The sequence below is a fragment of the Phragmites australis genome, chromosome 16 (assembly GCF_958298935.1).
Source record: "Phragmites australis chromosome 16, lpPhrAust1.1, whole genome shotgun sequence".
NCBI classification, from domain to species: domain Eukaryota; kingdom Viridiplantae; phylum Streptophyta; class Magnoliopsida; order Poales; family Poaceae; genus Phragmites; species Phragmites australis.
In genome coordinates this window covers 21,887,323-21,959,411 of record NC_084936.1, presented here as the reverse complement: position 1 = coordinate 21,959,411, position 72,089 = coordinate 21,887,323, and the positions used below count along the sequence as shown (strand labels likewise).

The 72,089-nt window shown below is 43.9% G+C and overlaps 3 protein-coding genes and 1 pseudogene across 5 annotated transcripts; 2 read left to right on the top strand and 2 right to left on the bottom strand.

Moving 5' to 3' along the window:
- Positions 1 to 42,235: 42,235 nt before the first annotated feature.
- LOC133895859 (NAC domain-containing protein 92-like) lies at positions 42,236 to 44,161 on the top strand. 2 transcript variants are annotated; one of them, XM_062336378.1, is made up of 3 exons: positions 42,236 to 42,466; positions 42,736 to 43,200; positions 43,302 to 44,160. In XM_062336378.1, exons 2-3 carry the CDS (start codon positions 42,739 to 42,741, stop codon positions 43,836 to 43,838), a joined length of 999 nt encoding a protein of 332 aa, XP_062192362.1. In that variant the 5' UTR covers positions 42,236 to 42,466; positions 42,736 to 42,738; the 3' UTR covers positions 43,839 to 44,160. The 2 variants fall into 2 exon arrangements, with proteins under 2 accessions (XP_062192362.1, XP_062192363.1); XM_062336379.1 differs by having other exon boundaries at positions 42,402 to 42,532; positions 43,302 to 44,161.
- Positions 44,162 to 59,742: 15,581 nt separating this feature from the next.
- On the top strand, positions 59,743 to 61,843 carry LOC133895614 (transcription factor MYB16-like). Its single transcript, XM_062336051.1, has 3 exons — positions 59,743 to 59,929; positions 60,114 to 60,243; positions 60,885 to 61,843. The coding sequence occupies exons 1-3, from the start codon at positions 59,797 to 59,799 to the stop codon at positions 61,693 to 61,695; spliced, it is 1,074 nt and encodes a 357-aa protein (XP_062192035.1). The 5' UTR covers positions 59,743 to 59,796; the 3' UTR covers positions 61,696 to 61,843.
- A 2,806-nt stretch (positions 61,844 to 64,649) lies between these two features.
- Positions 64,650 to 69,066, bottom strand: LOC133895613 (uncharacterized; annotated as a pseudogene).
- A 1,093-nt stretch (positions 69,067 to 70,159) lies between these two features.
- LOC133896424 (2-hydroxy-palmitic acid dioxygenase MPO1-like) lies at positions 70,160 to 71,462 on the bottom strand. 2 transcript variants are annotated; one of them, XM_062337025.1, is made up of 3 exons: positions 70,967 to 71,462; positions 70,795 to 70,863; positions 70,160 to 70,671 (listed from the first exon to the last, which is right to left on the bottom strand). In XM_062337025.1, the coding sequence occupies exons 1-3, from the start codon at positions 71,369 to 71,371 to the stop codon at positions 70,555 to 70,557; spliced, it is 591 nt and encodes a 196-aa protein (XP_062193009.1). In that variant the 5' UTR covers positions 71,372 to 71,462; the 3' UTR covers positions 70,160 to 70,554. The 2 variants fall into 2 exon arrangements, with proteins under 2 accessions (XP_062193009.1, XP_062193010.1); XM_062337026.1 differs by having other exon boundaries at positions 70,160 to 70,623.
- Between the last annotated feature and the right edge of the window lie 627 nt (positions 71,463 to 72,089).

The following is a 72,089-nucleotide window of genomic DNA, read 5'->3' as shown; positions in this document are numbered from 1 at the left end:
AGACGTGGATCTAGCGGCAGCAGTTTCTGCCGCTTGCTGAGGGTTAGGCGGTGCGCTTGCAACAGCGGCGGTGGCCCTGTTGGGCCCAGCGCCATGGTCCTCATGAGAGGGGAGCGCCGTGCGGGCGGACCGTGGCTGGTGCTGAGGAGCAGTGGCAGCTAGGGCCTCCTGTCTGAGGGGCTCCATTTCCTCACTGGAGCCGGAGCCGGTGCGTCGGAGATGATGGCCACCTGCCATTTTTCTGCAGGAAAACAAACAAATTCAGGGATGCAACCCCCTACCTGGCGCGCCAGCTGTTGGAGGGTGAACTCCTCAAGCAAGGATCCAGAGGGACCCCCTTTGAGATTCGGCCAGGGGGATGATTCTGAATCTGTTTGCGGGTGAAATAAATGGGCATAAATGCGATGGCAGGTGGAATGGAAAGATCGAACGCAGAATGTTGTAAATGCTCGGGACGTTTTTTAGACAGGTTCGGGCCGCACTGAGCGTAATACCCTACTCCTGTGTGTGCTATAAATGCACTGAGAATGTCTCTCAGAGATGTTTCTAGTTACAAGAATATTTGTCTATCCTAGAGCTTCGGGATCCTTGTTCTTCGGTGATCTCAGCTTCTGTGCTTGTACTGGTCCTCTGTCTTCTTCCTCTTACTCGATCCCCCAATTTCTGTTACCTGTTCTCTCCGGGGAGCCCGCCCCGCCTTAAATACTCACCGGCGGTAGCATGCCTAGAAAGGGAGGGCACGAGTTCCAAGACGCCATAAATGGAAAGCAACCATCATGGGCTACTGCGCGAGGTGACGGGGAGGGTTGAAAATGTGCCCCCGTCCGGTCTGTTTGTCATGATGTCGTTCTGCAAGAGGCGTCGCGGGGAGGGTCCACCGGGCAGCCACTGAACGGCCCGGCGTCCCCGCTCGGTCTTGCATACCTGACACACCAGGGCGGCAGGCGGGGCGCCTGGGGCTTTGCGATGTTATCCCGAGGCACGCCGGATGACGCGGGATGAGACCCGTGCATTAAATGTCCCCACGCCCCTCTGCCAGGCCGTGGCACGGACTGACATCGAGCGTGGCAGGAGCAGGTGGAAGTGACAAGCCACGCACCCTTTTAAATGCGGCATCGGGCCTTTCACTGGTTGACACCTCACCGCTGGACCTCTATGGGGGCCACCGGCAAAGGACTTCTTGGGCCGTCGGGGAACCGAGTGCTGGGGGGCACTGTTCACAGCCCCGAGCACTCTCTCCCGGATATGCCCTCTCTTGGTCCTCGGGGAACCGAGTGCTCGGGGGCCACTGTTCGTAGCCCCGAGCACACCCTTCCCGGTACTCGGCTTTTCTGGTCGTCGGGGGAGTTGAGTGCTCGGGGGCCACTATTCTCAGCCCCGAGCACTCTCTTCCCAGCACTTGGCCTTCTCGGGTCACCGGGGAACTCGGGTACTCGGGGACCACTGTTCATGGCCCAGAGCACCCTCTCCCGGGACTTAGTCTTCTCGTACCTCGTGGAGGTGATCCCTGCGGGAGGGCGCCACATGGCAAACTGCTGATCTGGCCTTGGGAGTCGGGGACCCCTGGTTCCTGTGTCCCCAACAGTGACGATGACGGGCTTGGGGGCTACGACGACGGCGACGGGCTCGAGGGCTATGGAGTTAGGGCTTGGGACTTAGAAAAAATGAAACTGCGAGGTTGCCCATATATAGTAAAATCGTCATAGGTGATGGGTCAATACTCTCACACACCACCTATTCTATTGATCGTCACTTGTTACAAGTCATAAGTTACGGGTGATACTCTTCACCCGTCACTTATTCTATTGAACATCACTTGTTACAAGTCATAAGTGACGGGTGATACTCTTTCCCCGTCACTTATGACTTGTGCTTAGTGACCGTGAATAAAGTCATAGGTGACAGGTGAATAGTATCACCCGTCACCTATGACTTCTAATAAGTGACGGGTGAATAGTATCACCCGTCACCTATCACTTTAACAAAAATGCCAGATTCAAAGTCATTAATATTACAAATTTGACATTAATTATTTAAATTTGACATCAATATTGCAAATTTAATATATACAAATTTAAATATGATCTTAATATTACAAATATGATATTAATATTACAAATTCAAATAACTTGAAACCTAAAATTCAAATTTGACATTAGTAGTACAATATTGACACTGAAATTCGAATTCGCCGTTTTCGTGCTTTCTTGACATGGATCTCTTCGTTATGGTTGGAGCGTAGGTATGGAGTTTTCTCGGTCGGCGAAAGGTGTGGCTACCTTGAATCCCAAGTAGTTCAGCTCCCAGATCTCTCCTCTATTTGACCATAGTATGTGCCCCTCTGCATGTCATTGTCATAAGCATCTATACAGACACCACTGTTCTGGTATACCGTGTAACATATATATCCGTTTATATTGTACCCTTGATATGTCATAACTGTTTATATAGGGCCTGATGCCAGTTTTTTTTTATCAGAGCACTTGTAGGAGTACTCAATTGTCTGATTCGATCTTGGAACTAAGTTGTGAACCTTCGCATATGTTGCCTTGCAACCCAAGCTTCGGTCTGCCCCGGATTCTCTTCAAGTAGCATCTGCTTGTGCTCATCGACATATGGGCACACTTCGCTCATTTGTTGCAACACGAGGAAATGAGTTTGGTCGTATGCCTTCAGATTTGGAGTAATTGCCATCTTTCCCAGAACCCCCACACTTATGAGCCTCCTTTCATGGCGAGACTTAGGCACGCCAATTGGGTTATTTCGGTCAATGTAACCCCGCACGATGCATCCCTTAGGAAAGGCTTGATTCCTTATGTATGACTTGAGAACGCTCATATATCTCTCATATGGAAGCATGTGATGCAGGAACACAGGGCCAAGGTAGTGTATCTCCTTCACAAGGTGAGCAGTGAGATGTACCATGATATCGATAAAGGATGGTGGGAAATACACCTCAAGAAAACATAGAGTCTCAAAGTGTCTTCTTTCTAACTCCTCCAACAAGTCTGGATCAATACCTTTTGTTCAATTGCATTGAAGAAAAAGCACAAGCCTAGGATAGCCTCGCGAGCCTTTATTGGGAGGATGTTCCTAATAGCTATCGCAAGCACTGATCTCGTCATCACATGGAAATCATGGGACTTCATCATGGAAAAATTCATTTTCAGTTCTATCACCGAAACAAGTCTTGCGATATTGGACTAGTAACCAGAGGGAACTTTCACATTGTGCAAGAACTCGCAAAATTCTTTTTTCTCCTTCCTGGAGAGAGTGATAGCTACTGGGGGTAGGTGTTTTTCTTTGTCAGTATGATGTGCATGGAGCTCCAGCCTTAAACCCATTTCTTCAAGGTCAACTCGTGCGTTCTCATGATCCTTTCCTTTTCCCTTCATTTGGAGCAATGTACCGATCAGACTCTCGTAGATATTCTTCTTTACATGCATATTGTCGATAGAGTGGCAAACATCTAAATTTCCCCAATACTCTAGCTTGAATAGTATTGATTTCCTGTTCCATATTCCTAACTGTTCATCATCCTTGGAGGATTATTTTCGCTTGCCAAGGACAACATTGATATTCTTAACCGGATTGTGGACATCTTCACCACTGAAATGCCTCGGAGGTAACTCTTTCTCCCTTGTGCCATTGAACTGCTTGTCCATGTTTCGGTACGGGTACTTCCTGGGAAGGAAACGTCGATGCCGCATGTACACTATTTTTTTTTTGAGTTGTTCAACCTCAAACTGTATGTGTCATCTAAGCAATGTGGCCAAGCTTCACCTTTTCTTTTGCTTTGACCTGACAAGTTACGAAGTGCTGGCAGATCATTGATGGTGACAAACAACATGGCATGCAAGGTAAAGTACTCTTGCTTGTACTGATCCCAAACCTCGACGCCTTTCGACCAGAGTTTTTAAGATCATTGACTAAAGGCCTGAGGTAGGCATCGATATTGTTGCCAGATTGTTTCGGTCCTGATATCAATATCGACAACATAATGTATTTCCGCTTGTTACAAAGCCAGGGTGGAAGGTTGTAGATCGACAATTCTACAGGCCATGTGCTATGTGAGGTACTCGTGTTACCGAATGGAATCATGCCATCTGTGCTCATAGCAAACCTAATATTTCTCAATTCTTCAGCGAACCAACCAAATGTGGAATCAACGATTCACCACTGAGCGGATCCGCCAAGTGCCGTATCATTGTGTCGTTCTTACGACCCACCTTATGCCAATGCACCAATTGTGCCTAATTTCTGTTGGCAAACATACGCTTCAGATAGGGAATTACAGAAAAATACCACACCACCTTCGTAGGACCACCTTTACTTTTCTTGCCTCCATCCCCATCACCACCGTCATTTTTATGCTTATATCGATGGGTTCCACAAGCGGGGCATTGATCCAGCTCTCTATACTCTCCACGAAAGAAGATACAATCCTACTTACATGTATGTATTTTTTTATTTCCAGTCATAAAGGATAAATTATCTTCTTTGCGTTGTAGACGCCCTCGAGCACCAGGTTCCCATCCGGTAGCATGTCCCTTAGCAGATCCAGTAATGCTTCAAAATTCTTATCAGTCAAACCATGGGTTGCCTTTAGCTGTAGAAGCTTTAGGTTCCCAAATATATGTGTGTACTTGTCCTTACAGTTGGGATAAATGGGCATCTTGAAATCTCCCACAAAGTCCTGGAATTTAGCAAACTCACCATTGTTATACTTGTCGTGCCGTTCGACATCCCGCACCATCTGGTCCATATTCTCCACAAAATCCTTGAGATCATTATCATGAAACCTAATATGTTCTCATCCCTGAGATCATGATCCATTTCACTGGGTGTAAGTCCTTGATCCACACTGTCGGGATGGAGGGCCTGATCCAACTCTTCCTCGTTAAGGCCTTCCTCGCCATGTTTGTTCCAACTTGTATAATTCTCTTTAAATCCACTCATGACCAAGTGTGCATGGATATTGTCTGGTTTCGGAAACTTCTTATCATTCTTGCAGTCATGACATGGGCAATACATTGCCGTTTTACTACGATCTTTCATATCTGCCAAGGCAATACTCATGAAATGCCTCACCCCGCTCGGGTAATCCGAACAAGTCCGGGTCTCAAGGTACATCCAACTTCTGCCCGTCATCTACAATTAATGTAAAAATATTCATTCTTCATTAACAATTACCTTAATTTCATGGTTAAGCATGCGATTAAAAATTCCATACAAATACACTAGATCTGTGGCATCTCGCGGTAGGTCGGGCAAACCTAGTATCAAATCTAACATAAATACAACTCACTTGTACTAATATTTTGGATAAACATGCAAAATGGCCGATTACAACTTAAAGCACAACAAATCTACCAAATAGGGATTAGAGGAGAAGGAAAGGAGGAGAAAAGGGGAGATGCAAACCTTGAGACCTAGCACCAATTCAAGCTTCAGGTCAACAACATATTAGAAAATCTCTACCGGAGCCAGTGAAAATCGCCAGCACTATGCGGGCGGAACTATTGAGTAACTGTTCACCCGCACAGTGGCTGGCCAACTCTTTAAACAAAGCTAAGCAATAGGTGATAGTGATAATATTACTTGTCACTTATTATTTGTTATAAGTGACGGGTCATGTTATGACCTGTCACTTATAACTGGCCTCGGGAGACCGTCACCTTTGCCAAGTCATAAGTGATGGGTTTAGGTATTACCCGTTACTTATGACTAGTGCAGATCATATGTGACAGGTTTAGTTATTACCCGTCACTCATGTTATAGGTGACGGGTAATATTACGACCTGTCATCTATTATTTGTTATCTGTGATGGGTAAATATCTTGTCCCAACCTGAGGTGACAAAAGTGATGGGTCATGTAATGACCCGTCACTTATTTGTGTCTCCTTTGTCCGTTTTTCATGTAGTGAACCTTACCGGACCTCTCCAGACTTTATGGGGTCTCGGGTAGTGCCAAATTTTTTTTGTCTCTTTGCCCTTCTTTTCAGATGTTAGTCATGTAAAATATAGCATATATATTATAAGAAAATTTCAAGCAACTTAACTTATTAAAATTAAAATCAAACAAAGAAAAATATATATAATGTTTATTTGCTTGGGTTGCCCCCCAAGAAGTACTTTTGGTTTAAGTCGTTAGCTTGACTTAGTTGTTGTTTCAATCAATACTTGTGTCGGTGTATAGAATATGGGATCCCTGCCAGGGGGAGTCTGCACAAGGGAGTTCCAGCCGACGATAGATATTTTTTCAAAGACCATACGTGGCCCTATCGCGCGACCAAGCAAGGCTCTCGCGACCAGCCCCCTGGTCGCGGAGGTAACCCCTACGACCAGCATCTCTGGTCGCATGTCACACTCGGTTTTAATGGACAAAACCAAGTGCGGCTCATGTGTGCCCAGGATGTTCAACACACATAAGGACGTCACAAGTGAAGTAACAAAAACAATACTTTTATAGAATAAATGTTAAACTTTTACAACAATTGATATATATTGTCTTCTATGTAGATATCTAAAGCGGAATAGAAGTACTGGTGCCCAACAACAGTGCAGACAACCGACCGGGAGACACACACCTAGAACGTCACAACCTCGTCTTGATAACCTTGAACATCTTCACTCACTGAGCAGCAACACGCATGTTGCATGGGATATAGAAAATAGCAAGTGTGAGCACATGATGTGCTCAGCAAGTGTGAGAAAGATAATTATATGTTAGCTTACAAAAAGAATAGGCTGACACATGGTATGTTTGCGTAAGTGCAAGTAAAGAAAATAGTAATATAATTCAAAAGCATTAAGAAGTTATTAAGTGAATATAACCCAACAACCCAACAACTAGACATTACACAAGGCTAACCACCTTACAAACCATAACCATCCAACCATCACTCGTATCACCAACCTATAGCCAAACCATTACCATGACCAACTAATCATGTGAGGATCCAAGTCTCCCATAACCGTGGGCACGACTGTTATAACAATTTTACACTCTGCAGAGGTTGTCCAACTTTTAGCCATGAGTCGTGATTTCCATGTTGCTGTGTTCGCGAAACACTTAACATATGCCAGTGGTGTGCCGCTAGGAGAATCACTACAAAGCATGGTCCATCAATTAGGTCCTGGTACAACAACGAATGCCACTCAGGTCTCTAATTGATATGCTAAGCCTTACCCATGTCGGCCTCGTGTTTGGTACGGTATTTCTTGGGTTGTCGCTCCACGAACCGGTCCTTATATGTGTCACTTGGGGAAAGACTATCCAATGGGGAAATAACCAACAAAACCTAACACAATGTCTTGGAACGTATCCATAAGCCCACCACATGAATCACCATTATCAAACCAACTCCTTTCCCAAGTCCTAGGGTTCCATGTTACTAAAACAAGTTCATCATCACCATTGCATATGTCCACTAAACATGTATATGACACTTTCCAACATCCCAAAAGCATGGCTAAGTAAATCTACACAAGAGACTCATATCAACAACCACTTAGGCTTCAAGGAATGTAAAGGATGAACTAGGTAAACCCTAACATAGGTGACTACCCATCATGTTGACAGACATTGCATGCATTTTTGTAAAACAAAATATTTAAAACATAGCTTCAAGATGATCAAGGACACTTGCCTTTTACCCAACGTTGCTCAGTGTTGACAAAACTTTGGTCTTGAAGTCTCTTGAACTATTCTAGAACGGTATCGACTATTCGCAAGAACTACCGACAAACAACACAAAGAAAACACTAAGAACAACATACCATATATCATCAAAACACTTTAAAAACACTATGGTTGGATAGGTATGATTTTAGAAACATTTAGATGCAAGAATTGTCTAAATCGGAGTTAAGGTGAAAGAGAATGAGGTTTCAAAAGATGAATTAGGCTAAAAAGGAAAGACTAGTTTACTGGAGTTATCTTCCTATGGGAAAAGAGTTTATTGTGCAATCATTGCACCAGGCTTGACAACGTCATTATGCCTGGTTCAAGATGTATAGGGCTAACTAGACTAAGGAGGATGATGTGGTGCTGACTTGGCATGCTATGCAAGCATCGACTTGGATTAAAGAAGTGGTACACTGAGGTCCAGTCTCGACCACCCATGATCAAATGGCCGGGGTTTTGCTTTTCGGTTAAGGATACTACTGTAAGTCTGCATAGTGACGGTGGCTCGAGTTTCGTCGAAGACGGCGATCGGGCGTGTGGCCATTGACATTGACATTGGGTTTCGGTGGCATTTCGGCGAAACGAGGGATACATGGAGTAAAATGCAGAAATTCTAATTCAAAAGCATGATCGGTTTTGGAAGGGGTTGTCCAAGGTAGCGGCAAAATAGCGACGACTACTACTAGGTTTGGTGGTGACTGCGAACAGATGCAGCAACAAAGACGCTCGCGTTCCTATAGATTGGCTACGAGTTCTGAGGAACCATCTAAATAGAGACGTTCATATTTTCTAAAAACACAATGATATAGCATGGGTTTGGGCAGATCATCCCCTAAGAGGAAGAACAATCAGCCGAGTTGAGACGAGTGACAGTTGTGATATGTTGTGGTGGGCAACCACGTTCCGATCGTGTCGCTCCTTAAACGGTAAAGGAATCCTAGGGTCAAGTAGAACACTGTGGGACATGCCGTGACGCTGATGGAACATCCATGCAGCTTTTGGTTTGATAGGGAACGCGAATGCAAATCTGGTGCGCGTGCAGAACGCGTCCAGACTAGGGCAGCGGGCACGGTGATCGCGTTCTCAGGGGCGTCGATGCTCTAATAGACAATCTGGTTGGAGAGGGCGTGGGACACATCCTGAGCACGAGCTGGATAAAGGATATGGTTATTAGACCTACGGTCGGCCGGGGAACGTCAATGCCAATCGGCAATGGCGTGGCTGTCTGCGATGGTGACAACCATGACTGCGTAGATTGGGCTTTGGCCAGGGCTAGGGCTTGGCTAGGGACTTAGTATGATGGTAAAATATTAGTAAGGGAGGATAAGAAGGGGTAGTCACTTTGCTTCGATGGTCGAGAAAGGACGATTCGCGGAGACAACGACGTAGCACATCATGGGCGACGGCAGCTCCGACGAATGACGGTGCACGGACAGGGCAGCAGCGATGTTTATGTCTTGGGGGCATGGAATAGGGATAGGAGAGGGTGTGCAACTCCTATTTATAGAGATAGCAGTGGCTGGTTGAGGTGGAGTCCAAGCCGAACACGACTCGGGTTCGAGTTCGAGTCGGTTACAGTTTCCTTTTTCACAACTCTCTATTCCGAGGATGATATCTCCACCGTTTGGACTCCAAATTTGATGTTTCTAGACTCTAAATTGTAGTACTCGAAAAGATATACAACTTTGGTATTCATTGGAAATTCTGAAAATGCCATCTTGGTTTCTAAAATGCACCACAAGATAAACTGTTTGAACTCAGACTTATCTGCGTAGCACTGATTTTGGGGGCCATAACTCCTAGCTCTATTATGCAAAAGGGGACTTCCATAGGTTCAAATCTATCTCTCGACAATACCTACAACTTTTGTATTGTCAAGATTTGAATTTGATGCTGTTTTGAACTCTAAAACTGCATGGAAAGAAAAGGATATCCAAGACTCCGTCAATATTTACAGATTTTGTGGATCCTTTTTGTTGGGCCTTCTAAAAGACTTGGCTAAGAGTTTGTACTTGAGAAAGATTGAGCCCGAAGACACTTTAAGTATATCTAGGGTTTAGGAAAGAAACTTTTGTAGAGAAATTTAAATTGAACTAGAGAAGGATTAGATATGATTAATGATTGAATAGATGATGAATTCAAGGACTTTGAATTCCAACCATTAAGATTCTTAACTTATTCACTATTGAGTTTTACAAAACCCTTTTTGAAACCATTTTCACTCAAAACACCAAAGAGAAAGAAAGAGAAAAAGAAACTATGATATATTTACCTGGCTCCTAACAAAACTCAGCATGCAATGCACACAAAATAATAACCTATATTGATTGATAGATTAAGAAAATAGGTTTTAAACCTATTCTACTGGTGAAGCTACTCAATAATCTTAGAATTTTTTTTAAAAGTTGTAAATTCGGAAAATCAGGGTGTTACAAATCTACCCCCCTTAAAGGAATTTCGCCCTCGAGATTCAGGGAGATCAAAAATGAGATAAGGGATCTTGATCTTCAAGTTTTCTTCTCGCTTTCCAAATTGCTTTTTCTTCTCGATGTTAACCTCGTTGCCCTATCATAATTTGCTCACTTTGCTTTTGATGGCTTTCGTGACTGTCTCGACAAATTTTGATTGATTACCCTGAGTATGTTGGATTTTCTCAAATATTCTATTCCTAGTATTTCCAATGGTTGTAATGGTCTCTGATGTATTGTTCTAACTTTTTTGACATGTGTCACATAGGACCATATACTTTGCTACTACCGATAACAATCCTTGAGATCATGATACATCTTAGTGCTTTCTGATTCTTGAGAATTCCATAGCTGTAGCACTCCTGATAAGTTTCCTTTATTTTTTAATGATCTTCTCATCTGTTGATTGACCTTGGCGGACATTCTTATCCTTGAAGATTTAGTGAGACATATCCTAATTTTGAGGAAAGAGTACTTGTTCTTAGCAATCACTTCTGTGGTCGGAGTGCAGCTTTTGGGTACTGTTCTTCCTTTAGCACACTTTATTACCTCATTACCTTTGCTAACTAGCCATTCCTAAGAACAACTTTTGTGCCGTCGGATTCCAGAACCAACAGATTGGCTAGAAGGTCTACCCCCATTACAAGAGCGGACTTCTTTGACATGCATTTCCAGTTAAGGAGAAGTAGACAGACATGTAAGCTTTGACATGGAATATATCACTCTTTTGTTTGTGCCTACTAAGCTTCTTTGGGCATCATGTGATCCTGTTGAACTTGGTTGTCCTAGGTTGCAGCTTGGAAATCATGATGGTCTGAATGCTGAACTGAGGTCTTTATCTGGGGTTGACGGTTGATCCGGTTCTAGTTGGGAAACTTCTTGGGACATCTTTCGACCTTGTGCGTAGGGTCTCCACAGTGGAAACACACTCTTTTTTTTTGTAGTAGAACCCTAGGGATTGTTTCCGCACAGATCTGTAGGATGGGGAATCGGAATGTTGGTGCATGTGAGGAGAGCTTTTTTGTGGTAACAACCTTTTCTTGACTAATGGAGTTACTTTATTGCACTGATCCAACTTGATTTTCTCACTTCTTGAAACGTTCGGCCTCGTTTAGTTGAAATTCGCTATAGGTGATCACCCAATCACTGATGTTGAGATCCTAAGAACTGCTTTGTGTCCGAGTGTTCTGAATGGGCATATTACTTCCATCATGTGCTTGGGGTTGAGACCGAGTAGGCTTCAGAGTGGTGAGGTTGGCCCATTTTGGATATCTCTTAGGGCAATATCTCACAAAGTGTCCTCTTTCTCCGTAATAGTAACATCCCTTGCCTGAGGAGGGAGTAATTGAACTGTTCCTGGCTTGAGGAGTGGCAGGCGGAGTATAACGGGGTGTTTGATTCTCATAATACTAAACAAGTGCTTGCGGTTGAGGTCTGTATTGATTGTTGGAATAGAACATAGGACCTTGCTGAGGTGCTTGAGTTGACACACGGGGACATGCGTTGCTTCCCTGTTCCTAGAATGACATCTTTCTCTTCTTCCTATCATCCTGCTGACTATGTTCGTCTCCCGCACTCAGAGCTTTAGTGATCTGTAGCAGTCCTTCCATACTCTGAGCCATGCTTTTAAAGATCTGAGTCATGGTTGTCAAGAGTTGTTCCTTGTTGAACTATGGTGGCACCTGCTGGTTGTTGCCATTGTTTTTAGGGTTGGTATCCTTACTAAACTGCCCTTTCTCTGTGTTCACCATCTGATCGGGATTGAGGTGGAAGGTTTGGCAAGAAAAGAAGGGACTAGAAGGAGAAAACCTAGCTATACTATTAACTATAGAGATATATAAGAAATGTCGCTGTTACCAGATGCTAGAGCATCCCACAATGCATACTAGCATTCAAACAGAAAATACAAATTAGACAAGGCACACAACAGAAGAACACACTACTAATATCGCTCGAACATTTCTGAAGACTAGGGAAAATCCTCCTATAACTCGAAGAACTACTACTGGGAGCAACACAGAGGTAGATCTTCATGTCTTCAGTGTTGTGGTAGATCATTCTTCCTTGAAGTGGAGGGTATTCAACTTCATGATTAGAATCTTCATACAAGGTAGAAGCGTCGAATGATATCGTCAAGTGCATCTTTCTCAACCGGAGTAATTGGGATGGTTCAACAACTAAAAGTTTTGAAAAGGAGGGAGAGAAGTGTTGGAAATTCATTTTGCTCAATAGATTTAAGTAGGTAAGTAGAGAAAGAAACTGAGGGGTCTGAAAAGCATGGGGATGGGTTTTCAAAATAGACTTTTTAAAATATAACCTTATGGCACGACTATTCTATCTAGGCTTGTGTCGTACGGTCAGAATGGCTCTGATACCACCTCTGCCACACCTAGTTTTAACGAACAAAACCAAGTGCGTCTTATGTGTGCCCAGGATGTTCAACACACATAAAGACGTCACAAGTGAAGTAACAAAAACAATACTTTACAGAATAAATGTTCAACTCTTATAGCAATTGATATATATTGTCTTCTATGTAGATATCTATAGCGGAACAGAAGCAATGATGCCCAACAACACCACAGGCAACCAACTGGGAGACACACGCCTGAACGTCACAACCTCATCTTGATAACCTTGAACATCTTCACTCACTGAGCAGCACCATGCATGTCGCATGGGATTGAGAAAATAGCAAGTGTGAGCACATGACACGCTCAGCAAGTGTGAGAAAGATAATGATATATAGGCTTACAAAAAGAATAGTCTAACATATGGTATATTTGCGTAGGTGCGAGTAAAGAAAACAATAATGTAATTCAAAAGCATTAAGCAGCTATTAAGTGAATATAACCCAACAAGCCAACAACTAGACATTACCTTATGCTAACTACCTTACAAACCATAACCATCCAACCATCACTCGTATCACCAACCTATAGCCAAACCATTACCATGACCAACTAATCATGTGAGGATCCAAGTCTCCTATAACCGTGGGCATGACTATTATAACAATTTTATACTCTGCAGAGGTTGTCCAACTTTTAGCCACGAGTCGAGATTTCCATGTCGCCGTGTTCGCGAAACACTTAACACACGCTAGTGGTGTGCCGCCAGGACAATCACTACGAAGCATGGTCCATCAATTAGGTCCTGGTACTTCAATGAATGCCAGCCAATTGTCTAATTGATATGCTAAGCCTTACCCAGATCGGCCTCATTTTTGGTATGGTATTTCTTGGGTTGTCGCTCCACGAAGCGGTCCTTATATGTGTCACTTCGGCAAAAGACTATCCAACGAGGCCAACAAAACCTAACACCCTTTCTTGGAACATATCCACAAGCCCACGACCTGAACCACCATTATCAAACCAACTCTTTGCCCATGTCCTAGAGTTCCATGTTACTAAAATAAGTTCATCATCACCATTGCATATGTCCACTAAACATGTATATGACACTTTCCAACATCCCAAAAGCATGGCTAAGTAAATCTACACAAGAGACTCATATCAACAACCACTTAGGCTTCAAGGAATGTAAAGGATGAACTAGGTAAACCCTAACATAGGTGACTACCCATCATGTTGACAGACATTGCATGCATTTTTGTAAAACAAAATATTTAAAACATAGCTTCAAGATGATCAAGGACACCTGCCTTTTACCCAACGTTCCTCAATGTTGATGAAACCTTGGTCTTGAAGTGTCGCACTGGTTTTAGAAAGGGACAAAACCAGATATAAATCACATGGATGCCAGGATCAAGTTTCGTATATGCAGTAACTTCATTAGTGTATCACATACAATGTCATTATTACAACGCTTAACTTAAACAGAAATAGAAAGACCTCAAAGTCTTAAACAAAAGCACACAAACTAAACACCGCGAAGCTTCAACTTCCACAGGCAATTGACTGGGGGAACCGCCAGCCTAGCATTCTTCAACTTCATCGACGAAGAAGTCTGGTTCTCCTTCAATGTCTGAGCAGTGCTTGGAGGATATTTGGAAGGAAATAGCAAGTTCGAGTACATATCGTACTCCGCAAGTGTGGAAAAATAAATGTCATGCAAGCTTAAATAAAGGAACAAGTCGTAACAGTTTAACTTTGCATAAAAGCCAACTATGCTAACGAAGAGTTATAAAAGCATCCTATTTGACTAGGTGAATCATCTCTAGACTTCCAACTCCTAGAAATATCACCACATGTTTCCTAACCACCTGAATCCCACATCAGACTCTCAAACCAACCGAACCAAACCAAACCCATCCAACTAATCATGTGAGGATCCGAGTCTCTCATATCAATGAGCATGGCTGATATATCAGATTTTACCCTCTGCAGAGGTTGTACAGCTTTCCCCACGAGTCGTGAATTTCCTTGGTGCCGTGTCCACGAAACACTTAACACACGCCTGTGGTGTGTTGCCCGGAAAGTCACTACAAAGCCGTTACAAAGTTTCATCCACTATGTGCATACCCGCTAGGTTTTACCGCCATTAAAGAGGCATTCACACCACCTAGAAGCCCTCTTTTGCTCCTTGTTGTTTCCAAGAAGTTTTCACCCTTCCCTTCCACTACCCATCGCATACCACTAACCAAATGATTCTGGCCTTTGCCGTCCCCACACATCCACTCTTCCGTTCGGCACGCACAAAACTGGAATCCACTAATTAATAGACAAAGCCTGTCCCATACCAGGTCTCGTGGTTGGTACGATATTTCTTGGGTTGTTGCTCCACAAACCGGTCCTTACTTAGGTTACTTGAGCAAACACTAAGCCAACAACATAACCATCATTATCAACAACACTACTTTGCTCAAGGCTTAAGGTTCTATGTTGCTATACCATCACTAGTATTCTCAACTCATAGTTGCATAGTTCATTAGTCATGTTTAACCATTAACCCTTTCATCCCCTTGTGCAAAGCTAAGCATAACTACCCATCATATCCATTGCTAACAACTAGGTGACAAGGAAATATATGGAACAAGGTACTAATAGTAAATAGGATTCAGATTAACAGCATGCATGTTTGAAATAAAGAACGCATTTAAAAACTAGGATCAAAATGTTCAAGGACACTTGCCTCTTCCAACTTGCTACTTAGACTCTTCAAATACTTGGTCCTGGAGATTTTTGAACTGCTCCTCGTCTGCTCTCGAAACACACCAGAAAAACACACAACAAAACTAGCTAAGAGCAGTACACAAACAATAGCTAACATCTGAAAAAAAAAAAAGGTACTAAACAATAGTACACGCTGCTAAGAACACAAGAGTGCGAAAATCGCCTAAATCGAAGCTAGAACGAGAAAGATAAGCTAAAAACAAGTTTTAGGGTTAAAAGAAAAGGACCTATTTTAATAAAACATAAAGGTCAGGGGCCTTTTTGTAAAAATAAAGGGACCTAAAAGTAATTTTAGAAAAGTTTAGGGACCTAAGTGTAAAAAGACATGGCTCTTTTTGTAATTACAGAGAAGTTTAGGGCCTAAACTATAAAAATACAGGGGCTTTTGGTAAATTCGGAAAGGTCTAGGGGCTTTATTGCAAAATTGGATAATGGGCCTGATGACGTGGCAGACACGTCAGCGGTTTGGATGACGCAGTCGGCTGATGTGGACGATGATGTGGCTCTGGGCAGCTGACTGGATTAAGGAGGCCACGTGGCAACATGTGATTGGCTCGAGCGAAGGGATATTTTGGATCTAATCGTGACCATCTAACTCGGATCCGACGGCTGTGAAATTGGGGAGGGATTATTCGGCCGGCTGCGGAGCGGACACGGTGGCGGGAGGGAACCCGCTGCAGTGGGCTCACCGGAGAGAGGCGGAAACCTCTTCACCGAGCACGGATGACGACGACAAGCGGCGCAAAATACTCGGGAGAGTGAGGGCTTTACATTTGATGGCTTACCGAGCGCGACGCGGTTCGGGAAGGTGGTCGACGGCGAGAGGGGCGGTGGTTGCGCACAGTTGCGCATCGGGGACGGAGCTCCGGTGGCCGGTACGTGATGAGGGGTGGCGGAATCGGCTCCTGGCGAGCACATGGTCCCGAATATGCGCTCAGATGTGGCGGAGAGGCGACGGACGCAGCGGTCGGTGACCTTGATGCTTCGGCGGCAATGGCGGGCAGCAGCGGTGCGATTTCTAGGGTTTTAACGCTCGGTTTGTTGGGGAAATCAGAGAGGAGGGGCGTACATATGTAAGGTATGCACGCACGAAGAATCCCGTCAATTGTGGGGGTTGTTGGGATTGGATTCAGAGGCGGCGGTGGTCGGTGGAGTCCGAGACGGTGACGGTAGCGGTGGCACAAGGAAAACGCTGATGCGTGGGCCCAGCGCCTTAGCGGAAGGGGAGGAGCGATTGAGCGGCCAGGCTAGTGTGGAGAACGGGCCAAAATGGAGATGGGCCAGGAAGGCTTCGGCCCATGCGGGTGGGAAGGCGAGAGAAAAGAAGGGAAAATCGGAGCGGGCTCAGCCCAGGAGAGAAAGGAGGGATGGGCCACCGGGAAAAAAAGGGGAAAATAGAAAAGAGGAGAGAAAAAAGGATTTTCTTTTAAAGAAATCTTTTCAAATCTTTTCCAAAACTAAACGACGTGCCTCGAGGTTTTCAAAAATTCATTTCCACACATAAAACTCTAATGCATCTACTCCAGCATGAATGCAACACAAAAATATAACCTAGGGCAAAATTCAATTTATTTTTAGAAAATAGGTTTTACCCTAATCTGTTGATTTAAACCCTAATAAAATTCTGGTAAAATTTTAGGGAATTAGAAAATTAAAAAATCAGGGTGTTACAAACCTACCCCCCTTAAAATGAATCTCGCCCTCAAGATTCGGAAGGATCGGAGAAGAGCTGCGGAAACTCAACTTCCAGATCTGATTCTCTTTCCCAGGTTGCTTCTTCTTCGGAATGATGTCTCCACTGCACCTTGCACATACGGATCCTTCGATTCCTGGTGATTCTCTGTGACATCTCTAGAATCTTGATGGGATACTCCATGTAGGTGAGATCTTCTCCAACTTCTACTTCCTCTAGGGGCATTTGCTCTTCAGGCACTCGTAGGCATTTCTTTAGCTGAGATATGTGAAAAACATCGTGAACATCTGCCAACTGAGGTGGTAGCTCCAATTGATACGCTACTTCTCCCCATCTTTCCAACACCTTAAAACGTCCGATAAATCTGGGTGCAAGTTTTCCTTTGACTTTAAATCTATGAAAACCCCTGATCGGTGAAACCCGGAGGTATACGAAATTACCTGCTTCAAAAGTCAACTCACGACATCGATGATCAGCATAACTTTTCTATCGTGTCTGAGTTGTTCTCAAATTTTCCCTGATCTGCTGATCTTGCCTTTCTACCTCTCTTACAATTTTTGGGCCAAACACTTGACTTTCACCAGTCTCATTCCAGTATAATGGTGTCCTACATTTTCTTCCATACAACGCTTCAAACGGCAACATCTTGTTGTAGGAGAACTCCGCATAGGGAAGATTTTTGTCCCAACTAGTCTTATTTTTCAAGGCACAAGCTCTTAACATATCTTCCAAAATTTGATTTACTCTCTCGATTTGACCATCAGTCTGCGGGTGATATGCTGAACTGAAGTTTAACCGGGTATCTAATGACTCATGTAGTTTTTGCCAAAACCTGGAGGTGAACTGGCTTCCTCTATCAGACACTATCCTCTTGGGTACTCAATGCAAACACACAATTCTGGCAATATATAGCTCAACAAGTCTAGGTCCTGTGTAGGTGGTCTTGACTGGGATGAAATGAGCAACCTTTTTCAAACGATCCACTATCACCCAAATAGAATCATATCCAGATTGAGTTCGGGGTAATCCAACAATAAAATCCATACTGATTTCTTCCTATTTCCATTCTGGTATTTTCAAGGGTTGAAGCAATCCCGCGGGTCTCTGATGTTCAGCTTTGACTCTCTGACATATATCACATCTTGCTACATATTCTGCAATTTCTCTCTTCATTCCATACCACCAATATCGATCCTTCAGATCTTGATATATCTTGGTGCTCCCAGGATGAATAGAATATGCAGACTCATGCGCTTCTCGAAGTATAGTTTCCTTGATAGATTCGATATTCGGAACATAGATTTGTTTCCCAAACCATACCATACCATTCCATTCTTATCCTCGGTAAAACCTAGGGCTTTACCCTCAATACACTGCCTAATTTCCATAATCTTCTCATCCTCGAGTTGTCCTTTATGAATATCTTGTTCCAATGTTGAATCGACTTCCATTACCAAAGCTTCTGCGCTATTTACCAAATCGAGATTAAGTCTCTCAAAATCTTTGCATAGCTCGGGTCGTCTGTCTTTTATGGACATTATTCTGAGATAAGTCTTTCTACTCAAAGCATCGGCAACTACATTCGCCTTTTCAGGATGACAGTTAATTCCCAAATCATAATCCTTGATAAGCTCTAACCATCTTCGTTGCCTAAGGGTGAGATCTGGATGAGTAAAGATATACTTCAAACTCTTTTGATCCGAATATATCTCACACCTTTTTTCAATCAAATAGTGTCTCCATATCATGTGTTGGGTAGTGTTCCTCATGCTTCCTCAATTGCCTTGATGCATAGGCTACAACATGGCCTTCTTGCATAAGCACACATCCTAATCCTTGACGAGAGGCATCACAATAAATGGAGAATGGCTTATGTGTATCTGGCATGACTAGTACTGGCGCAGAGGTTAGTCTTTCCGTCAACACTTCAAAACTTGCCTCACAAGCAGGGGTCCATTTAAATGTTTGTCCTTTCTCAAGTAATTTGGTGATGAACTTTGCAATCTTAGAGAAACCTTCCATGAACCAGCAGTAGTAACATGCTAATCCAAGAAAACTACGGATCTCAGAGACATTCTGGGGAGATTTCCAATTCAAAACATCTTCCACCTTTCTTGGGTCAATTGCTATTCCTCCGGCGGAGATGATATGACTGAGAAAAGAAACTTGATCTAGCCAGAACTCACATTTGCTCAACTTAGCATACAACTGATTATCCCTAAGCTTCTGTAGAACCAATCTCAGATGCTTTGCATGTTCCTCTATATTCCTTGAGAAAACTAAGATGTCATCAATAAAGACTACTACAAACTTATCCAAGTACTCCATGAACACCTTGTTCATCAGATACATGAAGTAGGCAGGGGCGTTAGTCAATCCAAAAGACATAACCGTATACTCATATAATCCATAACGGGTGATGAAAGCAATTTTAGGAATGTTTGCTGCTTGAATCTTCAACTGATGATATCCTGAGCGAAGATCGATCTTGGAGAACACACATGCACCTCTAAGCTGATTAAATAAGTCATCAATCCTGGGAAGAGGGTATTTATTCTTGATGGTCACCTCATTCAAGGCGCGATAATCTATACACATCCTTTGGGTCCCATCCTTCTTGTGTACTAAAATCACTGGTGCACCCCATGGTGACAAACTAGGTCGGATATAACCTTTGTCTAACAACTCTTCCAATTGTTCCTTAAGTTCCGCTAGCTGGTTAGCAGCCATTCTATACGGCCTTTTAGATATAGGAGTTGTACCAGGTACTAGTTCTATAATAAACTCGATGTCATGGTCAGATGGCATACCTGGCAAATCTTCTGGAAAAAACATCCGCGTATTCGCGAATAACTGGAATGCTCTCCATTGGGGTTCCATCAACTTGATTGACTATTCCTCTAGCCATTGGTGATACTTTTACAACGTATTCCACTTCTTTTCCTTCTTTAGCAGACAAACAAATGGCTCTTCTTGCACAGTCGATAATTCCATTGAATTTAGTTAACCAATCCATTCCTAGTATGATATCTATCCCTTTGGATTCCAAAATGATAAGATTCGCCGAAAAATCTACCCCCCTTATCTTAATACTAAGGTTAAGGCATACATGCCTTGCTTTCATTTCTCCACCCGGAGAGCTAACAATCATTCTATTCTTCATAAGAGATATAGGTAAATTGTAGCTTGCCACATATGATATAAAAGAATGCGATGCTCCAGAATCGAATTACACAGTAGCAGGGTTGGAGTTGACGAGAAACATACCGATCACAACATCTGAGGCATCTTGAGCTTCGTCAACTGCCACATGATTCACACGGCCTCTATCAACATTCTACTTTGCTTGATTCTGGGGCTAATTCCCATTGTGGTTCTACTGGTTTGCTCCTTGGGCGGGTCGATGATTTGGACACTTATGAGGGCATTGGTAAGCAAAATGTCCCTCTACTCCACAATTGAAACAAGGTTTTCCTTTGGTGAAGGCTTGAGTATTGTTGCCAGTGTTGTTGTTCCTTTGAGAGATCTAACTTGAATTGCGGTGCATTTGAAAGTTGGAGCACTGGTTCAACTCTGATTTGTAGACTGGGTCCTGGGTTGATTGTACTACTGACCAGAATGATTCATAGGTCTAGACTAAGAGGTGTCATAACGTGGCCAGGCGTTGCTTTGACTGACCTGGGCGGTCCATCTTACGCTTGCCCTCAATATTGTTTCTCTTGTGCTCCAGGATAAGAGCATGATCTATAAGGGCCTGGAAGTTCTTGAAATCACGAGAAGCCAGAGAATATTGCAGTCCATCATTCAGTCCTTCCAAGAAATAGTCTTGCTTCTTCTCATCGGTATCTACATCTTCTGGTCCATACTGGGACAACTGGTTGAATCTAGTGACGTACTCACTCACAGTCATTCCTCCTTACTTGAGTGATAGGAATTCCTTTCTCTTAATCTTGATAGCTCCATGGGGTACATGATGAGCACGGAAAGCATTCTGAAACTCCTGCCAGTTGATGCTGTCAGGTTCTTCATGAGCAGCGACATAGGCATCCCACCAGTCTGCGGCAGGTCCCATCAGCTGGTGTGAAGCAAACAAAACCTTTTCCCTGGTGTTGCACTGAGCGACTGAGAGTTTCTTTTCGATGACCTTGAGCCAGTCATCAGCGTCCATAGGTTCAACAGCATAAGAGAAGGTAGGTGGCTTAGTCCTTTGGAATTCTCCGAGCTTGTCACGGGATTGCTGTGGTGGTGCAGGGGCGGCGGCGAGGGGATTCTGCTGCATTTGGGCCATGGTCTGGGCCACTCCTTGTAGAATCTGAGTTTGCACTGCCAGAAGGTGCTCGAGGGATGGCTGTGGTGGTGGGGAGGGATTGTCATTGTCTTGTCTATCATAAGCATTGCCATTAGCATTGGCGCGGTTCCTTAGGTTCACCATCTGAGATAGGTGCAGGAAGATGAGGAAACAAGGGAATTATGAAGAACAATAGAAGCAAAATAGAGATAGACTCTCAAACTAACTAATATATTACTATTATGAGGATGCATCCGTGAAGAAGCTCTTCACAATACATCACTCACTCAAACAAAGATCCAAATCATTACATAACACACCACCAGATTGACTCACTCACTAATACACGATTCTAATGACTCATAACAACTATAGGACAACCTCCTAAACGAACTCCTAACTCTGCCGAAACCTCAGGGTGCTGGAGCTGGACGACGACGGGCCTGAAGACGGTGCAGGGAATGCAGAGTCTCTTCCTCAGACTCAGAGTAAGATGAAGAAGATTCTCAGCAGTCCGGGTGGTGATGCTTCTTGTTGCGTAGCTCACTCTGCGCCTGAGCTAGCTTGCCTCTGACATACTACAGCTGCTCGGTGGTATGATCCAACTCTTGACTCAGCTCCAAAGCCAGGGCGGTCTGTTCTCCAAGCCTGGTAGTCCTTCTGCAATGACGGGTGTAGTGGTGATGTCGGTGAAGCCACTGATGCGCTAAGGGTAATGGTTGAACTGAGTGAAGATCAAGTCGTCGCAGTGGCAGTGGCAGAGGACTAGAAGGGCTTGGCGTGTGGCGTCACAAATTCCAGCCTCGAAGGTAGCTCTTGGTGAGATGGCGTAGTGGATGCTTGTCACTTCGTAGGCTCCACGCTCTGGTAGCAAACCAAAGATCACCACTTTGACTTTCCACTCAGGAGAGGCATCGGCGTACTTAGTCTTCACTCCTGCGTACTCTGGTGCCTTCTCGGATCCCAGACTGTGAAATATCTCCCAAAGCTTGGCGGGGAACCATCTGGCGCGACGTCCATCGGGGTGGTAGACACGGGCTCCAACGCTGAACTCGGGGTGGCTGCGGTCTTGCAAAGGCCATGGCACGAGTCGGGGTCAACGATCGAGTAGGGAGGCGACCATTAGTACTCTTACTTGCAGTCTTACGGGTCTGGGCCATCTACAACATTTTGAAAAGAACAGGGAGAGTCAGTAACAGGGTTTAAATAGAATAAGCCAAGGAAAGCACATAAAAGCCAAGGCAGAGTTCTCGAAAATAGTTTTCTTAACAAAAATATTCCTTAAGACTTGACCATTCTAACTACACTCGTGACCTACGGTCAACACGGCTCTGATACCACCTCTATCACACCCGGTTTTAGAAAGGGACAAAACCAGATGTAAACCACATATATTCCAGGATCAAGTTTCATACATGCAGCGACTTCATCAGTGTATCACACACAAAGTTATTATTACGACACTTAACTTAAATACAAATAGAAAGACCACAAAGTCTTAAACAAAAGCACACAAACTAAACACAGCAAAGCTCCAACTTCCACATTGACCGGGGGAGCCGCCAGCCTAGCAATCTTCATCTTCATCGATGAAGAAGTCTGGTTCTCCTTCAATGTCTGAACAACGCTTGGAGGACATTTGAAAGGAAATAACAAGTATGAGTACATATCATACTGCGGAAGTGTGGAAAAATAAATGTCATGCAAGCTTAAATAAAAGAAAAGGTTGTAACAGTTTAACTTTGCATAAAAGCCAACTATGCTAAAGAAGAGTTATAAAAGCATCCTATTTTACTAGGTGAATCATCTTTAGACTTCCAACTCCTAGAAACATATCCACATGTTTCCCAACCACCTGAATCCCACATCAGGCTCCCAAACCAACCGAACCAAACCAAACCCATCCAACTAATCATGTGAGGATCCAAGTCTCTCATATCCGTGAGCATGGCTGATATATTAGATTTTACACTCTGCAGAGGTTGTCCAGCTTTCCCCACGAGTCGTGAATTTCCTTGTAACCGTGTCCGCAAAACATTTAACATACGCCAGTGGTGTGTTGCCTGGAAGGTCACTACAAAGCTGTTACAAAGTTTCATCTAGTATGTGCATGCCCACTAGGTTTCACTGCTGTCAAAGTGGCATTCACACCACCTAGAAGCCCCCTTTTGCGCATTGTAGTTTCCAGGAAGTTTTCACCCTTCCCTTCCACAACCCATCCCATACCACTAACCAAATGGTTCTGGCCTTTGCCGTCCCCACACATCCACTCTTTCATTTGGCACGCACAAAATTGTAATCCACTAATTAATAGGCCAGGCCTGTTCCATACCAGGTTTCGTGGTTGGTACAATATTTCTTGGGTTGTCGCTCCACAAACCGGTCCTTACTTAGGTTACTTGAGCAAACACTAAGCCAACAACATAACCATCATTATCAACAATACTACTTTGCTTAAGGCCTAAGGTTCCATGTTGCTATACCATCAGTAGTATTCCCAACTCATAGTTGAATAGTTCATTAGTCATGTTTAACCATTAACCCTTCCATCCCCTTGTGCAAAGCTAAGCATAACTACCCATCATATCCATTGCTAACAACTAGGCGACAAGTAAATATATGGAACAAGGTACTAATAGTAAATAGGATTCAAAATTAACAGCATGCATGTTTGAAATAAAGAACGCATTTGAAAACTAGGATCAAAATGTTCAAGGACACTTGCCTCTTTCAACTTGCTGCTCAGACTCTTCAAATACTTGGTCCTAGAGATTCTCGAACTGCTCCTCGTCTGCTCTCGAAACACACCGGAAAAACAAACAACAAAACTAGCTAAGAACAATACTCCAACAGTAGCTAACATATGAGAAAAAGGTACTAAACAATAGTACATGCTGCTACAAACGTGGGAGCGCAAAAATTGCCTAAATCAAAGCTAGAACAAGAAAGATATGCTAAAAACAAGTTTTAGGGTTAAAAGAAAAGGACCTATTTTAATAAAACATAAAGGTCAGGGGCCTTTTTGTAAAAATAGAGTGACCTAAAAGTAATTTTAGAAAAGTTCAAGGACCTAAGTGTAAAAAATAGGATCTTTTTGTAACTATAGAGAAGTTTAGGGTCCAAACTATAAAAATACAGTAGCTTTTGGTAAATTCAGAAAAGTCTACGAGCTTTATTGCAAAATTGGCCTTTTTCCATAATGGGCTTGATGACGTGGCAGACACGTCAGCGGTTTGGATGACGTGGCTGGCTGATGTGGACGATGATGTGGCTCTAGGCAGCTGACTGGATTAAGGAGGCCACATGGCAACACGTGATTGGCTCGAGCGAAGGGATATTTTGGATCTAATCGTGACCATCTAACTCGGATCCAACGGGTGAGAAATTGGGGAGGGATTATTCGACGAGAGGCGGAGCGGACACGGTGGCGGGAGGGAACCCGCGGCGGCGGGCTCGCCGGAGAGAGGTGGAAACCTCGTCACTGAGCATGGATGACGACGGCGAGCGGTGAAAAATACTCAGGACAGTGAGGGCTTTCCGTTTGATGGCTTACCGAGCGTAGCGCGGTCTGGGAAGGTGGTCGGCGGCGAGAGGGGCGGTGGCGGCGCACAATTGCGCATCAGGGACGGAGCTCTGGTGGCCGGGACATGACGAGAAGTGACGGAATCGGCTCCTGGCGAGCACGTGGTCCCGAATATGCGTTCGGATGTGGCGGAGAGGCGGCGGATGCAGCGGTCAGCAAGCTCGATGCTTTGGCGGCAATGGCGAGCGGCGGCATGATTTCTAGGGTTTTAGCGCTCGGTTTGTTGGGGAAATCAGAGAGGAGGGGCGTACATATATAGGGCATGCACGCACGAAGAATCCCGTTGGTTGTGGGGGTCGTTGGGATAGGATTCAGAGGTGGCGGCGGTCGGTGGAGTCTGAGACGGCGATGACAGCAGTGGCGCGAGGAAAATGCTGACGCGTGGGCCTGGTGCATCAGCGGAAGGGGAGGAGCGATTGAGCGGCTGGGCTGACGCGGAGAACGTGCCAACATGGAGATGGGCTAGGAAGGCTTCGGCCCACATGGGCGGGGAGACGGGAGAATAGAAGGGAAAAATGGAGCGGGCTCAGCCCTGGAGAGAAAGGAGGGATGGGCCGCTGGAAAGAAAAGGAAAAAGACAAAAGAGGAGAGATTTAGCCCAGGAGAGAAAAAATGATTTTTCTTTTAAAGAAACATTTTCAAATCTTTTCCAAAACTAAACGACGTGCCTTGAGGTTTTCAAAAATTCATTTCCGCACATGAAACTCTAATGCATCTACTCCAGCATGAATGCAATACAAAAATATAACCTAAGGCAAAATTCAATTTATTTTTAGAAAATAGGTTTTTCCCTAATCTCTTAATTTAAACCCTAATAAAATTCTAGCAAAATTTTAGGGAATTAGAAAATTAAAAACCAGAGTGTTAAATGAAGTCCCTTGAACTATTCTGGAACGGTATCGACTAATCACAAGAACTACCGACAAATAACACAAAGAAAACACTAAGAGCAACGTACCAAATATCATCAAAACACTTTAAAAACACTATAGTTGGATAGGTATGATTTTAGAAATATTTAGATGCAAGAACCGTCTAAATCAAAAGGTAAGGTGAAAGAAATGAGCTTTCAGAAGATGGATTAGGCGAAAAAATATAGACTAGTTTACTGGAGTTATCTTCCTATGGAAAAAGAGTTTATTGTGCTATCATTGTGTCAGGCTTGACAACGTCATTATGCATGATTCAAGAAGTATAGGGCTGACTAGACTAAGGAGGATGATGTGGTACCAACTTGGCATGTTATGCAAGCATCGACTTGGATTAAAGAAGAGGTACGCCAAGGTCCCGTCTCGACCATCCATGATCAAATGGCCAGGGTTTTGCTTCTAGGTTAAGGATACTACCAGTAAGTCTGCATAGCGGCGGCGGCTTAGGTTTGTCGAAGACAACGATCGGGCGCGTGGTCATTGACATTGACATTAGGTTTCGGTGGCATTTCAGTGAAATGAGGGATACATGGTGTAAAATGCAGAAAGGCTAACTCAAAGGCATGATCAGTTTTGGAAGGGGTCGTCCAAGGTAGCGGCAAAACAGAGACGACTGCTACTAGGTTTTGTGGTGACTACGAATAGATGCAGCAATAAAGACGCTTGCATTCCTATAGATTTGCTATGAGTTTTGATGAAACATCTAAATAGAGACGTTCATGTTTCCCGGAAACATAATGCTATAGCACGGGTTTGGGTAGATGATCCCCTGAGAGGAAGAACGATCAGCAGAGATGAGACGGGTGACAGCTATGACATGCTGCGGTGGGCAACCATGTTCTGGTAATGTCGCTCCTCAAACGGTGAAGAAATCCTAGGGTCAAGTAGAAGACTCTATGAGACACGTCATGACGCTGATGGAACATCCATGCAGCTTCTGGATTGACAGGGAATGCGAATTCAAATCTAGTGCGCGTGCAGAACACATCCAGACTGGGGCAGCGGGAATGGTGATCACGTTCCTGGGGGCATTGGTGCTTTAATAGATGATCTGGTTAGAGAGGACATGGGACACATCCTGGGGCACAAGCTGGATAAAGGGTATGGTTATTAGACCTTTGGTCGGCTGGGAACGTCGATGCCAATCGGCAATGACGCTGCTGTCCACGATGGCGATGAGTATGACTACGTATATCGGGCTTTGGCCAGGGCTAGGGCTTGGATAGGGTCTTAGTATGATGGTAAAACAGTAGTAAAGGATGAGAAGAAGGGTCCTCACCTTTCTTCGATGGTTGAGGACGGAGGATTCATGGAGATGATGACGTAGCGCATCACAGGCGGTGGCGGTGGCTCTGGCGAACGATGGTGCACGAATAGGGCAGTAGCGGTGTCTAGGGCTTGGGAGCGTGGAACAGGGATAGGAGAGGGCATGCAACTCCTATTTATAGGGCTAGCGGTGGCTAGTTGAGGTGGAGTCCAAGCTGGACACGACTCAGGTTCGGGTTCGAGTTCGAGTCGGTTACGGTTTTATTCTTCGTAACTCTCTATTTCAAGGATGATATCTCCACCGTTCGGACTCCAAATTGGACATATCTAGACTCCAAATTGTAGTAATCGAAATGATCTGCAACTTTTATATTCATTGGAACTTCTGAAAACGCCATCTTATTTTTCAAAAATGCACCATAAGATAAACTGTTTGAACTCAGACTTATCTGCGTAGCACTGATTTCGGGGGCTATAACTCCTAGCTCTATTATCCAAAAGGGGTATTCCATAGGTTCAAATCGAAGCCCTGGATGAGACCTATAACTTTGGTATTGTGAAGATTTGCATTTGAGTCCGCCTTGAACTCTGAAACCGTGTGGAAAGAAGAGGATATCCAGGACTCCGCAAATATTTACAGATTTCGTAGATTCTTTTTGTTGGGCCTTCTAGAAGACTTGGCTAAGAGTTTGAACTTGAGCAAGATTGAGCCCAAAGACACTTTAGATATATCTAGGGTTTAGAAAAGAAACTTTTGTAGAGAAATTTAAATTGAACTAGAGAATGACTAGATATGATTAATGATTGAATAGATGATGAATTCAAAAAATTTGAATTCCAACAATTAAGATCCTTAACTTATTCACTATTGAGTTTTACAAAAACCTTTTTGAAACCATTTTCACACGAAACACCAAAGAGAAAGAAAGATAAAAATAACTCTAATGCATTTACCTGATTCCTAACAAAACTCAGCATACAATGCATAGAAAATAATAACCTATATTGATTGATTAATTAAGAAAATAGGTTTTAAGCCTATTCTACTAGTGAAGCTATTCAATAATCTTGGAAATTTTAAAAAGATTGTAAATTCTGAAAATTAGGGTGTTACATCGCAGGGTAGATATTTTATCTTGACCTATCAAGTCGCATTAAATGCTATCTACTCAAGTATTTTCCTTCTCCAGGTACCCCCTCCAGCGAACAAACTTTTGGCCATCGCAGATGGGCAGTGCCCCGTCCTGTAGCATTAAATGCTACAGGATGGCATTACAGACAGGCGTGGCACCACACGACAGATGGGACGGCATTGCAAGCGGGCACGCAGTGTGGGGCGATGAGACAGGGCATGCCGATCGACCAATGTAGGGTCTGCATACCTACCCTAGCTAGGAGTAGTTGGTTTCATCTGGGTTAGAACGGTCACGTTGTTAGCACGGTCTGTTTGTATGTACACCACTCCTGCTATACAAAGAGGGGAGGACCAAACTTGTAAGAAGAGAGGAACACATCTCTAAGCAATTTCATACTATCCATAAAGAATACATAGGACGTAGGGCTGTTATCCCACGGGAGGCCTGAACTTGGATAACCCTGGTGTTCATGAGTTCATACACACACACCGAACACGTTGATCACGCACCCATTGTCCCGTATACCCCGGAAGTATTGTTAGGGATTAACTCTCGACAGTTGGTGCGCCAGGTAGGAGGGCTCATTTTCCCGTTTCGGTAAGTGCTGATAACTTGATTGGGCTACCCATGGATGAATCCACGGCAACCGCTGAGTCCCACTCTAAGGACGCTGATCGCCACGAGGTGTTCATCATGGGGTACAACCTAGATGAGCCCGGTGTGCTCCAAGCATGGGACACAGAATCATAGTCAGAATGCTCTATTGGGGGAAAATAAACCAGCCTGAGGATAATTGTTGAAGATTACTATCCAGGTCCCTCCGGAGACTTGATCTCTGGACCCTCAGCTAAAGGATCGACCTCCGAAGTCATCGAGCTCCTTCATGCCACCTCTTCGTACCTACAAAGTCTTCCCTTGGCTTAACTAGCCCGGCCTCCCAAAGGCTCAGCCTCCTAAAGCTCGGCCTCCCGAAGCCCAGCCCCTTGCGACTTCGGTCTCCCGAAGCCTCGATCCCTCGAAGCATCAGACTCCCGAAGCCCTGGCCTTCCGAAGTCCTGCCTCAAAAAGCCTTCACCTCCCGGAGCCACGCCTCCTGAGGCCCCCGTCTCCAGCTGCTCAAGCTGGCTTCTCGGAGGCTACAGGGTGAGTTAGCTTGCCTTAGGAAAGATCTACCGAAGGGGAGCACCGGTCATGCTTTGCCTGCAAGGAAGTGACTAGCATTAAACGACTAGACTGGTGGACGTCACTCTGACATCTCGGCGTAATAGAGACTATCCTGACACCCCTGACAATGCGGCGTCAAGACGCAATTGGCGACCGGCTCGTCGACTTCATGGGGAAGGCACCATGATAGTTACCACGGTGGATGTTTATCTCCCATGTAGGGTAGAAAGTAGTTATCCGGGATAAGACTCAGTAATTCGGTCAAATCCCAGATATTTGTACATTGTGATAACTTGTACGCCAAGCTACGCACGACCCTATAAATAGGGGGCCATGGTCGCCTGGGTTGAAGGGATGGGCTAGACAGCAGAAAGACACAGAGGTGAAAAACACCAAGTCACGCTGTGATACTCCCCCAGATCGACCCATTTTTTCTACCATCAATACATTCGTGGTGTTCCTTCCTCTTAAACTTCGTCTCCAAGCTTGAGTCTCCTCATTAGAAGAAACTCTCGCCGTACTTGCTGGGGCAAGATGAACTCTTGCTCCAACATGCTCCGAGACTCAATGTGAATTTTGCGTGGCTGAGCATGCAACAGGGAACAGTGGAAGCCCTCAGCAGCCCTTTCTTCCTTCAGGTCAGGGGCGTCCAGCCCGATGCTTCTAAGGGGCCTCCGAATATCCTTAGAGGCTTCCTCAAGAATACTATGAGTCCTTCGTTCCTTCTCCTTAAGTTCAGCATGTTTAGCAGTGACCACTCCTGCAATATAAAGAGGGGAGTATCGGGCTTGTAAGAATAAAGGAACACATTTGTAAACAGTTTCATACTATCCATAAATAATAAACAGAACGTAGAGCTATTATCCCATAGGAGGCACAAACCTGGATAACCTTGGTGTTCTTGAGTTCATACACACACACCCCGAACATGTCGATCACGCACCAATCGTCCGGTATACCCCAGAAGTATTGCCAGGGATTAACTCTCGATAACTGGATAGTGAGGAGTGGGAGTTATGGATTCACCTCCAAAATCTCTAATCCATTAACAATTTCTTCAACGATATTCTTTTTCTTCCGAGGGAAGTGCATAACAAAAGCTTTCCCAGGTGAAGCAAACTTAATGTCCCCTTCCTACATATTAATTAAACCACCTACAGTTCTAAGAAAGGGTCTTCTGAGAATTATCAGAATATTGGCATTCTCGGGTATATCTAAAATGAAGAAGTCAACAAGTATAGGACAATCTTTAACCATGATAATAACATCCTCTTTAAGACCAACAGCTCTAGAAAATGATGAAGAGGTGCAAGCCCGATAGCAAGTTACTTTGTTACAATTCCAACATTTTCCATGCAAATACCTAGGTCTACCCGTGCACACTAAAAAGGTGAGAAAGTCTTATGTTCAACCTATTGTCAACAAGATTGCCAATAGGCTCCTATGATAGAAAATAAATCTACTAAATAGAACATGAGGAGAAACCCTGATAAAACAAGGATTATCTGCAATCCCAACATACTTCATGACCTTCTTCAAGCTACCTAAGTGGACCATAGAGAATATTGATAAATATCATCATGCTTTTCTTTGGATGGGGCATAATGTACAGGAAACAAGGGGATGTCATTGCCTGGTCAATTGGCGAACAATCTTTCGTCCAAAGCAACTGAGAGGGCTAGGGATCAAGGACCTTGATAAGTTTGGTCATGCTCTTCGTCTCAGATGGCTATGGCACCAATGAGATCAAGATATAAAGCCATGGAAGAATATAGTGAAGCATGAAGATCAAATATGTCGAGCTTTGTTCTTTGCCTCCACTTTGATTCAGGTGGGGAATGGTGCCAACACACCATTCTGGGAGATCAACTGGTTAGATGGAATGGCACCAAGACATCTAACACCAAGTCTCTATCAAGTGGCAATATTTAAAAAATGAATGGTTAAACAAGAGCTTCAGAACCTTAGTTGGATATGGAATCTAGGTCATTTGGGAAATCAGAATATAATTGATGAATTCATTTTATTTCAATCACTTCCAAGTGTCTAGCTTAATGACAATGAAGACTAGATAATCTAGAAGTGGAGCTCGAGTGGAGAGTATACAACCAAATATGCTTATAGTGTGCAACTCCAATGAAGCATAAAGAGAAATTGGGCCTCACCAATCTAGAAAGCATATACTGAATCTAAGTGCAAATTCTTTGGCTGGCTAATAATGCATAACAAAGCTGGTACAACAGATGTGCTAGCCACAAAGAATTGGCCTCACAACTCCAATTGCAGCCTCTGTTACTGTAAGCAAGAAATAACATATCATCTCCTTAAAGGCTGCAACTTTGCCAAGCTATTTGGTTTCATTTACAAAATACTTTCCAACTAAACCAATATCAAACGACTAGTTGCAGCATCCTTACCGAAATGGATTCTTGGGCTCAACCATGATGGTTCAAAGCAAGAAAAACGCAGTCGTCTTGATGTACTCCTATACTTTTGGTGGGGCATTTGGAAAGAAAGGAATCGACGGATTTTCAAGGACGAAGAGAAATCCTTCCTTCAGATCGCCACTTTGATTGAAGAAAACATTCATAGCTTCATATCACACTACTGGAGGAAAGATTTGTACAGATGGTTCAGAAACCCCTGCGGGACGCTTTTTCGAATCATCTGTGGAAAAGAGTCTGTACAAATCAGATTTGTACAGATGGTTTTTAAACTGTCTGTACAAAAGATTTGTACAAACAGCTCGTGATTGGAGCCGTCTGTACTATGGGAATATCATAGATGGCTCGAAGTTTTTAGCTGTATGTGAACTAGGAACAGTACAAACGGTTCCCATTTTGAGCCATCTGTGAATATGGTACAGTACAGACGGCCTTCAAGCCATCTGTACATTCATTTATACAGTACTGAATTTATATACTAATGAATGTAAACTGACAACATATAATCTACTAGATCACACACACAGAAGATCAAACATATCAACAAGAGATTTGTCATTTTCATTCAAACTCCATACACAGGTCATACACACAGCATATCGAACATCTTCATTCAATGTCACAAAGTCATACACATATCATACAAAGTCTATGAAACTCACTAAGTCATAAACAGAAGTAAAATCAATATTACAAAGGCTCACAACATTTGCAGCTTTTACTGCCTCATATGGAGACTTCATAGCGCACCTAACCTCCAAATTTGTCATTTTCATCCAAAGCAAAGCAAAGCATTCTTCATTCTTGAGTCAACCCCGTGCCTGATAATATATAAACCAACAAATTAGCTTTAACACACTAAATTAAAAGGAATTAATGAGTTCATATGCTTCATTTTTTATATCATTAGCCATAAAGGTATAATAAAATCAATAGACTACAAGATGGAAATATTTTCAATATATTAAAATGACCAGCTTCTATTGAGATTACAAACCTTGGCTCCTAAAGTTATCACGATCACGAAATTCTCTGCTCTCCTTTATGATCTCCGCATGTGTGAAATAGATGAGCCATTTTTTAATATACATGAGATTGTCCTTCTCGAGAATATTTGTAGGAAATTATATGTCTATAGAAGAAAATTAAAATAGTTAGGCACAATGATAAAAAAATACATTTTAATATACTATAATTACACCAACCGGTGGACATACTGGTGGACTAGAGCCAACGATTTGCATCTTATACTGGACAACATAGTACCCACAGAGGTTGGTCCCCTGCGGCTGCTTGTGAAACTGCAGAAATTTGTGCATGTTAAATTTAATTCTATGGAATGCATATTATAACGGTAAATTGATGTGTGACGAAGGAATTATTACCTGGAACTTATATTGGTGGGTCGCCGAGGGTTTATCTCTCTATACAAGCCTGCCCATCGAAACATACATCGCAAACGTCCTTGTCAGCAAGTTTGTCAGATCTGAATACCTCTCTGTGTCGTAGTTGCTGGGTCGAAGTATATGTAGTGTTGATTGTGTGTGTAGATACAAACTAGCATCCAATGGTCTCGATAGTTGTACGATAGAAGAATAAGGTCCTTCGAACTACAGAGAGCGACCATAGCCTCCGTAATATATTTCTCAACCTCCCGAGGAGACCAAGTGATCGTTGACCCACATGCAACTTATGGGTCAAGGAATCTAATTCTCGGATTCTCTCTCCTGGCTTCTTGAATCATATGTCTACACATAATAGTAATGTAGATGAATGAGTGTATCAATGAGTGGGTGGTTCATTAAGCATAGGCTATGATTAATAATACTTACAGTATCTAGCATCTCGTTAGACTAACGTCCAGCATGTCACGACGGTAGAGGAGGAATAAATCCTCAAAGGTCACGAGGAAGGTTCCAGCTGGTTTAAGGAAATATCACCACTGGTACTTAGCACTGAAACCATGAGGAGAAAGATGTTTCTCCTCATGGATCCTCTTCATGTATAAGTCATGCAGAATCATACTTGCCCAACCCAATTGCTCTAACGCTTTCTTGCTCAGTAACAACTGGCCTGCCACACAGGTGTTTGACAGAGGTTCTTCTTCTACCTCCTTGCTCTTGTCCAACTGTTTGCTGGCTCTATGCTTTCTAGGATGTGCCGTTTTGGCGGACTGTTCGCCAGATTTGCTGGACAATTGTTGTTGCTCATGTGGTGTAGAAGGAGATTTGACCTTTGGCGGAGCACGATGAAAAGAGAAGTTGTTGTCGTCGCGTACTAGAGACAGAGGCGATGGAGGGACAACCAGTGTTATGAACTTCTTCGGCCACTAGATGAAGGAGTGGACGGCCTCCCCAAGTATCCTGACATCATCCTCTGGGGGAATTGGAAGTGGGAGGGGCATGGAATTCCTATATACCATGTCCACTGACACCCTAGTGTAACCAGGCTATAGCGGGATCCCGGTGAATTGTCTGTTCTCCGCCACATGAGAATGCCAAGTCCATGCCAACCTCAATGATGTTATTGGAGCCAACAGTGATGCGCAGTATGAGCTTGCACTTGGTGGTCTCCTTTATGTCATCGATGGGTATCTCTCGCTAATGACCTCTTTTGGAATGTCGTCCAAGGGGCGGTAACCTTCATATCCACCGACACGAAAGTCATGTTGATCGAGCATGTTATCTGGAGAGCTAAGTTGCACAGATGCACAGCTACTCTGGTGCCGAGCCGGTGGAGATTCAAGTGTCTTGGATATATCCTGCTGCCTGAAAGCCCATACTCGCTCCTCGACCCATTGTTCCATCCTTTATTCCATCCTTTCTTCTAGCATATCCATATTTTCTTTCATCCTTGCTTCAACCTCAACGACAATCTCCATTCTCATCCGTTCACACTTGGCTGCTTCGCGCTTAGCTTTGTTTCTCCTTTGGCAACTATATGAATCGGCGTCATCAGGGAATCCCAACTTCCATGGAACGAAAACACCTGTACCACATGTGCGACCCATGTGCTCTTTGTTTCCCAGAGCCGAGGTTAGTATCGCTTTCACTTCTGTGCTGTAGTTTTTTCTGTTTGCTCTTGAGGAAGTAGCCTCCTCGTCTTGTTAAGCAGTGACCTCTTCTTGTTGAGGAGAAGAGGTACGAGTCGGTGCAAGTTCATCTCCAGATGCTATCTTCAAAATAATAAAAGTCATATGCTTATTAGGAACTTGTTATAATAATACAAGTTTGTTATTGCTATTGTCACTCTTCTATAAAATAGGGGCATGACAACTATGCCCAAAAGCTATGTGGAGAATGGGGAAAGAAAGAAAGAATGTGTTTTGACACCAAATTGTTTAAGCAATGACAAGCACAAATGAATATGAGCATTGGAGAGAAAAATGAATCACAAAAATGAAAACATAAACATAAATGTTGCATATGAAATAGCTATGACAGGAACAACTATTGAAATAGAAAACCAGCATTTGAATCATTTGATGAATGTAGCATTTAGACAAACTGAACCAAAAGAACATGTACCAAAAGAAGATTCAGCGGCAGGATTGGGAACTGGTCTCGTTCATGGTGATTATCATGCTGATATATTGCATATATTTCAATGGTCAATATATTGCATTGCAAGTATTTGTGAATTTTTCTGCCTAGGGTTTGTACTTTGTCATCGCAAGTATTTGTTATTTCTTCTGTAAGATATTTATATCTGTTTCTATACAGGATCGAGTAATTGGTGTACTTGATTGGGAACTATCTACTTTGGGCAACACACATTTTTCTAACTATCACTTAGCTCAAGCTAGTTTCAAAGAAGAACGGCATGGGGAAGTATCTTAAGAACAACAGGGAAGTATCCTACTTTATCTTAATCGATGAACAATAACTCATATTTGACGTGGACTACAAGAACTGGAACTGACTGTCTGACTGATATTATAACAAAAACCATTAATTACAGTATTCATTCCAACACTTCTATTCATCAAAGCATAAACCGGACATAAAATGTATTGACCATTGAGATATATGCAACAAGTTACATAAGGAAAGCCCATGTATAGCACAGAGCAATACATAAACTAAAACCAACAAATCAATAGTTTCCTGAGCCACACACATCAGCATGCTTAAATTATAATGTTCAAATGATCTAGAAAAAGATAAATCAGACCATACCCAGTCGGTGCCAGCTAATCAGGATGCCCATATCGCACCATATTCTATTTCTTAAGTTCAACTACATTCTGAAGTAGCTTCATACTCCAGAAAATATAACAAGTACAAATTATCTTTGTAGGGTATACAATGGAATACTTTATGCAATATTAATCTATAAATTGAAGCATATAATTTCTCTGGAATAAATTAGCTTATCAATCCATCCAATAGCAAAGTCAGTGTTGCTGTCTATGCATGGAACACAGACCAATTGAAAGTTGAAGTACAAAGCATCTTTGTAGAAACTATAAGCACACACACAGCTGCAAGAAATACATAGCCAAATGAATTAAGACTGACATTGAAACAAAAATCATCAATTACAACATTTATTCCAACATTTTCTCCACATCAAACCACCAAGAATCATCCAAGGTTAGGGAAGGAGGAAGGGAGAGTGGGGAGGGAGGCGTGCGTACTTGTTGCCGAGGACAGCGAGGTCGAAGGGGTGGCGTGCATCCGTGGACGGCGAGGCCGAAGGGGCAATGTGGATCCGTGGATCGAGGAGGGAGGTCACTGTCATCGGTTGCGGCGGGGGGAGGAGTCGTCGGAGAGGGGGCCACTGGGGAGGGAGGACGCTGTTGTTGGTTGAGGAGTCGTCGGGGAGGAGCACGGTCACCGGGGAGATCAGGGAGGAGTGCGGTCACTGGCGATGGCTAGGATTTAGGTCACCATAATCGTTAGGGAGAGGAGGTGGCTAGGGTTTAGGAAAGAATTTGGTGGCGGGGCGGGTTGGACGAAACGGTATTTATACTCGCCTTACTACAGACAAGTCATAATTTCGAGCCGTCTGAAATATTAGTACAAACAACTATGTATAACAAGCCGTCTGTACTTATATTATGGTTATAGACGGCTCATTAAATATAGCCGTCTGTACTACTATTATAGACAGTTCAAAATAATAACCCGTATGTAATATTAATTTTTAGAACAAATCATTAAAACTTGCAAAATTCATAAATAATTCATACGAACTCCAAATGAGATGAATTTTTTATGTAAATTTATGGTTTAATGTGTACTATCAAATGGTGTAAATCTCATTTATGTTACTATAATCCAAAATTTAACATCAACACTAAACATGCTATTGGCCTCGGAAGCTATTCTTCGTTAAGGTCATTGACGCCTGAGAGAGAAAAATAATCAAATTTAATTGTACTCTTATTTATACTTGTTGATATTAACACCATGTGATAGTACACATTAAACTATAAATTTACATAAAAAAATTCATCACATTAAATCTATGATTAGTTATGAATTTTCCAAAATTTAGTCAACTGTCTGGAAATTAATAGTACAGACGGTCTAAAAAACAACCGTCTGTAAAATGAATAGTACAAATATTTCCATTTTATGAACCATCTGAACTATTAATTTTCTAGGTAATTTATTTTAATTTACAAAATTCATATCTAATTCATACAAACTCCAAATGAGATGAAACTTTTATGCAAATTTTTGGTTTAATGTGTACTATCACATGGTGTAGGTCTGATTTATGTAATTAATGTAACCCTAAATTAAACTTGAACATTAGATGTATTTATTAAACTAAACTAAAACTAGCAAAATTCATAAATAATTCATACAAACTCTAAATTAATGAGATCAAATTTTTAAGTAAATTCATAACTAATTCATTTTAACATATTACATTGCAATATATATAGGTACATAACAATCGAGTAACAATCAACCCTTCTTGATGATCCATACACAGATAGCAAGCGGCCCCGGTCGGAAGTTGTTCTTTGTTAAGGGCGATGCCATCTCCAAGAGGGTACTCATCAAATTGATTGTACTCTTCCTCATCCATGACATTCTCAACTCCAACAATTCTTCTTTTTCCCTGAAGGACTACGTTAAGCGTTAGATTTGCCAGGTCTTGCACATAAAAGACCTGGACAACTTGCTTAGTAAGTGCAAATGGTTCGTCTTTGTATGCGGCATGTTCAAGGTCGACAGTAGTCATTACATACTTGTCTACCTTAACACTTGAGAGTGCAACCCAATGGCACTAAAAGAGGAGGATCTTGAAACGTACATAGTCGACTTCCCAAATCTCCTCTATGTACCCATAGTACGCACAGACCCTACGTTTGTCCCGGAAGGCATATATGCACACACCGTTGTTCTATATTGTACTCTTACTATCCCATGCTATGGTATAAAAGGTGTACCCATTTATGTCATGTGCTTCAAATTGCACGACTGTGTGGCTGGGCCATCTTGCCAACTAGTCAATATTGTCCTCTGTTGAATTATTATTACTGAATCACACTGCGTACCAGTTGTTGAAGCTACGTTGTGCTGTTTTGTGATCCAAGCCTCTGTACGGCCTGGATTCTCTCTGCATAGCACGTCCTTACGCATTTCGATATGTAGGGATATTTCAGTCATGTGTTGCAAGATCGTGAAATGGGCTTTAGATAACGTGGCAAAGTCAGCAATGATTGATTTCCTACCTATGGTCCCCTTCCCATCCAGTATCCTCTCATGGTGAGACATGGACATACCTATTGGTTTGAGCTACTCCATGTAATTGATGTAGAACTTGACTACCTCTTCGGTTGTGTAACCTTGGACGATACTACCCTCCGGACGAGATCGATCCCGTACATACTTCTTGAGAATTCCCATGTACCCCTCAAACGGGTACATCTAACGTAGGAATATTGGGCTGCATATCTTTATCTCTCTCACGAGGTGAACGATAACATGTACCATGATATCGAAAAATGATAGTTCAAGATGACATAGTGTCTTCACCACATCGGCCTGTAAAACATCAAGTACTTTGGGATCGAGAAATTGTGTTGAAGAAGTAACACAGCTTGGTGATTGTGTCTCAGAGATAGGTCGGCTGAATATTTCGGATTGCAACAGGAAGCATCTATGTTATCAACACAAGGCAATCGTGGGACTTCATGCTAACTAATTTCAAATCTTGCATCGAAACAAGTTTCAAGATGTTGGCGGAGTAACCAAACGGAACTTCCACACCATGCAAGCACTAGCACAGTTCAGTTTTATCGGCCTTTTTCAGAATATAGTAGTCAAGAGGAAGCCTCATTCTACCTTTTTTGCAGGACTGAGGTGCCAACTCGGGCCTGATCTTCACATCAACCAAGTCAAGCTTTGTGTTGAGGTCATCCTTTGTCTTGGCTGGAATATTAAGTAAAAGAGCAATCAAGCATTCGCACACATTCTTCTCTACATGCATGATGTCGATGTAGTGGCAAACTTCAAGGTGCTACCAATATGGTAGCTCCCACAATATCGATCTCTTCTTCTACATGCCACCAGGATCCTTAGATTTTTTTAATCCCCTTTCCAAACACAACATCGAGATATTTAACCATATTATGCACCTCTTGACCACTGTAGTGCCTTAGACATAAATCTCTCTCCCTCGTTCCGTTGAATTGTTCCTTCATATTGCGTTACAGGTGATACATGTTAAGGAACCTACGGTGGTGCATGAGCACCATTTTGTGCGAGTGGGGTAGCCATATACTCGTGGTACCATCTAAGAAATGAGGGCACACCGTGTCTACTTGTTTACTCTGGACCGAAAGGTTACGTAGTGCAGGATCGTGCAAAACAACAAGGTGCGTAGCATGAAATTATCTCTTTTGTACACATCCCATGCTTGTGCCCCTTCGTTCCATAATATTTTTAGATCTTCCACCAATGGTCTTAAGTATACATCATTATCATTTCCAGGTTGTTTTGGGCCCTGGATAAGCAGCGAAATCATCAAGGACTTCCACTTCATACACAGCCAAGAAGGTAGGTTGTAAATACTAAGAACATTTGGTCAAGTGTTGTGCCTGCTACTCATGTTCTCAAAAGGATTAATCTTGTCCATGCTCAAAGCAAACTTAATATTCCTTGGTTCCGCACCAAAGTCATTGAAGATTGTGTCGATGTTTCTGCACTAGGGAGAATCGGCAGGGTGTCTTAGATTTTCATCTTGCTTGTAGCCCTCCGAGTGTCAGCACAACAATTTAGCCTCTTTTCGATTCGTAAGCAAATGCTTAAGATGCAGAATTATATGTAGATACCACACCACCTTAGTAGGAATTACTTTCTTCACCTCGCTATCGTCTAATTGACTCTTATGCTTATATCGAGATGCTTTGCACACTGGACATGAATGCATGTCTGATAGATCTTTACAGTAGAGGATACAGTCGTTCGGACATGCATATATCCTTTCTACATCCATCCCCAATGGACAAAGAACCTGCTTTGCTTCGTATGTACTTCCGATAAGAGTTATAATAGTGCCATGAAACTCTTTTCTGACCAACCATCGCTTGCTTTCAATTTAAGCAGTTTAAGCACAGATAACAACTTTGTGTATTCCGATTTGCATCCAGGGAACAACGGTTTCTCCGAGTCCTCAATCAAGCACATGAATTTGTTAAAATCTCTATGAGTACTCAAGTTCACATCTGCATCACACAGCATCTGATCCAACCTATCATCGTCGTCTGCACCGCCACAATCATCATCATCTGCACCAAATTCCTCGTCAATTTCTCTTCTTACGTCAACTTCGGGTTCTTTGATGATACCAACGTCTTCATGTCACATTCTGCTCTTCACCATGTTTGGTCCAACACGTGTAGTCCGGTTTGAAGCCCCTAATAATCAAGTGCACTTGGATTTGTAGGGTTGCGTTCTGTCTAAGAAAGGATATTTCATTTCTACAATTACAATAAGGGCAATATATAAATTCAACACCCTTCTCCAAATGATCCTCCTCGGCAGCTGCCAGAAAAGGCGTCACACCATCAAGGTACCCTTGGTTCGTACGAGAACCATACATCCAACCACGATCCATCTAAAATGTACGAAGTAAATTAATATCAAATTAACCAAATAAAAGAGAGCAACCAAGCTTTTTATCGAAAAAATGGAGCTACCATGCATGCATGCATGAATGAACCATACAAATGACAATTAATTCAAAAATAATTAATGATGACCATTATATTATATACATGTATACCTAAAAATAAGGGCTAGCATTAATTCAAAACTGATCATTAAATACTATATAGTTATTTATAATTTTATGTTTATATACCAAAAATCCAAAATTTATCTAGAATACTAGATTAAAGCTAGCCATTTATACTAACACATAATTAAACCTTGATCTATACTTTGAGCAGTACATATACCTAGATGCAGATATAGTTGATCTCACAAGACAAAATTAGATCACAAATCTACATGAAAAAAATCTAGATCTAGCTAGCTCTCCAAACCAAATCTAGACCATCTAAACCAAATTAGAACATAATGCTTACCTTTGAGTAACAAATCCCAATGAATCTTTAAATTTTCACCGAAATCTAACAATTTTTTGGCCAAAATCGTCGGCCTCTACCTCCAAAAGTTACGCACTATTCTTCACTATTCTGCATTGTTCTACTTTGATCCGGAGGTAGGAGACAATGTACTGTTTTAACATTACAGACGGCTTCATATTTAGAGCCGTCTGTACTAAAGTGTCCCACCTCCCCGGCCATTTTCTTAGAGAGCTTGTATTTGGAGTCATCTATCTTAATTTTACGGACGGTTTCTGTTTGGAGCCGTTTGTGATATTTGTTTTATTACAGGCGGCTCTAAATACAAGCCTTCTGTATTAATACTATAGACGGTTCCAAATGGAAACCATCTGTAATAAAAGCATCCCACCACCTCTAAACACGTCTCGTCATCATTACAGACGGTTTTTTAAAACTGTCTGTGATAATATTTGCACAGACGGCTTCATAGAACCGTCTGAACATAGGTATCCCAAATCATTTCTGTAGTAGTGTCAGCAACCCGCGAAGACAAAGAACAAGCCAGCCTATGAGGGTTGTTTCTTTTGCTTTTTTTTCTCCTGTTCTTTTTCCATCTTTTTGTTTCTCCTTTTTCTGCTTGTTTTGTTCGCTGTTGTCTTGTCTTCTTATTGTAACAGACTTTGTATTCATGATTTCCTGTTAACGCTTTAGGCAGTTGTCTCTTGACTGTCGGATCCAATCATAATGACGATGACGATGAAAAACCGCGATGCTTATCAAATTTAGCCATCCATTAGAAAGGGAGATGAGTGCGTTGGAGAGCTAATAAATACTTTACAAATCGTGGTACGGTATGCTCTTCTACTTCGATCTAAGCAAGTCTCGCCTTTGAGCCTACAAAGTTCACCCAACAGGATGCCCCGGCATCTGCTTCCTACTGCAGGGGATCTCGCTCAGATTCTGTAGCACAGGAGCAGGAGGCGTCCACGTCAGACCCAACTGCCTGCACGCTCTGGAGCTAGGCAAGCTGCGCGGCCCTTCGCCATTATAAAAGGGGGGTGTGCCTACGCTGTTGGCCACATCTCTTCCTTACATCGGCGAGTCCCTCACTACTCATCGTCTCCTTGCTCATACGTACGACGTTTCCTATATTTTTTCCATGGATCTCTTAAATCTCGCCATCGATTCGTTCATGCATGCGTACGTGCAAGACTTACAGTAATGGTTGATACACACGTGCATGGCATGCATAACGATAGACCTTACTCAGTGATCAGTCAGTCTTGTGCAAGCAAAATATTCGCATGCAAGATTTGCTGCCTCTTGATTTGCGTGGCTCATGTACGACTCGTATATTTTCTCTTGCTCCTGATTGATTTAGATCGATTTACGACGCATGGCAGGATATGCAAGGGGAGCAGCAGATGGTGGAGCGCCTGCCGCCGGGCTTCCGGTTCTTCCCGACGGACGAGGAGCTCATCACCTGCTACCTCGCCAGGAAGGCCATGGACGCCAGCTTCATCTCGGTAGCCATCCGCGACGTCGATCTGTACAAGTCCGAACCATGGGATCTCGGCAGCTTTGCGGCCGGAGGAGGACGCTATCAGCTGGAGTGCTGCTACTTCTTCTGCACGAGGGGCAGCAAGTACCCGTCCGGCGTGCGCGCCCGCCGCGCGACGCCGCACGGGTACTGGAAGTCGACGGGAAAGGACAAGGACGTGTACAACAGGGCCGGCAGCCTTGTCGGGACGAAGAAGACGCTCGTGTTCTACGGCGGAAGAGCCCCCAGGGGAGGAAAGACCGGCTGGGTCATGCACGAGTACGCGCTCAGGGAGAGGAGCAGCAGCGCCCTCCTCAGAGGAGCACAGGTACATGCATGGAGGATCCCTTTTGCTTGCTTAAGCTCTCTGACAGCAGCGATAGTTCTCTAATGGCCGGTTGTGATGTGTCCTGTTTTGGCCTTGTGTAGAGTGAGTGGGTCATTTGCAGGGTGTTCATGAAGAAGCATCCCGTGAGCGACAGGAAGCTGGCAACGGAGGAGACGGTGCATGATCAGCACCTCTCTCCGGGCCATCTCCTTCCAATGGCGTCAGACGGTTGCGACGGCGAGCAGGAGGCGGCACCACCGGTGCTCACGGACTCGCGGTACATGGACAGCCACTCCGGTGACCATGCCATCGCCGGTGATGAGAAGAATCATCACCACCACCTGGTCCATGAGGAGCTACTGATGATGAACAACAGTAGTTCAAGTTGCGCCTCACCATCTTGGCTTATCCATGATGGCCAGCTGGGAGCGCATTGTGCGTTGCAAATCATGCAGAGGCAATGCGAGGATGCAGATTATTGTCTGCCAGAGTTGCTGGAGTACGACGGCTACGGCGACTTACCGAAGCGAAGCGCTGATTCGCAGGACAGCGGTGAGGTGGACCGCCATGCCGACATCTCCTCTGCCTCCGTTGGCTCCCTTCACCTCGACGGGCTTTACTGGAACATCGGTTTCTGAAAGCAAATATATTCCATGTGTGTGACCTCTTTGCATGTGCAGATCCATAGATCAAATGGCCAATAGGGTATATGTATGTATGTTTTCCGAACAGAACTGCAAAGCACTTGCAGTGTGTGTGAGTTTAACATCTAGAACACAGATTGATGCGTGTAATGTACAGTATGTTACACTAGAAAGTAGTGTTAATTCGCCAGTCCGTACATACCATGGGCTTCTACTGTTCTACATCGTTTCGTGCAATGTACATACCTTTTCCTCAGTAACCTTCTCCAAATATCAGGGAGTACCTGTATTTATATGGACTAATTATTTGGTTGTCAGTACTGTTGTAAAAAAAACTTACTTGAGAAAAAATAACAGTTCAGTAGAATATTTTGCTCCCTTTGCGTTTATTGATGATTTAAGATAATTTTCTCTGTGTGCATAAGCGGGACAGGTATTTTTTTTAAAAAAATTATCTAAAATGGTGATACGATCAGTGATGAGTAGGTTAGTTTAGTCCGTGTTTGTCAATGATTAGCGGTTGCTGCTTACCTCCAAGCTTGCATCACTTCAGTAGGAGAAAAGTAAAATCGAGTCCAAGTTCAAAGAATAAATACTGGATTAGTTTATTGGTAATCCCTTCAGCAATACCCTGGGGTCATGGAAAAAAGATCCAATGCGCGTCACGTGCTGATATGTCATTCGGTGACTCGTTTCAATCTCGTTGTCCTGCAAGCAGCGTGTGGATCTCAACGACCATGAGTAGTTTATCATCCCCTATAATTGATCGATGCCTACTTGCTCCTACAACTGAAGTTAAAAGGACAGCTCTCTTTTGTTGTTAAAACATATCAATGATTGGACATGTCAATTTTTACTTGTGACCGAGCGAAACTTATGTCACGTTGGACATGCCCTGGCTATTGGCTAAAAAAATTGGCAAAAATGTCATGCTGTACTGCATTCAGTTTTAGTATAAACATTGTCACTACAATTGATCGTTTGGAAAGAAGGAGGTGCACGCAATGCCAGACCTAGACAAAACGGAAATGCTCCCCTCACACGTCCGATGTATAGAACGGATGGTCCGCTCAGTTTACAGTATAATTAGGTCGATCTAAAAATATTTTCGTATTTAATATTTTAGACGTTCAAATTTAATGTTTCAGACGTTATGAAAATTTGTTGCAGTAGTTATTTACGTATGTTGCATCTCGGAAATCTCTTGCGTATAGATCCGGACCCGAAAAATTATCAATTCAAGTTAATTTCTATATATCTCTAATGTTTCAGACGTTTAAATTTAATATTTTAAATATTATGAAAATTTATTGTAGAAGTTCTTCGAGAATGTTGCATCCCGAAATCTCTTGTGTATAGATCCGGACCTAAAAAATTATCCATTCGAGTTAATTACTATATTTTCGCATCTCCAATATTTTAGATGTTCAAATTGAATGTTTTAAACGTTATGGAATTTTGTTGCAGAAGTTATGTTCGTATGTTGCATCTCGGAATATAGGAATTAACTCAAATGGATAATTTTTTCGGTTTGAATCTGTGTGCTTTTTTGGTGCATTTTTTTATGCTGCGAACATTGACTTCAAATATCGCAGATGTTAGTCTTCGATGTTACGACAGTCAATTGCAACGCCCGATATATCGGACATCTGGGCATTAGCTTTGCCGTAGTCAAAAACATAGTAAAACCAATACTACATACCTCCAATATCAGGAGATTACTGCTTTTTCGTGCTCCTACGAATCTGGAAAAATGGTAAATTAGCATGATTTTTACAACAACAAAAAAAAGAATGCTCTAATGCTATAAAAGGGAAAATAGAACACACCAATTAATCTGTAACACTACATTTCTGTCTTTCTTGTTCATGTCTCTCAATGATTGTCCTTAAAATCGTAACAGAACATTGTTGTCTGCTTGCTGTTGTGTTTCCTGTGGTAGTTGCCAAAAAGGACAAACATCAGAACGCCACGTGACAATACAAGCGCAAAGGAACGAAGACGGAGCCTGAATCTTCAACGAAAGAACCACCACTACACAACATTTGTTTATCATGCATGTGGAAAAAGCCCGACAGTTAATAGCGATGGAGTACTTAGATGTGTTTATACTAATGATTGTCCTTAAATCTCCGGTTGCTAACAGTGTTTAGGAATAATTTAGGAAAATGACGGGATTAATCTACATGTCGACGTTGCTTGAAGAGTCACACAATATGGTTATTGGACCTAATGTCAAAATCCAATATTCCAGTTACATCAGATTGATTGCTCTTGACAACAGTACAGTGGTTAAATTGACATAATGGCATCTGCAGGTTTTAATTACTCTCTATATGAGCATTTGACGCAGACCGTGTTGCCTCGAATTCCTACAGAAGACTCGAGACAAGTTATAGTATACCTAGTGTATATAGAATAAGTAAGAATTATGCACCTAATCCTACCTACACGAGAGCTTAGATCACTGCAAGGTGCAAGCGTACTAGCGAAGCACAAGATGAATTAACTCTGATCACCAAGATACCAAATCAAAGATGTTGAAAGGTGTTACTAGCTAGTGAGCAATCAGGAAATTTGCATGATCGCAAAGGAGTCAAAGATATATCTACTATTTAAGTGAACCAATCGATCCTGGATGTGACATTAAAATACCATATAAATCGCCCTCCCTCTCTTTGTTTCCCTCAAAAGCCTGGCAGCTGTCGCAAAATCGTCACAACCTGAGCCGACCGCCTCTTCCTCTTTGCCAGTAAGTCCCCACTTCCCCCTCTTCCTCTCATTTCTCCCTCTCTCCACCCTAGATCCGAGCCCGCACACCCAAGCCACGTACTTGTGCCACACCATTGAGCTCCTCCTTCGCTGCCACTAGCCAATCTGGATCTACCGACCTTCTCTCTGTGTGTGTGTTCACCCTAACTCGCTCGCTCGCTCGCTCTCTCTTCGCCAAAATACACCGCCCATTGGCCCCTCCTTATCTGTCTCTTTGTGCACATGTCATGTGGGCCCACCAAGCCAAGCCGAGCTGCCCCTGTACCTCTCTCTCTATGAGCCAATCAAGTTTCCCCTACCGAGCCATGCCCCTGCCATCTCAGCTTTGGTCCACAGAACCAGTCCACCGAGGACCACACACCAAACCCCCCCCCCCCTCCAAAGCCATGTGAACCCAATCCACAGCACACTGCGACCATTGTCTATTGACCTAATCAATATTACTATTGATTATGGGTCCCACCTAGGGATGGCAATTTTCCTCATAGAGGCAGGGATCCGCCCCGAATGGGGTGGGGACGAAGCCAGTTTTTCCCCCGCGGGGCTCACGAGGCGAGGCCTCAAGTCCAGGTCAAGGCGGGGTTGGGGATAGATTTTTTTCTCGCAAGGTTCCATGGGGCTCTGAAGTCGGCCAACCGCCACCCACCTCTCTCCTCTATCCTCCACTCCTCCTCACTTCCACAATCGTTGCCGCAGATCGCAGGGCAGCAGGGGCAGGGCACCAGCGACTGCACTGTGCCTCCAGGCTCCACCGATCCACAAATCCAAGTGTCTAGCAGACCAGCACCAGCTCGCACAGCGCATGTGCTTGCCTCCACGCTCTAGCAATCCAGGCATCCAGCACCAGACCGAAGCACAGTCGCTCTGGGACTGCAGCCAAAGGACACTTCCCCCACGGGGCCCTGATGGATATCGGGGAGAGGACAAGGATAGTTTTTGCCCCGATCTGTGTTTCAGGGGGCAGGGCGGAGCTCGGAGTTCGGGGATCTCAATGAGACAGGGGGCCACCCCCTCCCCCTACTCTGCCCCGCCCCATTGACATCCCTAGTCCCACCTATCATTGACTCAGCCATTTTGCAATTTTTTAAAAATATTTAAATTTAAAAATCCATTTGAGAGAATATTATAGGAATATTCTCCCATTTTCCTTTTCTAGACTTAATCTTCTAGGAAACCTTCCGAGGCCGGTTTCTATGTTCAACTCTGATTTTGACAATTCTTTCACTGAAATTCATCTAAATTCAAGATCTATCCAACCGCACCAGTTTCATATGTTTTTTTAATTAAATTAAATTTTAGTCTAAAGTGTGTTTTTTCATAAATCTAGGAATAGTCTTTTGGCTAATTTAGAAAAAGTTTTAGATGTAATTAAGTACATGTAACTTAGTACATATGCTGTAATAGTTTAATCTGTGTATATAATGAATAAATGCAATTTCAGTAGTAATAAATAGTAGCATAATTAATGTGGCTCGTAAATAAATGCCTGACGATTGGGTAAAAATGCCAGATAATCATAAACTAGTAAAAGTGACACACATGGATACTTGTACTCATAGGAAATCTTATTAGTCATCCCAGCAATTAAACTGTACAATTCCATTAAAATGGTTATAATGATTTGATCAGGTTTTCTCTCAGATCTATCAATAGAGTTAATAATAATTTGATATAGTTTTCGCCAGATAATCCCACCTAGTATTCATACTTCAGGTTCATATATATTGTAGAACAATAACTTAATCTAGTTTTCACCAGATAACCAAACTTAGTCATCCTACTTTAGTTTAACATAGAAGTAGATAGTGGGATAATCTATCCCTCCAGAACAATCAAATCCATCTCCCTTAGTGTCCGTCCCCTTCTTGGAGTTAGTGTAGGATTATTTTGACTAAATGCTTATTCAACGTTAATTTGTGTATGTTAAAGGAAGAAGCATTCGAGGAGGAACCCGAGGGCCTGGACAACAAGGAAGGAAAATCCTACACTTTTGATCATATTTTTACCCAGTTTTTTGAACACAAGCAGTAGAGCCTAGTTTGAAATAAATACTATGCATGCTTAAGATACTAAATTAAATGCTGAAATAGTTATGAACTAGTTATGTATGCCATGCCTTAAAATTGGTTACCTAGATTTCATTGAAACCCTACAAGGACATGTAGAGAAAATGGCTCTATTAGACTATTATTATGATTTTAGTGATTAATGATAATATAGTCAATAGGACTAACATGTTTGTCAAGAGTATATATTTGTAGGTCTTATGGATGCAATACATGAAGAAGTCACCATAGTCAGGATAAAGTTGGACTAAATTAGAGAAATCTCAGGAAGATTTATCTCACCGGATGATCCGATGCTCTGGATGTTAAACTCAGCATGCCATATAAATATTGTATGAGCGTGAATTGGGGGAGGCTTCCTTTTAGTCGCAATCAATATGTTTGTTGATGTTGGACAAGGAAACTGTTGGTTCAACTCTTGATATTTGATATCACAACGCAAACAGCATCAGGATAGAAGTTAGACAAACCATTATGCTTGATAAATACATGACTATCATTTGTTAGGTATAAATTTGTGCTACAATATGGGATTATAGGATACAGGAGAGCAGGCGAACCCACCCCAGTGGACGTGTCTATACTGTTAACAAAGAGCGTCCACAGAATTCCTTAATATTTCTACAAGTGTGGTCATGTTTAATAATTAATCTGAGACAGTTCATCTGTACGTGTAATTTGTTTATGTTTGGAACCATTTAACAGAATATCGGGCAAAAATTAAGCTTCTGACATCCACAATTAAGCTTTTGCTGATCTTTTGAAAAAATAAGCTTTTGCATGATCTTTTGAATTTTAGCTGTGGCGTGATGTTAACTGCAGTCTTGTGTTGATTGTGGTCGAGCGTTGCGTTTGTATGTCTGATGCTTGTGGTGGCGCGCCATGCGAGTGCACTCTTTAGGACCTGGTTCTGGATGCTTGTTACTTCCGTTTCTTAAATGGAACGGGGTCTCACCCTTTGTTTCTAAAAAACAAGCTTCTGACATCCACAATCTATTCTTTTGATGCCTAAAAGACTAAAACCCTGATTTTCTTTTATGATTCGGACAATCAATTAACAAATCTTTTGACATAAACTATCCATTGTTCATGTCCTTAATTTTGGTTTGTTAAGACTGCAATCGAATAGCTTAGTTCATTCACTTACTCGAGAATTTTTTTTCATGATACAGGTGAAATCTAACATAATGCAGTAGGGTACCGGTAAATTTAGGATATTAGTTGTAATCTCACTAACATCTGATTATTTTACACTTGTAGGCATGTTCAAGCTGACCCTGCAATTTACAGAAAATTACCCCAAGCCACCATAGGGATGGCAACGGGTCTACCCCTATCGGATTTTGATCACCCACACCCGACCCAAAACCCGAACCCCAAAACCCGACCCGGCCCCGAAACTCAAATCAGGTTCAAAATTACTTCCGCCCCCGGCTCTGGCGGGGACCCAAAACCTCTGCTCCCCGCGCACTGGCCTACCCTGTCCCCCCGCCTACTCCCCATCCCCATGGCGCCGCCATGCTTGCTCATGCGCTGGATGTCCTTGGCCTTGGTCGCGCCTCACGCTTCCATGTCATCGTGCCCTCCCTCACCAGCGACATGGGGTCACACATAGGAGGAGGGAGAGAGGGATCGGAGTATCTAACCTTGTGGGGGGGGGGGAGATCTCAGTCGATCCGCCGATCTAAGGAGTGCCCATCCGCCTCCTTTGCCGCCGTCGTCGAGGAGATAGGGGAGGGCGGCCTCGTCTCCTTCGTCACCGGCTCACCACCGTCAGCTGGGCGCCTTCTGTCGTGCCCTCCCTAGCAGGCACCGCACCGGCGCGACGCACAGGAGCCGCTACCGAGCCCTCCCTCACCGACGATGCACCATGGTCGTGCCTCCTCTAGATCTATCCCCATCGGTGAGTCGTGGCCGCGCTGCCTCCAGATCTGCCACCATGGCCACCGTGGTCACGTCGTGGAGGTGGTCGCCCCGTGGAGGTTGAGGAGTCGAGGAGGTGGATGAGGAGAGGTGGTGGCGTCGGTGTGCGGACATGCAGTGTCGGGGGAGGCGGAGATGGGAGGGGGCAGCGGCAGGAGACAGGAGGACCGAAGGAGGGAGCTAGAGTAGGCTGCGGGCACGAGCAATTGGTGGCACGATGGTTATAGTGATGGCACTGGTGGGAGGGAGACGGGACCGCGTGAGGTGGAGCAGAGGAGGGAGGAGACGGGAGGTGGAGGCGCGGAGCAGAGTGGAGGAGACGGGACTGCTTTTGATGCTCACTCTGTGATATATTTTCAGGTTTTAGGTGCCCCGTGGGTGCAAAGTCACCCCTGGATCCGGACCCAAGTCGAATCGGGGCCCTGACCCGACGGCCCCACAGGACCATTTTTTCAACCGAACCTGCCTCCGTCAAGTCTGAAACCCGTGAGGATCCGACCCGATAGATCCAATTGTGATCCTTAGCCACCAACCGTTCGGTTTGTCTCGGGGATGTTTCGCCCAAATAATATGTTCTCTTTAGATGGTGTTCTTTGTTCATGTTGTTGTTTTTAGAAGTAACTAAATTATCCTCAGATATTGAAGCCTTAATAAAAGTGATTTAATACCATCGTTTGTTTTCCGGTCTATGCGGATGAAAGCATCTGCCTGGACATCCTACAAAACCAATGGAGCCCAATGTATGATATTGCGGTAATGTTGACCTTTATTTAGGTGTCATTTACTTCTTTCTCAAAATGTTTTGCGAAATCTTTCATTTTATTTTATCGCTGCACTGGCTGTTGTGCTACTGTAGTTGATTAACAGCTTGTGATAGCTAGTAAAAAGTTCACACTTGGTTTTATGAGTGTTCAATGTATCCTCGAATAAGAATATAAACTTGGTTGTACGACGGTGTATTGCTTGATGTTTAGAATAGCATATTTAATGTTTGCAGTGTTTCAATAATATTAATAATGTTATGGTTTGAAAGATATTTTGATAAGAACAGATTATTTTAAAAAAAAATTAACAATATTATCGTGTGTAAATTTTTAACTTCTGTTGTACATGCTAGCATTCAACTAGTTTCTTAATAAATTCGTTCACAAATCGTTGACAGGACGAGACAAGCCATTTGATGCCATTAAGAGGCCGTGCATCTTCACAGTAAGGCACTCAGGATATATCATCGGCCGCTGCTCTATGTGTTAGTTTGACCTTTGAGATCTCTGGCAGTCTGTTTCTTTCTGCTTCTTCCATAACCTCCCTCGTAATCCTGCTGCAGTGCAGTAATCTCAGAAACTTTTGTGCTTTCTGCTGTAAGGATAAATATGTTGTTAAGACCTTTGACACTCGACTCGACTTTATTACTCGACAAATAACAACCTTGGTGGTATAACTACAGAACATTAGTTGTTCTATAGGAAAGTTTCAATGGAAGAGCATACCAAAATGGTCTGCCAGTATTAGTATTACTTATTCTTTAATTGGTTTTTTGTTTCGTTCCTCACATCTACCAGTCGAATCCCACACATCTGGAACTTTTGTTAAGAAATTTTTAAGAAACTGAAAAATGATATTCGACATGGAGCACGCAAAGGGTCAAGACAAACCAAAACAGGCTAACTTCTGGCTAACTTCTGATTTGACGGCGCGCTAGTAGCCTAAGTCACGTGTCACTAGTGTCTCAATACATTGAACCGGTTTCCTCATTCCTCAAAAATTTTGAGCTAAAATTTTTCTCGTTATTCTTTTAAAACTTGTGAGCCAAACTTTTTGCTGGTAATTTTTTTCAAATTTTCTGAGATAACTTTTTTCTAGTTGATTTTTTAACTAAAAACTTTCTGTCCGATTTATTTTATTCTCAGGGGTAACTTTTTTTAAAAAGCTTTGAGCTAAACTTTTTCTCGATAATTTTCTCAAAAATTCTTAGCTAAATTTTTCTTGTTAATTTTTCTCAAAATATTTGAACCAAACTTTTTCTCAGCCCTGCTCACGGTTCTCCGCCGCCCGAAGGCTATCGGCTCATGTGCGAGCAAAGCTGCGCGCGCTAATTTGCATCGTCCCCAAAACAGCTACATTACCCACAGCATTAGCCATCTCATTTCCAGCCCAAAAATATCAACATAAGCTGATGTGAGGCAATAATAGTTCTTCACACCACCAAATACTGTTTATTTTTACATTAGTTTGGAACAATTAATTCCAAATTAACTGCTGTATTATTATTGTAGCATAATTAATTTCTGAAATTCTATTGGTGCTGGCAAACATGGCCAAATGGACCATTCGTGCCGGCACGGGTCCGACTCGGCACGGCCCGAACGGCCCATCTACAGTAACGGGCTGTGCCGTGTCGGCCCGCGTGCCTTCCCCTCGGCCCACGGTACGGCCCGTCAGTGACCGTGCCGGGCCGGGCCGGTCCGGGCACGATTTCGGCCCGACGGGCCGAAATAGATAAAAAAATATATATATATAAAATAAAAAAAATATAGAAAATAGATAAAAATATAAAAAATAGCTACAAAATTAAAAATATATATAAAAAATAGAAAATAACCGGGCATTTACGTGCCGGGCCAGATCGTGCCGGCCTGGGCTGGGCCGTGCCCGTGCCGGGCCGTGCCGGCCTGGGCTGGGCCGGGCCGTGCCCGTGCCGGCCCGTCGTGCCGCGCGCTCGGTCCAGGCACAGCCCGTGGTCTCGTGCCGTGCCGGCTCGGCCCGTCGGTGATCGGGCCGTGCCATGCCTAGACCGTGCCTACAGTGCCGTGCCTCGAGCCGACCCAGTAGACACAGCCCATTTAAACATCTTTAGATACTAGTGTTACTTTGGAAAAAGATCCTCGTACCTTTTTGCCATACGGTGAAGTAGCTGATTTTATGATGAGGAAAATTGGAAAGACCCACAATAAAATAAAATAATGTCAAAAAACTAAAATAAATGATTTCTCAGCCAATCAAGCTCTTATCAGTATCGTATTTCTCTCGGTAGCATTTTCAAACTTTGGATTATTCTATGTACAGCATAATGTGTGAAATAATACTAAAATAAGCAATGAGAAATGTAACATACTTGAATCAATATATTTATGAGTCCTCAAAATAAGCATTAAGCAATGAGATCATTTGCAAGTCAACTATGAGTTTCTGACAACCTTCACAGACGAGGAGCCTTGTGGGTAAACCAAAAGAAGGGGAGCCGGCACAGGAGCTACCGAACTTGAAAGGAGGGGCAAATGAACGAACAGTATGGTATTTCAATGGTACTTTGCGAATGCATAACTTGTATATTTGCTTACAATATCTATTCTGGTTATACAAGTTGCACCATACATCTATACTGCTCAGTTGAACACCACCGCAAACAGTGTCGTTTGTACTGTTCGCCGGAAAAGGCTGCAGTCATATTCATTCTTCTTCCTTTCTTTCTTATCAAAAGTGACACTTCAATGACCTGACGCATCATACATCTCTCAGAAGCAATGACTTTGGTACCCTGCGAGACATTCACAGTTCTGAAGTTGTTACTCTGGAGTCGTTAGTGAAAATACTTCTGACTGCGGATATTATTAAAAGGTTATCATCAAGAGCTCTTTCGAAGCCTAAGGGCTTCGGATCCTCGGTCAGAAATTCGGCTTCTAAAAATCATAAACCCAACCGGTCACTACTTCTCGAGACAGGAAAAGTTGCTGGTCTCCAGAAGGGGACTGGGGTTGCCTTTAAGAACCCCCGGCATCCTTAACCCCGTCAGCCTATGCCCGTGAATCTCATGCCCCGAAGGTCTCTCGGGTCTCCGGGCTCCAGAACTCTACAGAGCACCAGACTCCTAGAGCCTCAGGCTTCCGAAACCCTAGTCCTCCTATACTTGGGTAAGCTCGAGGAGTAGGTCATCAAACCTTGGAGAAAAATCGGCTAGAAGGGGCCTGCGAGCCGTCCTCCGCATGCAAAGAAGTGATCGGTATTTAATGCTAGTCAAGTGGTGGTCATCCTAACATATCAGTGCAAGTGAAGGTCATCCTGACATTCGAGACAGTGCGGCGTCATGCCGTAATTGACGACCGGTCGAGTATCGCACTCTCTGGGTCACCTACACCATTGTATTTGCTATAGTAAGTAATATCTTCTAGTTATGGATACATGTATTCTACCTGAACCCAGGCTATGTAACTCAATTAGCCCTAAGTCCTTATAGCATGGTGGTAACTCGTATTACTATCTCTCTAAGGGCATATTTGTATACTTACGTCCCGAATGGCACTATAAATACAAACATATGGTCATCAGGCCAGGGGCCAACACATCGATATTCCTTTATCTCCATTTCTTCTCTAAGCTTGAGTCTCCTCTCTAGAGGAGGCTCTACTTATTCGTGGAAGATATTTTCTTGCACCAACAGTGCGTCGTCCATAGGGACTCGAACATAGAAATACAAAGAGATGTAGGATACCATCCAAAAATAATACCACCAAGGCTGTAGCACAGGCGGTAAACTCCTCGACCACACCTGTGCGAGGGTCCACATGACCACCACAGCCGTGCAAGCTATGTGCACCCACCAGTTTCGCCACTGGACGGAACGGTGACCCTCCGGCCACCGTCGACCCGACGATGGCCCTGGCTCGGGCTGGGGCTGAGGCCCCGGCCGATACGGAGGCTTTCCAACAATGGCGTAGCGAGGACCTCGCAGCACCCTAAGGGGTTACGGTCGAGGTCGCGGCCGTGCAGGACACCCTTCAGTGGTTCTGGGGACTCGAGCCCGGGGGCACTCGTTCCTGGGCCCACCATCACTGCGTCTCTTGTGACGGCACCCAGGATACCTTTCTCAAGCCTGCGTCTTCTAAGAATCTGGTTGTCAGGCAGCCTTGTCTACCTCCCTTGATGGAAGGGGACTCCGGAGAGACCACAGGCTCTAGTACGCGCAAATCTCGCCAACGCCTTTGACGCTGACCGCAGGCTCTAATACCACAGGGAGGGTACTAATGCATCCCGCACGGAGCTAGGCATGGCCATAATACCGAGAATTGCCAAAGCCTTATAGCCTTTCAGACGAAGTAGCTCAGGAGGCAGGCGGGACACCTGGTAGGGGAAAGAGCCGGCGATAAGGGGGCCAAGGGTCCTAAAACAATAACAAGCCGCCAGGTAGGTCTCCAGATGTTACCGAGCCCCCTCGGCCTACTCTACCTCCTCCTACTCTGCCACCTATGATATAATACCCCAGCGACAAGGATTGAATTGCACCAACAACCCTAGCCAGAATAGTGTCCGGCAGGCCCTCGGCGTAGGGGCCCCCGCTTGAACCACCGGAGCAGTGGGGCCTCTGGAGTGCCTATCACGCTAGGTTTGATACTAGGTGAGTTGGTCATGACAAAGGATGAGGGCTTCGACAGGAGGGCCCTAGGTGTCCAGAAGGTCCGCGAGGCCCAAGACCCGTCGGTGGACAACACGGATCGGAGAGACCAACCCTTTCCCCGCCTAGAAGCTAGAAAGGCTTTCGATCCTCCGACCCTGCTGGGAGGCCTTATTTTGGCAAAGGTATAACTATAAACACATAGAAATAGCTTGCCTAGCTGGTTAAATTTTCAAGACATAAGAGGCAGTGTACTCTAAAAATAGTTAGCCTTGCTGTTAGGGGCCTCTATTTGGTAACAATAGTAGATAGTAAAACATAAGTCATTTCTCTGTTCATACAGCATACAGTAAAATTTAAGTCACATCTTTGCTTAGATAGTGCCTAGCACTTTAAAAACTCAGCAACATAGAGATGCTTTCAAAACCTCTGCAAAACGGAGATGTCTTGAAAACCTCCGCAAAACGGAGATGCCTTGAAAACCTCCGTAACACCGAGATGTCTTTGAAAACCTTCGCCAAACGAAGATATCTTGAAAACCTCCACACATGGAGATGTCTTAAGAAAACCCTCCGGCATCTTGAAGGTGATAGCCTCCGTGTCGGAGAGGTAGGAGACCCTTCGGCATCTTTTAAGGCCTAGCCTACGTGGCGGAGAGGTATGGCCCTGCGGGCATCTTGAAGGCATAGCCTCCATGACGATGAGGTGTAGACCATCCGGCATTGCTACATGTCGGTGTGGAACAAGCAGAGCCTCAGTGCCATCGAGGTGTAGACCCTCCGGTATTTATACATGTTGGAGAGGCATGGAACTGGTAGAGCCTCAGTACCGTTGAGGTTCCAGACCCTCTGGCATTGCTACATGTCGGAGAGGCGTGGAACATGCAGAGCCTCAGTACCGTCGAGGCCCCAGACCCTCCGGCATTGCTACATGTCAGAGAGGCGTCGAACGGGTAGAGCCTCAGTACCGTCGAGGTCCCAGACCCTCCAGCATTGCTACATGTCAAAGAGGCATGGAACGGGCAGAGCCTCAGTACCGTTGAGGTCCCAGACCCTCTGGCATTGCTACATGTTAGAGAGGCATGGAACAGGCAAAGCCTCAGTACTGTCGAGGTCCCAGACCCTTTGGCATTTGTACATGTCAGAGAGGTGTGGAACGGGCAGAGCTTCAGTACCGTCGATGTCCAAATCAGCTTATTGATTAACCAAAAAAGTACTTCATACACGCATACATACATGCATGCACGCATGTATACACTCGTGGCATACACGACAATGGCGTTGACCCTCCACTCGCTCACGACCATAAGACACAAGGGGGGCGAGGGAATAGCATTCCATGCAATGCACACTACACAAAAGGTGCGAGACGCGCCCACTATTCGACCGCCGCCAAAAAGGGCCAAGGGGGTCGTAAACTGCCTCCCTCGGCCTAGCCATCGGCGTCACTCCCGGCAACTATCACCGGGCTTCAGAGGGCCCTGTCTCTGGAGCCTCGCTGCAGTTAAGGGCCAACGAGGTGGCAAACTACCTCCCTCGGCCTAGTCATCGGCCTCACCTCCGGCAACTGCCGCCGAGCTCCGGATGGCCCTGCCTCGGAGCCTCGCCGTGGTTAAGCGCCGAGGGGCATCGCGAACTGCCTAGCCATCGGTGTCATCTCCAGTAACCGTTGCTAGGCTTCTGATGGCCCTACATCCCGAGCCTTTCCACGGTTAAGGGCCGAGGGGGTCGTAAACTTCCACCCTCAATCTAGCCATCAGCATCACCTCTGGCAACCTCCACGGGCTCCAGATGACCCTGCCTCCCAAGCCTCGCCACGGTTAAGGATCGAGGGGGTCATAAACTGCTTCTCTCGGCCTAGCCATCGGCGTTACCTCCGGTAACCCTCGTTGGGCTTCAAATGGCTCTGCCTCCAGAACCTTGCCGTGGTTAAGGGCCAAGGGGATGGAAATCTACCTCCCTCGGTCTAGCCATTAGCGTCACCTCCAGCAACCGCCGCCGGGCTCTAGATAGCCCTGCCTCTGGAGCCTCGCCGCGGTTAAGGGCTGAGGTGGTTCACAAACTGTCTTCCCCAGCCTAGCCATCGACATCACCTCCGGTAACTGCCGCGGGGCTCTAGATGGCCCTGCCTCCCAAGCCTCACTGCAGTTAAGGGCCGACGGGGTCACAAACTACCTCCCTCAATCTAGACATCGGTGTCACCTCCGGCAACCGCTGCCGAGCTTCGGATGGCCCTACCTTCGGAGCCTCACCGCGGTAAAGGACTGAAGGGGGTCGCAAACTACCTCCCTCGATCTAGCCATCGGCATCACCTCCGGCAACCACCGCTGGGCTCCGGATGGCCCTGTCTCCGGAGCCTCGCCGCGGTTAAGGGCCGAGAGGGTAGCATGCAAAGAAGGGGGTCGGGAAAGATGAGGCATGGAAGCTTAGGTACACACAAAAATATGAAAGGCTACACATCCGGAGGATCGCCATACATTTCAATCAAAGGCAAAAACAATGAGCGGATCCAAGGATTTAGTTACCTTCTTAAATACTTGTACATCTAAAGACACTTACAAAGGAAGCACCGACAAACCGGTGAAAAACAAAGACACAAACGATCTAGTTATCTTCTTAATAACTTGTGCATCCAAAAGACGCTTACAAAGAAAGCACTGACAAACCCTGAGAGAGTAAACCAGGGGGAGAAAGAGTATAAGGTGACTATCAAGGAAACCACAAGCCTTAGCAGCGGTGCATGAAGCGGTGTATATGCATCATCTGCGGCCTACCGCTGCGGAGGCTAATGCGAAGTGCCTATAGCATGGCGGTGACTCGTATCGTTATCTCTGTAAAGACATATTTGTATACTTACATCTCGAATGGCACTATAAATACAAACCTATGGCCATTAGACCAGGGGCCAAAGTGATAAACACATCGTTATTCATTCCTCTCCACTTCTTCTCCAAGCTTAAGTCTACTCTGTAAAGAAGGCTCTCGCCGAACTTATTCGTAAAAGACATTTTCTTACACTAACAAGAGTCTAGGTTCAATTATTTAGTCCTTTAGGTCAGCCTTTAAACCAAGATGGCAACCATATGAAATCATCATTCATATCGTCATTACGAAGTTGTTGCCATGATGAAATCCTCATTTCGAAGCATTTCTAGGCATTATAGGATAATCGTCGTATCGATTACACCAGACTACTAAATCAAAAGCATGTCAAAGGGATTGCCATACCTCTCTAGTGGACCAAAACTGATCTTGAAAATATAAATTACCACTACTGGGAACTTCCAAGCCTATAAGTTCAAATGACTTTAAGACGGTGGTTCCTCTCTCAATCAAGCAACAGACCATAGCTTGACCTATCACACCCACAGGGAAAATGAATCATTTCTTTGCCTTACCCCAACACCAACCTGGACTTGGTGTCACTTGTGGGGTCTGATCACAATGGAGTTGTTGCGGTTTTTAATTCATGGGCCATAGAAAATAGGACCTGAGTGTTAAACTGACCCTCAACTGAAGACATTTGTTTGTTACCGTATTTTTACGTTCAGTGGATTAATAAGGAGCTGTACATCTACTTGTACCTCGTAAACCAAACTGAAGCAAAACCAACACAAGGGCATTTGAGTCATGATAATGCAAGGAAAATTCAGTGTTCTTACTTCATACCTTCCCATCATGCTAATGATTTATAGCTGCAGTAGTGCCGTTTGTCTTCTCGCCCTGCTCTGCCCCCCCCCCCCCCCCCCCCGCACTTAGCTGTCAGCTCTTGGCTTCTGAAAGATAACACACCACACTACTTCATGGGGCGGTCACCATGCTGTGAGAAGGTCGGCCTAAAGAAAGGTCCATGGACGCCGGAGGAGGATCAGAAGCTGCTTGCCTACATTGAGGAGCATGGACATGGGAGCTGGCGTGCGTTGCCTTCGAAGGCAGGTGAGTATGGACAAACCTGAATTCCACACTCTCTCTCTCTCTTTTAAACGAAAGGGGATGCAACAAGAGAACTTATCAGAGGTTACTCATCGTAGTACTACTCTCGTTTAAGAACTCTCTTGCAAAGGAAGAAAGATAAAAAAAAACTATAAAAGTTAGTGAGAGTTCAACCGATATCCTGCAGGATTGCAGAGGTGCGGCAAGAGTTGCAGATTGAGATGGACAAACTACCTGAGGCCGGACATCAAGAGGGGCAAGTTCAGCTTGCAGGAAGAGCAGAGCATCATCCAGCTCCATGCTCTACTTGGCAACAGGTGAGTAACAATGAGCTTAGTCAACTCCAGAAGTCCAGATTGTTGTGATATCCTCTGAAGTGTCCAGAGGACTAGTGATCCTTTGGCTGCTACACCATTGGTATCTTCACTGACTTCTTTCTGCTAAAATAAAGTGCAGTGTCTGTTCTTGTCAGACTGCTGTCTGCCGTTTAATAACAATTAAGAAAACACATGCATCAACCCCCATCACATCTGAAAGCAAAAACGAAAGACTTGTCAATGTATTTATATTGAATGAGAAAGTGATGGTCAATTGATAAAAGGCTCTATCTGAATTTTGGCATTTAAAACCACAAATATTGGAACTCTGAATGCTACAATTTTCGCTTAATCAAATTCTTCCTTTCTAGTGCATTTTTTGTGTGCAGGCGTCTGAGTGCATCAATTTATTCTGCTGGATGTACCAAGTTATGGCATGGCATTTGCACTTTTTTTATTCACCTCATCTCTCCTTCCCTCAGAATCTGTGCATGCATAATCCTCTTAACTTTTGTACTCCAACGAAGAATCACGCATGCCATTTCCAAACTTTCAAGTAGTATCTGTTGTGCACCGCGATAGATGAAAACAAAATGTTTGTATATGTTCAAATCACAAGCTTGTTTCCTGGGACCGTTCAGGTGGTCGGCCATTGCAACGCATCTACCAAAGCGCACGGACAACGAGATCAAGAACTACTGGAACACCCACCTCAAGAAGAGGCTGGCCAAGATGGGGATCGACCCTGTCACCCACAAAGCCATCACTGGCTCTCTCACCGGCACCGCAGACGACGAATCGGCCAAGGTCGCGGCAAGCCTCAGCCACATGGCTCAGTGGGAGAGTGCCCGCCTCGAGGCCGAGGCACGGTTGGCTCGAGAATCAAAGATGCAAACAGCAGCTTCTACACCAACCGCACTCCATTTGCAGCCAACGAATATACCTGCCTACGCTTCTCCTCCATGCCTCGATGTGTTGCAGAATGCATGGCAGGGTGCAAAGATCGACCTGGAGTCACCAACCTCCACACTGACGTTTACAGGGAGCAATAGTGGCATGCTGCCAACCCCCAGGACCAACAGACTAGAGATATCAGAAAGCAACTCTGCGATGTGGCATCAGAGGAGTGATGAGCTAGAGAGTGAAGAAAGTGATTGGCAGTTCCTCAGCAAGCAGCAAGTGCTGGGACTGGACGGCAGGGAGAGGGAAGAAGACCTCATTGGCTGTGAGGAGCCATGGTTCATAGGAGCTGCTGGAGTTGGATCTGGATTCACAGGCATGCTGCTTGATGGATCCAATGTGCATGACACATCAGAATGCTGGGGTGAGTCCAACAATGGGCAAACTGAGCACAGCAGCCAAGCATCAGATGAGGAGGACAAGAATTATTGGAATGGCATCCTTGGCATTGTGAACTCAGAGCTGCCACCCCAATCGCCACCATTGCTCTAGAATAGAGTCCCTTAGTTCTTTTTTTATTTCTTTTAAGAAAGGACTTCTGAGAAAATCCATTGGATCACCCATATTCAAAAAGAAAACAGAAAGAGCGCAACAAATAAATGCTACAACTGCTGCAATAGTTTGCATTTTTTTTTCCCTCCATGCATGTGAAAAGTGAAATAATTAGCTATTCATTGTGTTCACTGTGTTGTTGCGAGGGAGATTGTTGGAGGGTTCTAAAAGTCCAATCTTCACAGGACCAATCAGCTTTCTGCAACTAGTGGCTTATCCTGCGTGCGCGGATGGCCAAAGACTTATGTAGGGAGCTGGACTCTCTAATTCTCCTGACTACCTGGACAATTTGGTTGTCTCGCAATGACATCGCTATCAACAATCGCCACCCATCCTCCGATTCTTTGATGGCTAGCATCTGGATAGCTGCTGAACAATGGTGCCTCACCGGGGCAGTCCAACTCTCTGTCCTCTTGGCTCACTTGCGCAGTTTCAGTTCAGTTTACTAACCAAAGTTGAGTTCAGGAGCTCAGGTTGCTTAGTTTCATGTAATTAGTCTCCAGGACCTTTTGGTCCGTTATAAAAGTGTGTACTTGAGAACTTCGATCGTTACTTCTATCTTAATACAAAGATACATAGCTCTCCTGCGTATTAACAAAAGAAATAATTAGCTATTGTGTGGATGTAGTAAATAAAATCATGTTACTTTCTGTCAGTATTTTTTTTTATTGGTCCAGCACTAGAAATTACTGTACGTTATCCACCAGGACCATTGCAGGGACACTACAATTAATGAGCCAAGGACTTTACAGTTGTTAGTTCAACGCCCAAGTTGTCTTGTCTCCCTCTCTTTGGACTCCAACCCAGAATGATTAAGCAGTACAACTAAAATCAAGTTCCAGCCCTCGTAAGGTCCTATTGGATCTTTGTTTTTAAATAGAGGTAGAAAATCACTTTAATTCAAAAGTGAAATATACAAGTTATTTCAGTAAATAAGTCCACTTTAATATTTATGCTCAATCATTCAAATAAAGAAATGAACAAACTGACTCGCCAGCAGATATGAAAGTTAGCGTCACCTTATATTGTCAACATAATGTAGATAGTGTCCCATTAGACTGTCAACAAAATGTAGATTTTTAGTAGCTGGAAACCCTTGCCTAAAATATGAAACAAAAACACAAACGTAAACATTATTCGGGATGGCAGTACCACAAGTCTCTCAATGATTGGGAAGGGCAGTTAGGGGGGTGAAGTTAGATCTATCTTCTAAATTTTTTTTTAAAATATACATATATTTTAATGATTTTCAGTTGCAACATGAAAATGTCAGCAAACTATTCAAGTCGTAGAAACGCGACTCTGGAACTGATAGGATAGTGCAGGTTTAGATCAACTTATAGGAATGAGTAGGTCTCAAAAGAATAATAGGAGTGAGTAAGTTTAATGCAGGTTTGTGCAAGACAAAACTCTTAAAGTCCATGTTATGAGGGGGAAAAAGAAGAAAGCTGAAATGATTTACACAAGTTGATGGCACGTATATTACACGAGAAAATCAGATGTGTACTATCATTCCAGACAACTGAACAAGAGAACAGGTATTTTTAACCACAAAACTAGTGCCCAGAATAATAGTATATACACAAGTGCCTCACCTAAAGTACAGGAGAGAGAAAAGAAAAGGATACTTAACTGTTTCATGAGAATAAACATTGTGATATACTGCCATTGTTGATTTGTTAAAGCATGGTGGAATTCTGTAAAACTGAAATCATGTGGACAGAACTGAACAGCAAGGCAAAAGATGAAACACTGACCTCACAACGAAGGAAGAAAGGACAGCCATGACCCCGTTGAAATAACTATACAGCATTGCATTATTGAGACCATAGTACAGATTATTCCCTCTGTGCATGGCCTTTCAAAACAGATCAACTCTTGTGCCAGTGGAAGACTGTACCACATTGTTCAACACATTGGTTGCATCTTTGAAAGAACTTTGGTGGTCACCTTAATTCTGCGTAACTGCCTGTCTCAAGAACCAATGCTTTTAGAATAATTTTCCGTATTGGGTTTCAACAAGTAATTTGAATTGTGATAATTTACGTCTTCCATTTGTTTCGTATAAATCGTATAAATTACCATCCGTGCTTCTAAATTTGCCGATTGGCCATCTGTAATTTGAAGTCAGTGCAAAATACTAGTCTCATCACAATGAAATCGCAAATTATACAAAATGTGAGAAATTAAGTGCAATGCAACTCTTCTATGATCGACCAGACACTCTACAAGTCTATTGTTTTGTGCATGTGAGCAATTATACAGAGTCATACACATTAACTAGCAATAGTGTTAAAAGTAAATTTAAAGGCAAATTTGTCTCCAGGACACTAAAAGAACGTGGCTGAGGGCATAATGGTCTTTTGCCCCTAATCCAGTGTCCTACAGACAAAACCACGATTTTGCAGTGTCCTAGGGCCAATATCGAACATAAAGATGTCCCACATGCAAAGCCACATTCTTTTAGTGTCCTGGGGACAAATTTGCATTTCCTACCATGTTGAAAGTAGAAAGGCAGGATTATTTACCTAGTTTCAAGTATGATAAGAAAATTCTCGAAACATAAAAGTAGGAACCTACAAGTATGGTCAGGTGAATAGGATGTGATCCATTTTTTATTAAAGGAAATACATCTGACTTAAAGCTAAAATATTGTATAATAACCCCATGGCAAATAAAGACATAAGAAAAAACAAAGACTCTTAGGAGAAAGATGAGTAAGATAAAAAGTGATGACAGACACATATCTCATGGCGAATACCATTGCATGTACAACCTTAATAGTTTGCTTTCTGCGCGAAAGAGCCAGCAAACACTAAGTAGTAGAAAACAAAGAAGGGTACAACCTGTTAACACAAGCCAATGCATTTCATCATTTGGGCACCACATGACTGTACAATACACATGTTAAATGATCAAGGACAGCCGATACGAAATCCACAAACATCTCACAATATTCTACTTTCAAGATTTACATCACTCGATAATAAAGTTAGTGCCAAGAAGGTTGTCGTGTTTCTTCTTTTCTTTTAGTAGGTCAAGATGGTTATCAACGACTAGATCATTGTACCTTCATCATTGTGCTACCCAGCCAGGACATGACTAGATCTATGCCAAAACAATAGCACACAGATGCCAAGGGTTATTGGAAGGTTTACATTATGGGGGAACTGGTTTAGTATTGTACATATGCTGGATGATGCATACACTAAAAAACGCCCTGATGTGCATATGACACTATTAAGTGCTTCCATAACAAACTAAATTGAATACAAAACTCAAAGTTTAACTGTAGTCCTAGCATGGTTATATCCGCAGTTCTAGAAAGTAGCTTGTCTCAGATATAGCAGCGCATCTGAAAGGTTGAATCAGATAATGAAATTTGACATTAAATGTGATATTGTTGGGAAATAAAAGATAAAAAGTGAATTTATGGCTAATACATGCACTCAAGGTGGAGATAAGAGATAAGAAAAAAAAAATAGATTACGATGAACAGTGAACCAATTAATTTCAACATTCATGCTCGAAATAAAAATGATAATAATATTGATGCACATATGATGGAGCTAAAGTTGCCATACCAAATGCACAAATGCATATACATAATATAGCAAAGCAAGGTGTCCAATAGAGTTCAGAATTTCACATAGACAACAGAGCAAATCAGTGTTACACAGACACGAGTGCGGGTGTCGATTCAGCAAATTCTAAAAAACAAGACTCGGGGATTTACGATCCAAAAAACAGTATAGTTGCGACTCACAAGATGTGTCAGTTACTACAAACATATATGATCGTAACTAGTTACCTTATATAGTTGTAATTATGCACTTTTTTATCCTATGATCGTAACTGGGTCACCTCTACGCACACCCCCCGTTACGATCCAAAAGCAGTATAGTTACGACCTTATATAGTTGTAATTATGCACTTTTTTATCCTGTGATTGCAACTGGGTCACCTCTGCGCACACCCCCCGTTACGATCCAAAAGCAGTATAGTTGTTATCGTAACTGACTTTTTTATCATGTGATCGTAACTCGACTATCTGTGCTGTCGTAACTGACTATTTTCTTAGTCGTAACTGTGATCGCAACTGGATCACCTCTGCGCACGCCCAGTTACGATCCAAAAAGTAGTATAGTTGCTATCGTAACTGACTTTTTTGTCATGTGATCATAACTCAAATACGTGTGCTGTCGTAACTGACTATTTTCTTAGTCATAACTGGGGGTGGCGCAGCAGTAAACTACAATGCTTCTCGTAATTATACACTTTTTATCATGTGATCGTAACTCACCTATATGTGCCGTCGTAACTGGGGTGGTGCAAAGGTGGTTGCAGCAACTGAAGGTGGCGTAACGTAGTTCACTGTTACGCCTAGGCGTAGAATATATATATATATATATATATATATATATATATATATATATATATATATATATATATATATATATATATTATTCTGTATCCAGATGTAACATATTATTCTACACCTACTGAACAAAAGTTCAGTACTACCGAACAAAAGTTCAGTAGTAAAACACGATTTAGTAGTTACTACTGAAACTTTATTCAGTAGGTGTAGAATAATATGCTACACCATATGTGTAAAATAGCACTACCGTGTGTGTATATATATTATAAAATAAAAATAGAAATTCAAATGCATCACATGTTTATAATAAAAAAGAAAATAAAAGAAAAAAAATAAAGGATTAATGTATTAGGCTGCTATTTTACGGCCCATCTAGACATCCAGCCACAGCCAACCGGCCCATCCAAACATCCATTGCCCTAACCTAACTATCCCAACACCCCCGGACTCCCCCTCCCCACCCAAGTCCTCTCCACTCTCCACCAGTCCACCCACACACATCTCACCCCAGCCGACAGCCGCCTCCGCTTCCTCTCCCTCGCTGCCGCCTCCTCCCCCTCGCTCCCACTGCCGCCTCAACCTCTCCCCCGCCACCGCCTTCTCCTCCCCCCCCCCCCCCTCCACCGCCGACATCTCCTCCTCCTCTACGACACGGCTACAGTGTGTCAGATGCGTGTAGACGTGGGGATACGCGTTGACGCGGCAAAAAAAATTCGGACTCACGAGTCCCGGTAACACTGGAGCAAATACATATCTTAGCCAAATAAGTAAAAATACAGATAAATCAAATCATTTAGTTTGTGAATAAGCAACTCTTTTACACAAATGCAGATATTGAACTACTCGCATACATGGATTTACCCTCTCAATCAAACACTACATCCCGGCATCCATATTTGTGGACTAAATCTCCAGATCTTTTCAGTGCAATGAATCGGACATGATCATTGCCCATTTCTTGCCATAGACCTATAACTTACAGTCATAGAGACAGATATGCTCATAGGGAAAACAAAAGCATACCGCTAACTCTATGTTAATTTCTGATTAATTCATGGACTCATTATGCACTAAAAAGTAACAATTAAAGCTGATTTTTCAGGATAATCTCGTCTACGAAGGCAGAAAAGTAATTCATCTATTTGATTTTGTGCATATGATGTTCGAACATACTGGAACTCTTGGTCAATTATGTTTGCTGCACATGTAGCATGGTGTGCTTTTTGCATGACTATTCTCGAAAGACAGACTCTATCATAAGTGGCAGATCCACCCCCACAGACTATTAATTCTAGATCCACCTGTGATTGCTGTTGTGGTAGCAAATATCATAGTAAAACTTAATCTACAACCAATACTAAGGCGGTTTTAAGTTGTTCTCCCTTACAGACTTGCAGTCAAGACCTATTCATGCCATTAGCCTTGCCAATCAGAATAATTTGTTTGTCCAACCACCATTTCTACTCTAATGGACCTCGATAGGGGTACTTATTTGATGAAAGTTGATGAATATAGCGAATAGCAACATTAAAAGGTAAAGAGCAGTACATTACTGATGCAAAGCAGGATCAAACGACACGGTAGTTTTCAATCTAACAACAAAATTTTGTCTCAAGTGGACTGAACACCCCCAGAAGGGCCAGAACTACTCCTCCACATTTACATCCCCAGAAACTACACAAGACCTCACCTTATACGAGAACAGCATCACACTTCTCAAATTTCTGAAGAGCTTGACCCTCTGAATACGCCATCCCAATTGAACTCTCGCCATCCCTCCTGACTCCCATGTAATACAGTCTCCAATCATAGGCCCCATCCATTTGCACAAAGCACGGTGAACCAACCCCAGCGCCATCCCACCCTTCGTCCTCCTCAGACGGGCACAGCACTGGCATCTCGCTGCACCTCCTCCACCATTTCAGCCCGTCCTCCGTGATGGCCATTCCAATGCTCAACATCCCATCCGCATCAACACCTTCATGCACCATGACATACCGCCCAGCGGCACGATCACGAACGACATGCCCATGCCGCACCCCACGTTCGTCAAATGTTCCAGCCCTGCCCCCCTCAATAACCTTCCCTGCCTTCGTCCACCGGATGCCATCCCTGGACCTCGCCACACCAATCGTGTGCCTCTGCGACATTTCGTCGAACGAGTGGTAGTACATCCGCAGGTCCCCGTCGGCATGCATCACCACCTTGGGCGCGGCTAAGTAGCGCGCCTCCCACCCTGTGGGTTCCTCCTCCTCCCCGGCGCCGAGCAGCGCGCCGCTGTGGTGATCCCCCTCGATGCGCGCCCAGTGGCGACCGTCCTGGCTGATGGCGAGGCGGGGCAGAGCGGGGACGTCAGCGGCGGGGAACGGGGAGCTGAAGCGCTCGTCAGTAGATCCGGTGTAGTAGAGCCAGTACACAGCGGAGGACGGGAAGCGGCGTGAGGATGCCGTGGGGCCGGAGATGAGGAGGACGTCGGAAGGGCGGATGGCAGCGGTATCGAAGGCTCACCAATCGACAGAGGGCAGCAGGGGGTCGGGGGAGACGGGGGCGTTCCAGCGTAGGCCGTCTGGGGAGGTGGCGAGCGCGACGCGCGCGCCGGACTGGTGCCAGAGGAGCCAGCCGCCGGGGACGCGCTTGACGACGGGAGAGCCCGCGCCGCGGAGGAGGAGGCCGCGGGTGGCAGCGGCGGATTGTTGGGTCGGGGCGTGGCAGCGGATAGGGCCGGAAGCGACGAGGCGGCCCGGCGGCGAGAGGAGGAGAGCGGCGGGGACCATGGGGGCGGGCTGAGACGCGCGGCAGTTGTGACAGATTAGGACACGTGACGGGAATACGGGAAGCTTGGGCGTTGTGCTGATTTGGATGAAGAGTTTCCAAAAGACGCCGTCTACAGCTAATGGCGGATTACTCGTAATACGCCAACGTTGCCGCTCTGGAGCTTATGGCGTCCGAACGTTTTTCTTTTCTGGCACTTTGTTAATCCTCCCATGCTAAAACTAATATTGTACTACTTAGTCGTTGATAGCCATGAACTAGTTTTACACAACAGTAGCACTGTCAATTTATTTTCATCCGCTCTAGCATGATACTATACTACTAAGTAGTCTATAGCCACAAATTTAGTTTTATTTTACACAATAAGACTAGAAATATAAGACCAAGTACCGTTGAAAGGATTCTCTCCTAGTTTCGAGCCCTCCCCTCTTGCTTTGCCACACTTCTCCATCCCTACCTTCCTCCGTCTCTAACCGCTCCTACTGTTAGATTCGTCGTCTCTCCCCGCCTTGTAATCTAGTGGTGCTTGTCACTCCACCATTGGTAGTGCCCACCACCCACAAGTCCAACAATGCCACTGGCCTGCCTCGCCGCACCGCAGGACACTATCACGGCCATCCTTGTAAAACTCTGCCCTCGGCTAGACCCTGAAACCTAACCTCGCTGGTACCATGCAAATCACGTCGGGTGTAATCTTTCTCCACTCGCCTCATTTTAGAAGATTAATTAATTGCTTTGTGAGTTATGGTTTGTGTTTGGACCGTGGTTCAAACTATTGGGCTTGCTACTGCCTCCGGAACCCCAAATGGCCCACTAGACCGAAGTCCAAGAGCCGTTGTTTTGTGCGAGCTAGGGATTAAATTTTCACCTAAATTTCGCTTAAATTTCACGAATTTTAGAGGAAAACGAAATATCTAATTTAAAAAAATCACTGACATATAAGAACCACAGAGCAAAGGACGAAAAATAACCTAAATTTCGCGAAATTCAGCCTTTTCACCAGCTACTTTCAGACCAGGACCAGTGATTACGAAAGTCAACTGATGGAAATGGTTTCCTTGGAGCACATAGTTCTTCACAACATCGGCCCTTGAAAACAGAGAGAAAACTCGGTAAGAACGATCATATCAGAGACCCTGAATATTAGCTACAGACGATCAATGCATAACTGCATGCACAGGCCTGCAGTGCACACACACACACACAACATACGATCATTTGCATATCGTATCACAGACACCACCATTATAGTGAAAACTGAAACCTGAAACATCTCCCGTTCAAAGTTCAGAGGGATGTGCATGAGTAGTTGAGCACCACTCAGGCCAACGTGGTGGTGTAGCGGATACATAAAATGGGTCTGATTGCCCCTAGGTGTTGGACGAAATGGCTAGAAGATAATCTTCCATGAACATTCAGAGTGGCAATCTGAGATTTCACATCGCGCAGAATTTCTAAAATCTTGCTGTATCTTCTCCCTGTCAATCTGCAAGGCTTCAAGCTTAACGCAACGCGCATAATTCGGCTGTTTACTCCACTCTACAATGATATGACGACTGACAAACAACACAAATGCTAGGAACCATGCTACTGTATAGATGATACAATTTCGCACCGCTCCAATCGATCAATACTAATCTGATCGATCAGGTTGCCTTCCTCTGCTCGAGCTCTCTCCGCTCCTTGAGATCAGCCTCTATCTTCCTGTCCACATTCTTGCAGAACCCAGGGTAGGGTTCATAGCCAAACAGCTTGTTCAGTATCTGTGCACACAAGAATCAGCAAAAACTGCTCCATGCCAATTCCTATTTCTATGCTTTTTTACTTCCATTTATGCAAATGAGTGAAGACTTAGTTACATGTTTGTGGATTGTGGTTGTGTTTACCTGCAGGAAGATGAGGAATGGCTCCATCAAGAACACCTCAGGAAGGTCACTCACAGTCGGCCCCTTCTTCTGCAAAATTGAACAAGAGAGATTAAGCAGGAAATCAAATCAGAAATGGAGGCGCAGCTTGATGATGGAAGAAGCTGAAGGGATCAATCGGATCTGTTCTTGCCTCGAAGAGGCCGTGGCCGAGGAACTGCCAGGTCCAGCAGAAGAGCTGGGTGGCGAGGACGAGCTTCCAGGAACGCACGAAGCCGAGGCGCTCGGCGAGGGCGCGACTGGCGGCCCAGGCGGCGAGGAAGAGGAGCCCCGCGAGCGCGCCCGCGCGGCGGTCGACGGCGAGGTAGGCGGCGGCGTAGGCGAGGGCGAGGGCGAGCGCGGGGTCGTCGAGCTGGGACGGGAGCGGCAGGGGCAGGAAGTGGAGGATGAGGAGGTTGGTGAAGAGGATGGGCCCGGTGAGCAGCGCGTGCGCCGCCGCGTTCACCGGGTGCCGGTGCTGCGACCGGAAGAAGGCGAACTGCGCCTCCAGGTCCAGCACCCCGCGCCGCCGCCCGTGCTGATGCTCCTTGGCACCCATGGACGCGTCGCCTCGGAGGATCAAAAGGCAGTGGTTACCGACGACGCTGAAAGCTTTTTTCCCCCGAGTACAAACCAAATTCTAAAGCGAGCTGTTAGCTTCCTATATATAATAAGACAATATCTAACTATCTTCTCTTTATTTCGTTCTCTTTCTAATTTTTTTTCCACACTTATTTTCTTTATTTTTTCTCATTTTTAATAGCTTTACTTCGAAATAATTCGTAAAAGGAAGAAAGAGAATCCCATTCTAAAAAAAATAACATTAAAAATCCCTTCGTAAAAGAACCATAAAGAAAAATTATTGAAGTATTGAAGTGAACAAATATCTCTTCGCGAAAGGATTCTAAATCGCGAAGGGATCTATTGGACATAGTCTAAAAGAGTGCTATATGTCAACCACTGAAATCGGGATTTTTTTTCATATCCATTTGTGATGGGACGGATCTTCACTCGTCTTCTTTCTGCCCTCTTAGGCCTACTCATATACAGCTTGACCCGATAAGTCCAATCTAACTTGGCTCCTATTGAAAAAATCCTACCCAGCCTGACTCAGCTAATGCACACGGTCAGACTTTGTCTTAACTTTTCAACTTGTAGATTTTTTTTTTACTAGACTCAGGTTTTAAAAATAGACCCAAAATCTGAAAAAGCACGAAGAAGCTTAAGAAAACCCGAAAAAGCTCAAACTCAGTCTAAAAAAAACTCGAAGGGAATCC

Bases quoted from the DNA above. Each gene is read 5' to 3' on its own strand.
- LOC133895859 (XM_062336379.1), top strand. From the start codon at position 42,739: ATGCAAGGGGAGCAGCAGATGGTGGAGCGCCTGCCGCCGGGCTTCCGG. The intron at 43,201-43,301 runs GTACATGCATGG...GGCCTTGTGTAG, and splicing joins CCCTCCTCAGAGGAGCACAG to AGTGAGTGGGTCATTTGCAG.
- LOC133895614 (XM_062336051.1), top strand. From the start codon at position 59,797: ATGGGGCGGTCACCATGCTGTGAGAAGGTCGGCCTAAAGAAAGGTCCA. The intron at 59,930-60,113 runs GTGAGTATGGAC...GATATCCTGCAG, and splicing joins TGCGTTGCCTTCGAAGGCAG to GATTGCAGAGGTGCGGCAAG. The intron at 60,244-60,884 runs GTGAGTAACAAT...GGGACCGTTCAG, and splicing joins CATGCTCTACTTGGCAACAG to GTGGTCGGCCATTGCAACGC.
- LOC133896424 (XM_062337025.1), bottom strand. From the start codon at position 71,371: ATGGGTGCCAAGGAGCATCAGCACGGGCGGCGGCGCGGGGTGCTGGAC. The intron at 70,864-70,966 runs GCAAGAACAGAT...TCAATTTTGCAG, and splicing joins TCGGCCACGGCCTCTTCGAG to AAGAAGGGGCCGACTGTGAG. The intron at 70,672-70,794 runs GTAAACACAACC...TTGTGTGCACAG, and splicing joins CATTCCTCATCTTCCTGCAG to ATACTGAACAAGCTGTTTGG.